Source organism: Magnolia sinica, chromosome 1 (genome assembly GCF_029962835.1).
Source record: "Magnolia sinica isolate HGM2019 chromosome 1, MsV1, whole genome shotgun sequence".
Lineage (NCBI taxonomy): Eukaryota > Viridiplantae > Streptophyta > Magnoliopsida > Magnoliales > Magnoliaceae > Magnolia > Magnolia sinica.
Window position 1 is genome coordinate 123,141,141 of NC_080573.1, and position 72,089 is coordinate 123,213,229.

The window sequence follows — 72,089 nt, forward strand, 5'->3', positions numbered from 1 at the left end:
ATGCACTTGAAAACCTACGAACGGATTAGAAAGGCCTCTTGATACACCCAAATCCCGATTACACTCATATATATATATATAGCCTTTATGAGAATCACAATAGAAATCGGAAACAAATCCCGCATTTATGCAATTCCGCGTGCCTTTGATATGACTTCGATGGCATTGAGAAAATATCAAATCATTTCAGCAACAAAACATGGATTTTCTGGATTTTTTAGATGGCATCGAATGGTTTATTGATAACATCGATAGATACTGCCGTTTATAGATTTGAGATATTAATTACATGAGATGCACATTATGATGGGGCATACTAGGGCTGGCCTCTTTTTTTTTTTTTTTTTTGGTTTTCCCTCCAGGCATGCATGTAAACCATGTTCGTCTATTATATACAAAAGTAAGGTTAAAATAGAATACTTTGATTAGATAGTCTCTGTGCATAAGCAATAATGTCTAGTTTAATGTTACTATGTGTCTTTAATAAATCCTTCTTTCACAAGTAATCCGTGTAAATCGAGCCGTCTCCATCAAAGATTTCCACCACCTACTCAACTTTATGTCATCCAACGAACTCTATTTTTAAATCAGCCCAAAAGTTTTTTCTTTAAATAAAATGCATTGTGTGTAATTCAATTTGCATAAAAAAAATGTTGTCTTCTGTGATATATGGAATTTTAGATGAATATATAGTCAATCAAATGATTTCCTCCCCCCGCCCCCCAAACTATCGAGTTTTGTTGTGTATGGAACCCTGTGAACGGATCAGCCAGATTTTTGCATCTTGATCTTCCTACACAGAGCATATCAAGGAGATATATTGCATTTGTAAGAAAGAAATGGATGTGTGTGAACCGCTCCATTTCAATTATTGGAGGGGGTTACTGTAGATGCCTCCAGGCCATTAATTAAGGTGGACCGCCATCTTCATAACAACTAGGTCATTCGACCACGGCTCGTGATGACCAAGTCCGACGGCTCCCAATGTCCAAGAACTCTCCTGTAATCGAAGCTTATGATACGCTTGTTGTCAGTTCTGGCGAGGATGGCCCATGGTTCGGCAATCCAGACCATTGGTCCGTTCAGTCTCAATTTGGATGAACTCTACCCCAAAAGTATCCAAGAATGGGAGACCATTCTCTTCAGTTGAGTGTGGACCACTACCACATTTTTCTTCTTAAACCATTTTTCTTTAATTAAAAAATTAAACGGTTCAGATCATCCTACTGAAGAGATTTTACGGGGATGTAACAGAGTGACCAAATTGATTAACGAACGATGGATCCAACTTGTTACAAATGGAAGCCCGTGGTTTACGGTTTAAAGACCACTATTTGCGTTCTCTCTCCCAGTCTTGACTTTGTTCCTTTGGAGACGCAGTGCAATATTAAACCTTTGAAATTTGACTCCGGTTGCTCTCAAGTCTTTTACGTGCAAAACGTTATTCACATGCTCATGAATATTCCTTATATGGGCAGTACATTGTGTCTGTGTGCCATCCAACCCACCCATTAAATCCTAACCTTGGTGATGGGATACCCAAAGCTCAGGCATATTCAAACATTAAGTGGGCCACAATATATAAGAGAATGAGCAATGATGTACGACGAAGTCAAGAACAAATTGCCTTCTTTTCCTAGATAAGCTAGGCCTAGGCTACTTGTGTGAATTGTAGAAGGTGGTGTCGCCTCATGTTCATTTGTGGGCCTGCTTCTCCTTTTTTGCCGGCAAGCCCAATCACAGTATACAGCTCCTTTTTTGTTATTTAAAAAAAAAAGAAAAAAGAAAAAAGGAGAGAGGCATCCAAGCTTTTGTTTGGCATGTAAAAAATAAAAATTAAAAAAGAAAAGAAAAAAAAAAAAGAGAGTCAAGAACAATCTCGTGGATGGCTATGATTGAAAGAAATTGGGCCAAAAAAATTGATCTAGGGCCTAAATGTAGAATATTGTTTTCAACGGTCATAATTTTATAACTGCTTATAATATTTTTCTAGAAATTAAACTATCAATTAGCCCTACAATGCCACAATTGACAAAGCGGGTTGGCCTTGCGCATTGAAAAAGAGAGAGGCAATTTTCTGAGTTAGAAAGGTCTCCTAAAAACTTATATTTGGGTTTTAAGTGTTGGGCTTTGGTAAGTCATAATTTTAGTCATCTAAGGGTTGCTACCGGTCTAGGCAAAATTACACGTCTTAACTAGTTTTTTTTTTTTTTTTTTTTTTTTTTTAATTATTTTAAAAAAGTTTGAGTAGTTTTGAGTGGGAACAGTAGTCTAGTCCTCTTTTCTTTCTACATGCATTAAATACATTATATAAATTAATCACTTTCAATTCAATAACATTATAATTGTATTTCTCAACTTAGAGATTTTCTCTCCTCGCAGTGGATTCAAATAATATCAACTAGACAAGGATGGTGGTTTTCTTCCTTTCCTCTATGTTGGAGAACCACCCAAAATCCTCTAAGGGCCCGTTTGGCCGGGTGGATTGGAAGGGATTGAATGGTATTAGGGTGGATGGCATGGATTTCTAGGTAATGATGGTGTTGTCAGTGGATTGTCTTGAGATCCATGGGATTGCTATATTCCTGTATTGCTATATCTAGTCTGTTTGGCAGGCCCGGCCAATCCCGGGATTAAACCTTCCCATCCCTTCCAATCCCTTGGACCAAACATGTCCCAGACAAATTTGAACGGATTAGGGTGGATTGGATGGGTTTTAAAGGTAATGATGGTGTTGTCAGTGGATTATCTTAAGACCCATGAGATTGGGATCAGATCACCGACTCTGTTTGGCACGCCCGGCCAATCCCGGGATTTAACTTCCAATCCCTTTCAATACCATCCAATCCCTTCCAATCCGACCGGCCAAATGGGCCCTAAAGTCACGGTATGACCCACATGATAGCTGTGTAAGCCTTACTTTTTAGGTATCCAACTTACATGGTGTAACCTAACCCAAGCCAAAATGATTGGCCCAACATGAAATTTAGCTCAAGTTGGGTTAGGCTTGAGCTTGGGATGAAAATCCTCAACTCATCCAAGGTTGGTTTGATTTTGGGTTGAAGCCTTGGTTAACTAAAAACAATAAGAAGCCAACCTAGAAGCCAACTATATATATATGTATGAGCTATGATTAACATCATGACTTTCATGAAAAAAAGAGATCATGATTGGAGCCTTCGTGCTACGGACTTTATGCCATATGAGGATCATTATTGGACCCATCCTGCCACGGACCCTGTGTTATGTAGGATTTATCACCTAAATTTTCTACGCATGGGAAGTAGGGTTCATGTTCTTGGGGCCACATGTAAAGTGGTCCAATGATCGAAACTACTCATGTTATGAGTTGTATGCAAAGTAGGCCACCCGTAATAAAATTATACTGAATGGGAGATTTGATCATTACTATTTTCAAATGAATTTTGAACATTGAATTTTTTTTTTCAACAACTTATATTCTAACTCTAAAAATCAAACACCTTCCTTAAACGCTTTCGTCACTGCCATGTATTCAACTTTGGTCTTGAAAAGAATCATCACAGACTAAAGCTTCGACATATAACTAATTGCTCTACCCACTAATACAAACAAGTAACCTGAAGTAGACTTTCTGGAATCTACACTGCCTGTGTAGTCTAAATCCACATACCCTACCAACTTTGCCCATGTCTTTCCAAAAGTTAAGACGAAGTCTTTTGTACCTCGAATGTATCAAAGTAAGCCATTTCACCGCTTCCCAATGTTCTTTGCTGGGATTTGACATATATCTGCCCACAACACCGACTGCATATGAAATATATGATCTTGTACAGACCATGTCATACATTAAACTGCCAATTGTATTTAAATAAAGCATATGATACATATCCTGCTTTTTCTCATTTGTTTTGGAATATTGTTATGAGAAAAGCTTGAAGTGAGATGCGTGTGGAACACTGACCGGCTTTGCCTTATCCATCCCATACTTGATCAACATATTTTCAAGGAATTCTACATGAGATAACCAAAACCTGCTCCACTTTCTGTCTCTATGAATATCTATGCCAAGAACCCTATTCACAGCCTCCAGATCTTTAATCACGTATGTCCTTCATAATTAAGTCTTCAGTACGTTAATTTCGGACATATCATAACTGACAATTAACATATCGTCAACATACAGTACTAAGATGATGAACTTGTCATTACTTAGTGCCTTGTAATAGACACAGTGATTGTATTCTCTTATAGTAAATTCATGACTAAATATGAAAGAATCAAAATTTTTATACCACTACCTAGGCGACTGTTTCAAGTCGTTCAACGATCTCATTAACCTGCAAACCTTGTTATCTGCCCCTTTAAATTCGTAGCCCTTTGGTTGCTTCATGTAGATTTGTTCTTCCAAATGTCCATGCAAGAATATAGTTTTCACGTCCATTTATTTTAGCTCAAGATCGTATTGGGCAACTAATGCCAACACGAATCTGATAGACACTTGCTTAACCACCAGCGCGAATATTTCTATGAAGTCAATGCATTCACTCTGAGCGTAACCTTTCGCTACCAACCTCGCTTTGTATCTATCCTATTTTCTTTTGAATAACTACTTGCATCCGATTACTTTTCGGCTTATTAGAAGCTCCACAAGCTCATATGTATTGGAGATCGAGCATCATTAGATTCGGCACCCGGAATGGGATCCGATGAAATCACTAAGGCATCAGAGTGAAATTTGGTCATGACAAGACATTCTTGCTTGAAACTCTTATCTTTGTTCACAGGCAACATCTCCTATGACACCAATTTTGGTGACCTCAACAGGATTTTTGGGCGCTATGGGAAAATCTCAGACATTTACATCCCTTGAGACCGAATCCTCCAAAGATCTAGAGGGCATGCTTTCGTCCGTTTCGTCCATAAGGTGGAGGCCATTTCCGCTTGAGAAGCCCTCCACGGCAAAATGGCGGATGACCGCATGCTGACAGTCTCTACGGCAAGACCACAACAAGCAATCCCGACAGCCCCTCCTCCAAAGGTAAGATCCCTCTCTTTCTCCCACCTCGCCTCCCTTCTACAACAAATCATCCAGGGGCTTTTCCCCCTTTGTTAGCCCCTATTCCAACTTCTTTGGAAAGCTTGTCCTCCGTTTTAGTGGCCAGAGGGGAGAGACAGAGAGCCCTAGTTCTAGTGGCTAGATAGCTGGGACCGGACCTTCGGGCATTTTAGACTTGGGGAATTTGCTAGCCCTATGCCCAATCATAGCAGATACCAGAGCTGTAGCGAGGAGGCAGAAGGAACTGAATTTGGCCCTCGTGGGTCATGCAATAGATTTAAGTGTGCCCCTCATTAGACTCATTTAGGGGATCAACAATTCTCGTTACATTTCATTAGCCATTGACATCTTGCAGCTATCCCAAGATCGCTTCCTTATCGTCTTCAAAACATGTATGGAATTACTTTTGTTTTTCACAGACTCCTCCCTCCAAAAGAGGATGGGCCTTTTGAAGGTGGAAGTTTGGTCTCCAAGGCTTGTTTCTGAAGTGGTTTGGATCTGCCTCTATGGCATTCCGGTCCATGCATGGTTTGAGTCTGTTTTCAAAGATATTGGCTCCACATTCGGCTGGGTTGTGGAGTCCGATAAGTGTTCGACTATTGCCTTGGTCCAAGTAGTAGCTAGGATCAGGGTCATCATTTAGCCTAGGGCAAATATCCACAAGGCTAGAACTTTGGTTGTGGCAGATAAATCCTACATGGTGTGGCCGTCTCTTGAGCTCCCTGACTCTTTCGTTGGTGATGATGTGGTGCTGGCAGCCAGTCAACACAAGGAGTCCCTATCTACTAGACAGTGGGTCGAATAGGCCTTCTACTACCCTGACCAACCTCCTCATGCATCTAAGACAGGGCTGCGTCTCCCCACTCCAACCCCACCATCCTCCCTACCACCTATTTGCTCAAATGCCTGCAATGCCCTCCTCGTATCAGCCTCATCCCCTCTCTTTTACCTCTTTGGAGGGAACCCTTGGCCCACTTCTTCAAACCCAATTGCTCACAGCCCAATCCCCTTCCTCCCTCCACAGCCATTGTCTCTACCCTTCATTCATCCCCGGAGGAGAGTCAGTAGCTATTTTTTTCCCTACCTCAACCAAGCCTGTTCACATGGCCCTCTCAGAAGGCTACAGTCCATTGAAATCAGGTGAGGATTTTGAGGAAGATCAAGAAGACTTCCAGGTAGAGGCGTGAAACTCTTACCCCCTAGTAGCTGATAATCATGGGCTCCAATTGGGGATGGTAATCTCGTTGTAGACTTGTCCCCATACTTTCACCCTGAACCCTCTCCCCTCGCCCATGGGAGACAAGTTCCATCAGGTACCCCCTTCCCCCTGCAACTTCAGTGTTGGCTCAGAGTCCCCCTATTTAGATCAGCTTCGTGAGGGCACCAACATTTAGTCTCTTCTAGATGAGGAGTTGGATCAACATCTCCTCCCTGCCCATTCTAAGGATGCCTCCCTCCCTCAGCGCAAGCGAGCCGAGGCAGAAGACATGAGCCTTTCCCAAACTCAACCCCTCTAACTGACATACATCAGGAGGATTCCTTTAGTTATCACCCTCTCAAATCATGTTAGCCATCAATCAATCAAATTGTGCTCCCAACATACATCAGAACCAACCTGGTATAGTAAACTGAGGCATCTTAAGCATTGGGGTGAGTTCACAACCCAACATATCCATGTTTAACATGCTCATTTGGAATGCAAGGGGAGTGGGAAACTCCGCTACGATTCGATCTCTTAAGAGAATTGTTAGGCAATTTTGTCCGGCTATCATCGTGATTCTTGAACCTATGCTTTGGGATGAGAAACATGTCTCCATTGGTCTAAAATTCAGTCTGCACTCTTCATGCTCGAATGCTGTCCAAGGGGGCAAAGTGTAGATTTTTTCAAAATCCTTCATCGACATGGCAATGAGTGCGGCTTCCAACTAGTTACTTACTATTACTGTGGATCTTTGGGGCTCCTCTGACAGGTTCTTTCTATCCTGTGTCTACACGAAATGCTCCAAAATTCCGAGGAGGCATCTTTGGGATGAGCTGGGGCAACTGAGAGCGGGCCAAGCGCTTCCCTGGGCTATATGCAGGGATTTTAATGCTGTTCTGTCCTAAGTAGAGAGGTCAGGGTCTACCCTATTTGATTCAAGGAGTGCAAATGAGTTTGCAGTAGGGCTTGACAGTGCTGGTCTCCTTGATGCGGACTTCATGGGTAACCGCTTTACCTGGTGTAACAATTAAGGAGGCCAGGCATGCGTTTGGGCGAGACTGGACAGAGTATGATGCAACTCCCTCTAGCTCTAAGCTTTTCCCTCTTTCCTTGTGAAGCACCTTCTGAGGTTGCACTCGGACCATGCCCCCTTACTCCTGTCTTTCCCTCCATCTGTGCCTTCCCCCCAGAAACCCTTTAGATTTCAGCGCATGTGGAGCCTCCCCATAGGCTTCAAAGATCCGGATTCGACTACATGGTCCACTCCCTTCTATGCAACCTCATTCTTGCCCTCGTCAGCAAGCTTAAATGCATCAAGACTGCCCTGAATTGCTGGAACAAGCACACGTTTGGGGATCTTTTTAGGAACATCCAGACTATGAAGAATGACCTTCAATTGGCTGAAGCGGCTGCTTTGGGCTTTGTTGACCCAACCTTGCTCCAATCCCTTCATCAGGCCAGGATAGGATGGCCCATCTTGAACACTACGAGGAAACCTTCTGGCGTTAAAAATCCAGGTTCCAATGGCTGCAAGAGGGAGACTGCAACACGAGATTCTTCCATGCATCGGCTACTGGTAGAGCTAGGAATCCAGAATTCAGGAAATCAGAGTCGATGGGGGTGCCATTCTCACGGACGGTGTTGCTATCCAAAGTGCGACCATTAATTTCTTTCAGAATCTCCTTCAAGCAGATCCGGTTCGTCCTATGGGTGACCTCCTCCACCCAATTCCTCCCTCAGTGTAATGCCATGAACATTTCAATACTCGAGCATCGAAAGTTCTTGAGTGTTATCATAAGATTCAACATAATATATACGAGTGTACGATATCAATCCAACTATCCTAGTCTTACATCTTCGCCCTAACACAAATCTAACCATTAGGGATTACCTCCATTCAATAGATTTAACCATCTGACCGTTGATTTTAAGACAGGACCATCCATCATGTGATTTGACGTAAGTACTTTCTCATGAATGGCATGACGAATAACTCCCTATCCATAATGATTTAGATATATGTTCTTTTGTAAGAATTGCTTAAAAACATACCTATAGTTATGTGGAGCCATTAGATTTCCCAAAACTCACCGATCAACAATAATTACGAATTGCTATTAACATAGACCCTGTGACTCTAGATCACATAGTGCCCACAATATGTTTAATGTAAAATTTTACACCATGCCTTTATATCATGAATTAGTCATACACGTCGGATTTCAACCCTTAGATTATTATAAAAGTGACCCAATTGACAGCTCAGCCCCTCAACCGTTGTTTTATGTGGTAAGATTCACTTGATCTTAGGATATGCTTCAACCTTGGGCCCAACCCTTTAAATTTATATGGAAAAATGGATGAGCGAAGTAGATTCCTCAGGAACATCACTGTGGGCCCCATACTGTGGGATGTGTGTACACAAACTGCGCATAGCCGCAGTGCATCGGACCAAAGGACCCAATCAAACTGGGTTGACCTGATTCTTGTTTGAAGGGGAGTCTTCCCTTGCACCTGGATGGACGAATGTTGTCCAATAGGACGTTTTGTGGGCCACCAGGATCGCCCATCTGGACGATCTGAATTGTCCATCGTGTTGAACCAGTGGGCCCGACCAAACCCATATAGGTCCCACAGGCGGGTACACACAAGTGTATGCACAACCCCTTCCGATCTCTCCCTCCTTTCACACTCCCACGCAGGGAAAATTGAATCCAAATCGCATTGTGAATGGAGATGGGACCCACCATCACGATCTTGTGATTGGATCCGAGCCGTCCACTGGACTCAACCCTTTTCCTTGATTTGAGAACTCAAAGACCCTCGACACAGAGAGTCTGTATGGGATACACCAATCCATCCAAAACTCGTCCGCAAGTAGCAGCAAAGGAAGATGGTGCGGTTTCAAATTCTTTGCGTAAGAAAATTTAACGGGGAGACATCTGGACTGATTAGAGCCATCCAAACCTCCCCAAGGGAGATTTCGATCCCTCCCAAGCTGGCCAAAAAGGAAGAAAAGAAAAAAAAGGCCATGTTGCTCTGTTACAATGTGCGAAACCAATTATAACAACGTTCGGGATTTCTGACGTTGATCTTCCTCACATATGGATTCATTAACATAGTTTTATACCTCATCCCAATTTTCCAACATACGCAAGCTCCTATCCCCTCCAAGAAATGGCCGATTTCTCCCATGTTGACATAAAAGATCAAAGGGAAAATCTTGCAAATAATCACTATTTCACCGTGCAGAAACGGAACTGCGTAGAAAATCATCACGACTCCTCTCACTGCGTAACCAGGCCTACATAAGGGCAATGTAGGGAGAGTCTAGAAGACCCACATCATTATAAAGGCACCCTCGTCCGACATTTGGAGAAAACAAAACATGAGGAAGAGAGGGAGAGGGAGAGAGAGAGAGAGAGAGAGAGAGAGAGAGAGCAATGTTTAACTCTCTGTTGGACGTAGCAGTACGAAAAATAAAAGAAAAAGGAAATAAGAAATAAAGAAAGGAAAAGAAAAAGAAAGAAAAGAAGAGAGAATGAAGAAGAAGAAGAAGAGAAGAAGAAATAAGAGGAAGAGATGGAGCTCGAGTCATTGCTGCGTCAACTCAATGTTGTTGGATTTGAGTTATCAGGTTGAGATCTAAGGACTGAATAAGGTAAGTTGTCCAGGTGTATAATAACCTAGTCCTAGTTTTCAAATTAAACCACTGAATTGTATGATCCTAGATCTACAGTACAGATCCAACCCTAGCCGTTAATCTTAACTATATGAACCATGTGTTAGTATTATTTAATAACACGCAGTGTTTTAATCATGATTAGATCTCGATCTTAAAGTATGAATATATCAACTCTAGTAATTAGAAGGTAATTTATCTTAAGAGGTGAGGGTTTTATCCTTTAAGCTTACAGTAATTTAAGTTGATATGTTATTATCTTACCTTTTACGTACCTTTTATCTTAATTGAGTTGATGCATTTTATCTTATATTTTACGTACCTTTTACCTTAATTGAGTTGATGCATTTTATCTCACCTTTTACATACCTTTTACTTGTCCTCATATTACTATGATTTTTTTATCTATTTTTATTTAATTTATCATCAACAACTATTGGCCCTTTTGGGATTATGACATGATGTTAATTATAAGTGATTTCTCTGAATTTATGTGGGGTCATGGATACAAGTCTTGTCCTTGCCTTATCAAATTTATTGTATTGGCCCTGCCACTCGTTTCTTTATTTGTGTAAGCTCTCCCACTCGTCTCTTTAATGAGTTGGCCATTGCCACTCTCTTTATTATTGAGTTGGCTATTGCCGCTCTTCTATTTGTTGAGTTAGCCATTGCTACTCTTCTTTTATTGAGTTGACCATTGTTACTCTTCTCTTGTTATGTTGGCCATTGCCACGTTTGTTGAGTTGACTATTGTCGCTATTCTCTTTATTATATTGGCCTTGTGTTATCTATCTTTAAGGCTTGAGCATGTGTCTCGCTATTCCAGAACCTTCATGATTCAGATCACATTCTCTATAAGTGCAAGTGATGTGTTAAGAGATATCACAACTAGTGATTCAAATATCTTATCATGGACATAATGCGTTACGGGTAACAGCCCTCTTGGTTGGCACGTAATTCCATGGGTTGTGTTGCATTAAGATGTTCGCGTAAATCTACATTAGCGTTGGCTATGCCGACGAATATCTATAGTTATGGGATGCGGGTCGAGTTGGATTTTCTATAAATTATATTCTACATTGTGATGATCGCTACATATGATGAGCCGCACACACTATGCTAGGCATGCATCTCATATAGGTTATTTATACATACTGATATCTCATGTATTAGTGAAGTATGAAACGTATCAGAACTCTTACTTTACTTTTATAAATCACTTGAATTATTGATAATCTTAAAGGATAGCCATCATTATGAGTAGGGCATTGACCCTCTTTCAACCGTACAGATGATGCAGGTGACATATTGAAGACTTAGAGGACTACTTCCCTATATAAGATTATACTGAGAGAATGAGAAGATAGTTTTATACTTTAGTTGCGAACTTTGATATTGTAATAAGCTCTCATTGAGAGAGTATTTGATTATTCTTTTATTTTAATAAGATAATCAATACAATTGATTTTATTCTTGTGAATGTTACCTTCAGAAATGTATCGGGATGTGATTTAAATGAAAAAAATATAGTACGATTTTTAAAGCATCCAAGTTTATACATTATTAACACCCAGTTTTCTCGGGCACGAGTATGAACTTTGGCCGTGAAAATTCAGGATGTTACACTTAGTGACTGAGGAAGATAATTGGTTTTCCTCTTTGCTCCATCCTTGGATGAGGTCCACGTTGCTGTGATGAGGCTACCTCCCGATGGTGCAGTTGGGCCTGATGGCCTCTTGAGCGCATTTTTCAAGATATGCTGGGATACCGTGGGCCAAGACTTGTTGTAGGTTGTTCGTTGTTTCTTCTTAGGTGGTTCCCTGCCTAGATCTCTTACTTCTTCCCTTATCTACCTCTTTCCCAAGAAGACCCCGCTAGCCACTTTCTCTGATTTTAGGCCTATAAGCCTTTACAATTATGTGTATAAGATTTTCTCTAAGATTATTGCTGATAGATTGGGAATAATTCTCTCCAAAATTATTTTTATTGAACAAGGTGCTTTTATGCAGGGTAGATTAATAGCGGAGAGTAGCACCCTCACCCAGGAAATCTTCTGTGACATCAACAAGAAAGTTAGAGGTGAGAACTTTTTACTTAAGCTGGATATAGAAAAGGCTTATGACAGACTTCGTTGGGATTTCCTTAAGGAGGTCCTCCTTGCCTTTGGCTTTGCTAGAGAGTGGATCAGGATGGTTGAGAAGTGGTGGTCGAACTCTTGGTTTTCGGTCCTAGTCAATGGGCAAGCATCTGGATTTTTCAAATTGTCTAGGGGCCTCCGCCAGGGCGACTTGATCTCGCCTGCCCTCTTTATCCTAGTGGTGGACGTTCTCAGTTAGGGCTTGTCCTAATTGATGATTCAAGGCTTTTGCCAGCCTTTCAAGACTTGTAGAAATTGCCCCACGATCTCTCATCTACTCTTTGCTAATGACACGATCCTCTTCGTAAATGATAGTGGAGAATCCATCAAGAAGATAGTTAATTCCTCAAGAAATATGAATAGGCGTCAGGCAAAAAAATTAATGCGTCCAAGAGCTTCTTCATTCTTTTGGCCAAGCAGTTTGCTGATCGGGCTAGATTGGTGAAAAATATTCTTGGGTTCAACAGGGCTACTGCCCCATTCACTTCTTTGGGGATTCCTATTTTCTTAGGGAAACCGAAGAGGTTATTCTTCCAAAGCTTGATTAATAAAATCCGGCAAAGAATCGTGGGCTGAAAATGCAGAATTCTCTTGCAAGCGGGTAGGTTGATATTGATAAACCATGTCTTATGTCGCATTCCCATTCATACTCTCGTAGCCACAATCGTTCTAGCGTCCACGTTAGCTGATCTTAGCAGAATCTTCTCTGATTTCTTTTGGGGCTGGGATGGGGACAAGAAACACTGCCACTGGCTTCAGTGGAACAAGGTTGCCCTCTTGAAATCTGAAGGGGGTCTGGGTGTTAGGGACCTCCGTTCAGTCATGAAAGCCTTCCACATAAAACAGGTGTGGGCGGTGCGCTTCAGGGGTGAAGCCAGTTACTAGTGCAATTTCATGAGGGCCAAGTACAATGCTGATCTTCGTTTTGTAGATATTAGAAGTCATACCCTCTTACCTCACTTATCTGGAAAGATATATACAAGCTCACCCCCTTACTTACGGCTCGCTTGCGCTGGCTCATTGGAAGAGGCAACGTGTCGAGGGTCAAATATTGTATATTAGACTCCAGTTATTACCTGATTTTATGAACTTGATACCGTATAATGCCCTACTTTAATTATGTTTGTGCTACAAGGTGAAATTAGGAGCCTGAACTGAAAAATGGTACTAAAAGCATGGATTTAACACTCCAAAGTCACCAAGGTAAGGGATAGACCCCAGGGGACTGAGATCGAAGAATTTACATGCCAAAGATTGGAGAAAATCAAGAAATTGACGTTAAACGGGCCTAAAAGTCATCTGGAATGCAAAATCACAGGGTTCCCACCATCAGTTTGGCTCAAAAATTTATATCTGGCCTGAGGACCCTAAATTAACTATACAAGTAAAATTTCAGCCATTGGATCCTTATACAAGTGGCCTAACGGACAGATCATCCCATAAATCTCTGATCTGGGGCCCACCTTATATCTGGATATACTTCAATTTTGGTCTCAACCCCTTAAATAAGATGAGGAAGGAGATGGACAGTACAGATATCTCACAATACATCAATGTGGACCCCACCTCGGGTAGTGTGTACACCAGCACATGTATACCGGATGTGCACCGGACCGCTTAAGCCGGTCAAACTCTGTTTGACCGAGTGTTCTTGACAAAAACGAGAGTTCCATTTTCTTCTCAACAGCGTCCGCACGGACGACGGTTGGGATTCGCTGTGGCCTAACATCAAGGTCCAAGTGGATGATCTGGACCATCCATTCGAAGTGGAATGAGCCAAAAATCAAGACCTAGGTGGAAATTTTCCAAGAAGCAGCATGTATCAGATTTCAACCGTCAAAACGTAGGATGGACGGTAAAATGGAAAATCAAGTGGGCCGTGTCAGAAGCAATAAAAAATGGACCCTATCCAAATGAAATTCCTTGGAGAGTGAAATGGACGGTGTGGATTTCCCAAAAGATGTTGATCATGGGCCCCACCGGCAACACAACGGAAGAAAATAGCCTTTCGCTCTGTTTACGCGCGTCCGAAGACCCGGCCTATCCGGGCCGTTTTGCAATCGTGTTTAGGATCGATCCGTCCATCTGGACCGTCCAAAACTGTTCCCAAGGTGGGACTGACCAGAGCTAAGACGACTGAACGTCTTAGATCTTGCATGTGAGGCCGCGAGTTTAATTCCAAAACGTAAGTCAGTGCTGTGTTCTTTGTTGCTGCGTATCACTCTGTGAAAGCCTCCACCGACTCCAGCAGCAACGTCGGTCCTCCAAGCCGACCCTTTCCTCCGCCCCTGGCAGCAATAAAGAGAAGAGAGAAGAGAGAGTTAATGGAGAAAAAGCTAGAGACGGTGCACAAAGGAGACAGAGGGGGCTAGTAGGCTTAGTTCTTTTTCCTTTTTCTTTGTTTTCTTTTCTTCTTTTCCCTTGATTTCTTTTCCTAAGAGAATTTAGCTAATCCTAGCTATGGCTAGCTAAACCTCTTAGCTAGGGCTAAGAGGTGAAGCTTGTAGCATGATTGAGATGTTTGCTTTGTTTTGATTCATATTTTGTTGAACTCTTTTGGATACTTGTTTGATTATGAAAGTATACTTTTAGTTTTTAATGGTTTGTTGTGACTTAAATTACAACGGATCTAAGATAGCTTTAAGTATATTTTCCATTATCGAGATTGTGAAATTAGTAAAACCTATTGTTCTTCATTGTCCCATGGGTGTTAGGGTCAAATATTACATACCAGACCCAGTTGTTGCCTAGATTTATGAACATGGTATCGTTTAAAAGCTCATTTTAATCATGTTTCTGTTGCAAGGTGGAATTACGAGCTGGGACTGGATCGGGATACTAAAAGCATGGATTTAACGGTCTGAAGTCACCAAGGCAAGCGACGGACCCCAGGAGACCAAGATCGACGGATGTGCACACCAGGGATTCAAGAAAATCGAGAAACTGAAGCTCAAGTGGCCTGAAAGTCAGCCAGAATGCAAGATCACAGGGTTTATACCATCCGTTCGGTTCAAAACTTCACATATGGCCTAAAGCCCATAAATTAACCGTACACGTCAAATTTTGGCCGTTGGATCGTTGTGGACATGGCTCAACGTTCATATCAGCCCATAAACAGTTGATTCTAGGCCCACCTAATCTTCAGATATGCTTTAACTTTGGTCTCAACCCCTTAAATTTGATGATTCAGCAGATGGACGGTGTAGATTTCTCGCGAACATCATACGTGGACCCCATCTAAGACGAGTGTGCATGGTGTACATGTGCACTGGCCGTGCACAGAAAACGCAGAGACGGTTTGACCGTCTCTGACCGAAAAAAAAAGAAAGAAGGAAATTTTTCTTCTTTCCTTCGTAAAAAAAATTGCCTGACCATTTTTGGGTAGTGGGGCCCACCCATCATCCATTTGAAAGATCCGAACCGTCCGTACTCTCCTTAGGGTGGGCATAACCTCATCCTAGCTGTCCTTCTAGTCCCATGCACGCAAACACATGCAGATTGCAGGAATGGACGGTGGGAGCAAAGATCGCATGGGCCACATTGAATCCAACATGAAGCCAGCCAATCCTTAGTGGTTTTTCGAAGTGAATCGAATGGTCGGAGTGGATTCTACACCGGGCATCAAGAAGTGGTCCGCCAACCATCACAACGCTACAACGCGCAGGCTCTGTTTCGCAACAGAGCCTGCGGTGGATTGTTGTGGGCCACCCTCTGAAGTGATCGGTCCGATCTGGACCGTCCAGAGGACTCCTGTAACCATCACCTAGGTGGAAAAATTCCAAAAGACAGTTTGAGATCAGTTTGGATTGTTTAAACATCGGACGAACGACGACGAGATAGATCGGGCGGGCCGCATCAAGAGACAGCCAAAACCATCCATTTCTAGTTGTTTCTTTGACATGCATCCAATGAACGGATTGAATCCTGCGAGAAACACCAGGATTGGGCCCCACCAGTGCTACAGCGAAAGGGATTCGCATCCCTGTTTAAACATCGGACGCCGCCGACTATTGCGGGCTGTGGTGTGGTCTCGATGATGATCAGACAGTTGATCTGATCCGTCCACCGTGTAGGCCACTCAAAAATGTCCCAAGAGATGTTGATCTTCTAGAGGAACTACAAAAGAAGAGTGGAGTTATGAGGCTAATCTTTTTACTACGTAAGAAGGATATACGCACCAACCTTGCTGCGTAAGGAATTCTTCCACAGCTTAATTCTTTTAGGACTCCACAGCAGCTCCCGAACCTTTTGTCTTTAAAAGGGAGGAGCTTTGGAGGGACGAGGGGTGAGCTTGGAGGGACGAGACGTGAGCTTGGAGGGAAGCTGGTTAGCTTGGTGGTCGGCTGGAATGTTAGACAGGGGCAAACAGTAATTTTTGTTTATGTTTTTCTAATTTTATTTTATTTGTTTTTGATCCAGCCCATTCATGTTGGGCTGAACCTCTTAGCTAGGGCTAAGAGGTGAAGCTTGAGGCCTAATGGGGTTGATCATACGGCTTGGATGCATGTGAGGAACTGACGTTGAGTTTAGTTTGATTAAATGGAATGCTCTCTAGTTTTTAATGATTTATTGTGACTTGAATTACAATATCTTTGCGAGGGCTTTGAGTATGTTCATTCCCTTATTGTGACTATGCAGTTAAGAAACCCTGTTGTTCACCATTGCCCCTTGGACATGGTTGGATGACGGTACTCTTCCTGATATTCATACATCACTCAGATTTGTTGTGAATTGGTTTGATTTTGTTGTTTGCTTTGTCTCATGGGTATGGTTTTGTGATGGAATCCACTCTAATTTACACCCATCTGATCTCATGAAAACTAGATCAAGTAAGTTCAGTTTAATTTCCATAATTCTTGATGCAGGCATAAGATCTCCCTGATCTCCACAAGTAGATCCTCTGAATCCCTAGTTTCCCTCCTCTGAATTCCTTAAGTTTTACATTAATCTCTCACCATTATTCATCAATTTATATTTGATTTAGATTGCATCTTAGTCTAGTTCTAGTTCTACTTGGTTTCAGATAACGTACAGGTATCAGTCCCTTGGGATTCGACCTCGGTCTTACCGAGTTTATTACTACATCACAACCCTATACTTGGGGAGTGAACAAGTTTTGCGTTCTAGTTATCACGGTTGCGATTTTCTAAAATTAATTATGTTTAGAATTAATTTAAGATTAGAATTTGACTAACTTTAGTTATAGACTTTTATTTGATTTCTAGAACTAACTTGTTTTCCTGTTTTATAGGATCCTGACATAAGTTTCTAAATTGGTAATTCCTTCCTAATTTCTCTACTTTTTCTACTTTTTAGAATTAGGGTTTAAATTTTGAAAATTTTTAATCCTAGTATTTTTCTATTTTTAGGAAGTAGTTTATTTTTAGAAACTTTCCTCTTTTGTTTTTTACTTTCTAATTTTAACTCTTTTAGAATCTAACTTTGTTTCCTAATTTACTTTTAGAAATTTTCTACTTGTAGAATTTTTGTTTAGAAACTAACCTTCCTATTTTGTAGGCCTTTAAGATAGAAATTTCTAATTCGGTAAGCTCCTTCCCTACTTTCTATTTTTCAGTTCTCTTTTAGTAATTTACTTTCTAATTTAGGACTTTCCTAATTTATTTTAGAAATTTTCACTTTTTTTTTAGGAATTCCTTCTTTTAGAAATCAATTTACTGCTATTTTTCTTTTAAAGGATTGTTCTTCTCTTTTTAGAATCTAACTTATTTTATTTTATTTTGCAGGTTTTTAACTTAGGACTCCAACTTGGTAATTTCTTTCCAACTCTCTCTTTCTTTCTAGATTTTCTTTTCCTTTCTTAGGATTGGGTTTTTAATTGAGGGCTACGAGTGTTTCATGCCCAAGTGGGCCCGTGACAACACTCGACGTCTCTTGACTGAAGGAGGATTGGTTGAGGGGTTGACTATCCATCGTAGGACTAGACACCACTCGAATTCCCCTGAGTTAATTGAAGTTATGGCTGAAGACCAACCTCCTCTACTTCCACCCAGGGTGGAGGATACCCAAGATGAGAATGAGGTGCAACAGGCACCCCCGCCTCGTACTTTATGAGATTATCTACAACCAGCGGGAGTGAGTACGCCCTCATGCATGATTTTTCCTGAAAACACAGGACAAATGGACATCAAGCCAGGAGTTATCCAACTCCTTCTCAAATTCCATGGACTTGAATCAGAAAGTCCATATTTACATTTGAAAGAGTTCGATGAGATTATAGCTACATTATGTTTTCCTAATGTATCTGAGGATATAATTAGGCTGAAACTCTTTCCTTTTTCCTTAAAAGAGAAAGCTAAGACGTGGTTACATTCATTGCGTCCTAGATCCATTGACACATGGAATGACATGCAGAGGGAATTCATAAAAAAATTCTTCCCACATCATAAAACGATTATCCTCAGAAAAGCAATCATGAACTTTGCCCAAGAGGAAGATGAAACATTCTTCTAATGTTGGGAAAGGTTTAAAGATTTGGTCAGTTCATGCCCACAACACGGATTTGAAACGTGGCGCATTACAAATTTTTTCTACGATGGACTGACATCTTCCATGCGCCAAATGGTCGAGACAATGTGTAATGGAGAGTTCATTAATAAAGATGTCGACGAGGTATGGGACTACCTCGACAGTCTGGCTGAAAAAATACAATCATGGGACTATTAACCAAAGTCGAACACCACATCTAAGCTGACTCAATTAAAGGAGAAAGGTGGATTATATCTCTTGAAAGAAGAGGATAATCTCAAGTGTAAAGTGACCACGCTCATAAGGAAAGTTGAGGCCATGGAAGGAAAGAAGGATAAGGTTAATGAAATTGTTTGCGGCATCTGTGATTGCAACATTCATACAACTGAAAATTGTCCTACAATACCCGCCTTTCGAGGAGTGTTGAATGAACAAGCTAATGCCGTAAACAACTATTAAAGACCTTTTAACTCCAATACATACAATCCTGGTTGGAAAAATCATCCAAACTTTAGTTGGAGGAATGAACAAACGGCTACTCCTCAAGGTTTCTTCAATCAAAATCCAAATCAAGTGAAACCTCAAGAGGAACCGGTTCAAAATTCCATACAAGAGCTGGCTCAGGTAATGCGGGGAATTACGGATTTTATGCAAAAGATAGATTCTCGTATGATGGTTATAGAAAAGATGATGCTTCCTGCACAACCTCTCTTCAATCCTAAACCGCAGTACGAGATTAATGATCCCAGCTCTTCAAATCAGATGGGGCACGCTAAATCCATCACCACTCTTAGGAGTGAAAAGATCATTGATAAAACTCTTCTGGTTAGGCCCGAAAAGTCTCAAGAACTAGAAGAAGACAACAATGATGGATCTAGGGATGCCCCACAAAAATTAGAACCGGAACTTCTAGAGAAGCCAGTTGCTCCGTTCTCCCAACGGTTGGTTTCACCAAAACCTCTCTCTAACTCTCAGGATATCCTAGAGGTGTTGAAACAAGTGAAAGTCAACATTCCTCTCCTTGATGTCGCGAAACAGATTCCTTCATATGCCAAATTTCTGAAAGACTTATGCACGACCAAAAGACGGCAAAGTATTCAAAAGAAAATTTTCTTGACTGAGAAAGTGAGTGCTATCTTAAAGCAAGACGTGCCACAGAAATTCAAAGATCCCGGTAGCCCAACCATATCATGTGTAATCGGGAACCATCGAATTGATCACGCACTTCTTGACTTAGGAGCGAGCGTCAATCTGATTCCCTACTTGGTATACAAACAGTTAGGTTTGGGTGAATTAAAACCCACCCTAACCACACAACAACTTGCTGATCACTCTGTTCGTGTACTAAGAGGGATAATTGTTGGTCCAAGTTGATAGATTTTACTACCCTGTAGATTTTATCATCATGGACACCGAACCCATCAATAACATAAGCACTCAGATCCCCGTCATTCTTGGCCGCCCATTCCTTGCCACTTCAAATGCAATTATCAATTGCAGGAATGGTGTCATGACTATGTCTTTTGGGAATATGACATTGGAGTCAAACATCTTTTTCAATAACGGCAGAAACTTAGAGGACGGTGACGATTTCCACGACATTAACATGATTGACTCTTTCGTGGAAGATACGACACCTCTAACCTTATCCTCCGACCATCTAGAGACGTGCCTGGCCCACTCCCATGATTTTGATGATGACATGATTAGGGAGACGTGTGCCTTGCTTGATACTGCACCGGTACTTGAAGTTAACCGGTGAAGGCCACAATTTGAAGAATTGCCACAAACCGATGTAGTGCCTCTACCGTCTAACCTCAAGCCGCCGAAGCTTGACCTAAAACCTTTGCCCTCTGATTTGAAATATGCCCATTTAGGTCAAGATGAGACATACCCGGTGGTGATCTCTGCCCACCTGGAGAAAGAACAGGAGAGTATGCTCATATCTACTCTCATTGAGCATAAAGGAGCCCTGGGATGGACGATAACGGACCTCAAGGGAATCGATCCCTCGATTTGTACTCACCGCATATATCTTGAAGATAATCCAAAAATCGCTCGGCAACTACAACGTAGACTAAATCCAAACATGAAGGAAGTGGTTAAGGCCGAGGTTCTTAAACTATTGGACGTGGGTATAATATACCCTATATCTGATAATCAATGGGTGAGTCCAACTCGCATGGTCCCTAAGAAGTCTGGAATCACCATCGTAGCCAATGCCAATAATGAACTCGTGCCAACTAGAGTCACTACTGGTTGGAGAATGTGCATTGACTACAGGAAATTGAATACCTTCACGAGGAAAGACCACTTTCCTTTACCATTCATTGATCAGATCCTGGAAAGGTTAGCTGGTCATTCCTATTACAGTTTCCTTGACGGGTATTTGGGCTACAACCAGATAGAGATAGCCCCTGAAGACCAGGAAAAGACCACATTTACATGTCCCTACGGTACCTTTGCCTACCAAAGGATGCCATTCGGACTATGTAATGCCCCTGCCACCTTTCAGCGATGTATGCTTAGTATCTTTTCTGATATGGTGGGGCAATATCTAGAGGTCTTTATGGACGATTTTTCTGTTTACGGCCCATCTTTTAACAAGTGCTTGGAAAGTCTTAAATGTGTGCTGAAAAGATGTGAAGAAAAGAACTTGGTACTTAATTGGGAGAAGTGCCGTTTCATGGTTCAGAAGGGAATTGTCCTTGGGCATATCATCTCATCCAAGGGAATCGAGGTAGATAAGACAAAAATTGATCTTATCTCTAACCTACCTCCACCCAAGAACATCAGAAACATGCGATCTTTCTTAGGACACGCAGGATTTTACAGGCGATTCATAAAGGATTTTAGTCTCCTCTCTCGTCCTTTATGTAATCTTCTTCAAAAGGATGCTCCGTACGAGTGGATTAAGCAATGCCAGGAAGCTTTCACCAAGCTTAAGGGCACATTAACCACTGCACCTATCATGCAGCCACTCGACTGGAGCCTTCCTTTTGAGCTTATGTGCGACGCTTCTGATTATGCTCTTGGGATAGTTCCAGGCCAGAGAAAAGATAAGAGGCCCTACGTCATTCATTACGCAAGTAGAACTTTAAATTCTATCCAAGTGAACTACTCGACTACAGAAAAGGAACTCCTAGCTGTAGTGTTCGCTTTGGATAAATTTAGGTCCTACTTGATCGGATCCAAGATCATTATCTACACAGATCATGCGACACTTAAGTATCTTCTTTCTAAGAATGATTCCAAGCCCCGCCTGATACGATGGATCATTCTACTCCAAGAATTTGATTTGGAAATTAAAGATAAAAAGGGAGTAGAGAACGTAGCAGCCGATCATCTGTCTCCCCTTAATACCTCTGATTCCCTTGGGACGACCCATATCAACGACATGTTCCCTGATGAACAACTGTTCAGAGTCTTCCATTCACCTTGGTTCGCTGATATTGCTAATTATCTTGCTACAGGTGCCATACCGACACAGTGGACTGCGCAAGATAAGAAGAAATTCTTCACCGAGGTGCGCAACTTTTTCTGGGATGATCCTTATTTATTTAAATATTGCCCAGACCAAATCCTAAGGAGATGTATACCAGACGATGAGCATCAGAGCGTCATCTCCTTCTGTCACTAACAGGCCTGTGGTGGTCACTTTTCTGCTAAAAAGACCACAGCCAAGATTCTGCAGTGTGGCTTTTACTGGCCCACTATGTTTAGGGACACTCATGAGTTTTGTAAAGCTTGTGAGCATTGTCAGAAATTGGGAGCATTGTCCCGTCGAAATATGATGCCTTTGACTCCCATCCTTATCATCGAAGCATTTGATGGGGCATCGATTTCATGAGACCATTCCCCCAATCATTTGGAAATCTGTATATTTTGCTCGCCGTGGATTATGTCACTAAATGGGTTGAAGCGATTCCGTGTCGAACTAATGACCATCGCACGGTCATTAAATTCCTAAAAGAAAACATCCTTTCTCGATTCGGAACGCCTCGAGCCATCATTAGTGATGGGGGCTCACACTTTTTTAATAAACCATTTGAGAGCTTAATGAAGAAATACGGGATCTCTCATAGGGTGAGCACCCCATACCACCCACAGACAAGTGGGCAAGCTGAGATTTCTAATAGGAAAATTAAACACATTTTGGAGAAAACGGTTAACCCTGATCGTAAGGATTGGTCAATTCGATTGACCGATGCCTTATGGGCATACCGTACTGCCTTTAAAACCCCTATTGGAATGTCTCCCTTTAGACTTGTCTATGGGAAAGCTTGTCACTTGCCTGTGGAGTTAGAACATAAAGCGGACTGGGCGATCAAAAATCTTAATTACAATCTGGACAACGCTGACTCGCTACGCAAACTTCAATTGAATGAACTTGAGGAAATCCGGAATGATGCGTACGATAATTCAAGAATTTACAAGGACAAGATGAAAGCATTTCATAACCAACACATTTTACGAAAATCATTCACGCCTGGTCAAAAGGTCCTTTTGTACAATTCTCGATTACATCTCTTTCCGGGTAAGCTTCGATCTCGTTGGACCGGCCCTTACATTGTTGTTACTGTTTTTTCTCATGGGGCCGTTGAAATTAGAGATCCCGATAATGGCAAGGAGTTTAAAGTCAATGGACATCGATTGAAACCATTTGTCGAGAAATTTGATTCAGAGGATATGTCCATGCCCATGACTGCTCCTGTTTACCAGGATTGATCTCCTAGTCTGATGGAGGTATAGGTAGGTGTTTCGCTTTCATAGGACTAGGGTAGTTGCTTTATTTGTCTCGCTGAAGACGGTAAACTTAGCGCTCATCGGAGGCAACCCAGCTCTTCATTTCATTTCATTTTTACCATTAGTTAGTTCAATGTTTGTGGGAAACATTACTACAAACCCTCACGAGACTACAACTCGTCCACTAGGGGCAACCTAGGGGTTTAAAGGCTTGTTGCATACGCTAAATGCAACCGAGAGCACCTACGAAAGTGGTATAGGTAGGATTTTATTTTTGTTATTTTTATTTTTACTTCTGTTGGTTTTTCGCTTATTCTGACCCGCTCTTACGTAAATATATTTGGATAGCTTCTTGATTCTTTCACCCAGGTATTATCTTTCCATCACTCTTATATTTTCTTTATCTCATGTACATTGTATGCTTATTTCTTTTACATTGAGGACAATGTAGATTTTAGGTTGGGGGTGGGAGATTAGGTTTACTAATCAGCATTTTCTTGGTCTTGAACAAAAATTGTGAAAATTTTTAATTTTTCTGGACTTTCTTGTGAATTTGAAGGGATTTTGACAGCCATCTAGGGCACTTGGAATTTCAAGATACATGATGTTGGAAATTTAAGACGCCTGGATTCAGTATCTATTGGATTGCATAATTAAGTTTGAATTGTTAATCCAGAATTAGAAGTTGTACACATTGATTGAGTTATGATCTCACATGTCACGTCTCGATTTCAAATTAAGGTTTCAGTTTGATATTGAAGGATTAACGTGGTACTCACGAAGCATGAAAAGAATCGGCCTAAGAAAATTGAAAAGATTGGGCGAATGATCTTCACCATACGTTTGCTCCCTATAAGTGAGGACTCAATTCCCCTTCTTGGCGTTACTTTAAAAAATAAAAAAAAAAAGAAAAAAAAGAAAAAAAAAGTAATGTGTAAGGCAAAGTTGGGTTACCGTGAAGTCTCTTATTGGTTACCGATAATATCTTTAAATAATTAGGTGAATCTTAATGTTGATAAGTCGAGATTAGACTATACATCCATGGAATTCAATGTTTAGAATTTTTCTAATTCCTGGAATAATACTTTGAACTTGATTATGAAGTTTACCGTGCGCCTGAGTCTAGGAGAAAGTAATACCTAACATTCATGAATCTGAGAATCCTCATATCTGGATTATTCTGCAAAAATCACTCGAGTTTATAAATTGTTCTGTAATTCTCAACCTATTTTTCGCATATTTTGCTCGGGACTAGCAAAATGCTGGTTGGGGGTTGTGTTGAGGGTCAAATATTGCATACCAGACCCAGTTGTTGCCTAGATTTATGAACATGGTATCGTTTAAAAGCTCATTTTAATCATGTTTCTGTTGCAAGGTGGAATTACGAGCTGGGACTGGATCAGGATACTAAAAGCATGGATTTAATGGTCTGAAGTCACCAAGGCAAGCGACAGACCCCAGGAGACCAAGATCGATGGATGTGCACACCAGGGATTCAAGAAAATCGAGAAACTGAAGCTCAAGTGGCTTGAAAGTCAGCCAGAACGCAAGATCACAGGGTTTCTACCATCCATTCGGTTCGAAACTTCACATATGGCCTAAAGACCATAAATTAACTGTACACGTCAAATTTCGGCCGTTGAATCGTTGTGGACATGGCTCAACGTTCATATCAGCCCATAAATAGTTGATTCTGGGCCCACCTAATCTTCAGATATGCTTCAACTTTGGTCTCAACCCCTTAAATTTGATGATTCAGCAGATGGACGGTACAGATTTCTCGCGAACATCATATGTGGACCCCATCTGAGACGAGTGTGCATGGTGTACATGTGCACTGGCCGTGCACAGAAAACGCAGAGACGGTTTGACCGTCTCTGACCGAAAAAAAAAGAAAGAAGGAAAATTTTCTTCTTTCCTTCGTAAAAAAAATTGCCCGACCGTTTTTGGGTAGTGGGGCCCACCCATCATCCATTTGAAAGATCCGAACCGTCCGTACTCTCCTTAGGGTGGACATAACCTCATCCTAGCTGTCCTTCTAGTCCCATGCACGCAAACACATGCAGATTGCAGGAATGGACGGTGGGAGCAAAGATCGCATGGGCCACACCGAATCCAACATGAAGCCAGCCAATCCTTAGTGGTTTTTTGACGTGAATCGAATGGTCGGAGTGGATTCTACACCGGGCATCAAGAAGTGGTCCGCCGACCATCACAGCGCTACAACGCGCAGGCTCTGTTTCGCAACAGAGCCTGCGGTGGATTGTTGTGGGCCACCCTCTGAAGTGATCGGTCCGATCTGGACCGTCCAGAGGACTCCAAAGGGGCCTGTAACCATCACCTAGGTGGAAAAATTCCAAAAGACAGTTTGAGATCAGTTTGGATTGTTTAAACATCGGACGAACGACAGCGAGATAGATCGGGCGGGCCGCATCAAGAGACAGCCAAAACCATCCATTTCCAGTTGTTTCTTTGACATGCATCCAATGAACGGATTGAATCTTGCGAGAAACACCAGGATTGGGCCCCACCAGCACTACAGTGAAAGGGATTCGCATCCCTGTTTAAACATCGGACGCCACCGACTATTGCGGGCTGTGGTGTGGTCTCGATGATGATCAGACAGTTGATCTGATCCGTCCACCGTGTAGGCCACTCAAAAACGTCCCAAGAGATGTTGATCTTCTGGAGGAACTACAAAAGAAGAGTGGAGTTATGAGGCTAATCTTTTTACTACGTAAGAAGGATATACGCACCAACCTTGCTGCGTAAGGAATTCTTCCGCAGCCTAATTCTTTTAGGACTCCACAGCAGCTCCGGGAAGAACCTTTTGTCTTTAAAAGGGAGGAGCTTTGGAGGGACGAGGGGTGAGCTTGGAGGGACGAGACGTGAGCTTGGAGGGAAGCTGGTTAGCTTGGTGGTCGGCTGGAACGTTAGACAGGGGCAAACAATAATTTTTGTTTATGTTTTTCTAATTTTATTTTATTTGTTTTTGATCCAGCCCATTCATGTTGGGCTGAACCTCTTAGCTAGGGCTAAGAGGTGAAGCTTGTGGCCTAATGGGGTTGATCATACGGCTTGGACGCATGTGAGGAACTGACGTTGAGTTTAGTTTGATTAAATGGAATGCTCTCTAGTTTTTAATGATTTATTGTGACTTGAATTACAATATCTTTGCGAGGGCTTTGAGTATGTTCATTCTCTTATTGTGACTATGCAGTTAGGAAACCCTGTTGTTCACCATTGCCCCTTGGACATGGTTGGATGACGGTACTCTTCCTGATATTCATACATCACTCAGATTTGTTGTGAATTGGTTTGATTTTGTTGTTTGCTTTGTCTCATGGGCATGGTTTTGTGATGGAATCCACTCTAATTTACACCCATTTGATCTCATGAAAACTAGATCAAGTAAGTTCAGTTTAATTTCCATAATTCTTGATGCAGGCATAAGATCTCCCTGATCTCTACAAGTGGATCCTCTGAATCCCTAGTTTCCCTCCTCTGAATTCCTTAAGTTTTACATTAATCTCTCACCATTATTCATCAATTTATATTTGATTTAGATTGCATCTTAGTCTAGTTCTAGTTCTACTTGGTTTCAGATAACGTTTAGGTATCAGTCCCTTGGGACTCGACCTCGGTCTTACCGAGTTTATTACTACATCACAACCCTATACTTGGGGAGTGAACAATGGGCATGGTAGGGTGATAGAATCCCTCCTTCACAATTCTCTTATGATTGATTGTGAGATTGGTAAATTGCTGTTGTTTGCCATCGTCTCCTGTTGAGGGTCAAATATTGCATATTAGACCCCATTTATTACATAGATTTACGAACATGGTACGGTTTAGCGGCTCAATTTAATCGTGTTTGTGATGCAAGGTGTATTTACGAGCTGGGACTGGAAAAGGCTGTTAAATGCATAGATTTAATGCTCTGATGACACTAAAGGCAAGGGACGGACTCCAGGGGACCAAGATCAACGATTTACACACCAGAGATCAGAGAAATTACAACCACTCACTCCAAACAGGCCTGCAAAACATCCAGAATACAAGAGCATAGGGTTTCCACCATCTGGTCGGCTCGAAACTTCACACAGGGCCCAAAGAACATAAATTAACCGTACACATAAAATTTGAGCCCTTGGATCCATGTGGAAGTGGCCCAACGGCTAGATCAGCCCCTAAAATCATGATTTGGGGCCCGCCTGAAATCTGGATATACTTCAATTTCATTGTCATCGCCTTAAATTGGTTGAGGAAAAGGATGGACGGTATAGATTCCTTACGAACATCATAGTGAACCCCACATGAGGGTGTGCGTGCATTCAGTGCACGCACACGTGAGCCACACCATACTGGAGAATCCGGTCAATAGGCGCTGACCCGACCGCTGCTGCGCAAACAACGTCCTCCTCTGTGGATGCTAATCTCGTGCAGTGGGCCCCACTCGCTCCCCAGAACGCTGATCCTGACCGTACATTCGAACTCCATGGTCCATATTACCAAGCCCTAGGTGACAAAATTTCAAGAAACAGTAAGGATGGGTTCCTAGCAGTTTAAATGCAGGATGGACGGCAGAAACAAAGATTCAGTGGGCCTCATCAATAGAAGGAAAAAAATACACCTTCCCGATTGAAATTCCGAGGGGAAACCAGTGGACGGTGTGGATTTCTTTGATAAGTCCGGTTATGGACCCCACTAACGGCACAGCGGAGCGTCTGCGCGAGCTCTGTTCCGCAGCAGAGGTTGCGGTCGATCCAGGTGGGCCACCATCGCTGATCACATAGATGATCCGGACCGTCCATTCTGTTCGGGGCTCCGTGCAATCCAAAGCCATAAAGTTTGAAGGATCCACGCAAGACGTAGAGTGTGCAAGCACAATCGCAAAGGAAGTCGGTTTTGGTTGAAGCCGGCAAGATCTCAGTCGTTCTGCGATCAACAGTCCATTCTCTGGTGTGATCAAGGCCATCCAAATTACCTTCAAAGGGCAATCGTCCATCTTCAAGGAGCCTGAATGGCTCATATCCCACAACAGGATCGGTTTTTGTGGTAAATCTAGGTTCGCCAAATGAAGTTATTACAAAGGGAGTGCGTAAAACTTCCGCACCGACGCATGGGTGCGTCGAAAAACTTCAGCACCGGATGCATGGAGTGCGAAAACTCGCCACCAACCTTGCTGGCTCTATAAGAAGGAGAGGGAAAGAAGTGAACCGGGGGAGGAGGTGAGCAGCGATCGGTTTGGGCTTGGACGATTGCAAGGGAGAGAGAGAGAGAAGATAAAGAGTTCGTTCCTTTTTCTTATTATTTTTATTTTACTTTGTTTATTTTATTTTTAAGAGATCTAGCCATCCATGTTTGGCTAAACCTCTTAGCAAGGGCTAAGAGGTGAAGCTCGTAGTCTGATGGGAGAGATTTTGCTTGTGCCTCTTGTTTAGACTGACTGATGTTGATTTTAGTTTAATTAAAAGGAATACTTTTAGTTTTTTTTTAATGGTTTGTTGTGATTGAAATTATAATAGATCTGCGATGGCTTTGAGTATTTCTTCCCCCTTTAGATGTTTATGACGTCAGGAAGCCCTGTTGTTCACCATCGTCTCATGGGCATGGTCGGAAGATGGTACCCTTCCTAACCTTCATGCATTGTTGATTGGTTGGTAATTAGCTTAATTCTGTTGTTTGCTTTGTCTCCTGGGCATGGTTTGGTAATGGAATCCATTCTAATTCATATACCGTTCATCTCGTGAAAACTAAATCAAGTAAGTTCAGTTTAATTTCCATATTTCTTGATGCAGGCATAAGATCTCCCTGATCTCTACAAGTGGATCCTTTGAATCCCTAGTTTCCTTCTTCTGAATTCCTTAAGTTTTAGAGTAATGTTTCACTATTATTCCTAAAAAATTATTCGATTTAGATTTCATCTTAATCTAGTTCTCGTTCTACTTAGTTTCAGATAACGTACAGGTATCAGTCCCTTGGGATTCGACCTCGGTCTCACCGAGTTTACTACTACATCACAACCCTATACTTGGGGAGTGAACATCGCCTGGGCATGGTTAGGTGACGAAATCATTTTCAAATCTGCACCAATCGTATCTGTTGATGATTAGATCCATGAGACGTTCAGAGATCTAACAAATCTCCTCTTACCAACTGGATAAGATAGGACTCCGATTCCAATTGTGTCCTTGAATTATGCAAGGTAACTTCTCAATTGCTATAAGTGGATCCTTGGCACCTTAGTTTCCTACCTTTGAATTCAAGTTATTTAGTTTAATCATTCACCATTATTCTTTCATATTCACTTGATTTAGATTTCATCTTATTCTAATTCTAGTTCTGGTTATTTTCAGATTATGTACAAGGTTCAGTCCCTGTGGATTCGACCTCGGTCTCACTGAGTTTATTACTACATCACAACCTTATACTTAGGGTGTGAACACGATGTTAGCTTTTGGAACAGCGACTGGACAGGGCTGGGCCCTCTGCGTAAGTTGACATTGCTCCCCCCTCCTCCAGGCCTCCTTTCTGCTATGGTCAGAGACTTGATTAGGCCTGAAGTTTGGCTTTCCCCATCCTCTCTAAGCAGGCTACTCCCTTAATCAGTTCTCGACCATGTCTCCAATGATGGCATTTGCACCTCCCCTAATGAAGATAAATGCATATGGATCGACTCTAAATTAGGTGAGATTGCAATTGGGCTGGCCTGGCACAACATTACACCTCACGCGGATCAGAAGCCCTGGTCCAAATGGGTCTGGCACGCCAATCTGCTGCCCAAACTCTCCCTTCTAGCATGGAAAGTGTTCCATAGAGCTGTCCTAGTGGACCAGAGGATACAACGCAAGGGCATTCACATTGCCTCCAAATGTGTTTGCTGCCAATGTCCATCCCCCAACCCCCCCCAGATCGAAACTTTAGACCATTTATTCTCTTTCAGTTCCACAACAGCCTAGGTCTAAGAGTATTTTGGAAGAGTTTTCAATTAATGTCCAGATCTTTCCCTCCTCTCCAATGTTGGCTAAAGCCAATCACTAGTGGTTTACATGCTCTCTTTCAGGTGGGTCACTTATCCTTAAAGGCCTTATTCCTAGCTTCATCATCTGGGAATTTTGGATCACTAGGAACCTTGCTCGTTTTGAAAATGTCGCCATGGCCCCCAATTGGGGTGATCTCCAACATTCGCCATTGGATTTGCAGACTTAACCCCCTCCTTAATATACCATCATCGTTAAAGATGTCGACCATTCTTACTCTCAACATTTTGGGGATTGCGGTCCCTTCCTCTCCTTCGCCAAAGGCTGAATTGGTCAAGTGGTCCAGGCTCAACCAGGGTTGGATCAAAATCAATGTGGATGGCTCTACCCAGGGTAATCCTGACTTATTTGGGGGAGGAAGAGTGGTTAGGAATAACGCATGTGACTTCATTTTTGCCTTCTCTCATGGGTACGGCTTTGGATCTAATGCACGGCCTGAAATCAAGGCAATTGTTGACGACCTAACCCTTTGTGCTAGGCGTCGATTCTCTAGAATGGTTGTGGCTAGTGATTCCAAGTCCATGGTGGACATCCTTTCCAACCCGTCCTTTGGATCATGGGCCACATGGTATTGGCGAGCTCGTTTCTAATCCCTTTAACAGAGTTTAGAGATTGTTTTGTTCCACACCCCGAGAGAGGCTAATTCTGTGGCGGATGACATAGCTAGGTTAGGGAGTATTGTTCAAGTTAACCAGTTCTTCAATTCGGTTGTTGACCTCCTTCCCTCCTCCCGTGGCTCCCTCTTCCTTGACAGGGTTAGGTTGGGGAACCTTCGGGTCGCCTGACCGGGGTGTCGTTGCTGTGGTGGAGTTTAGTCATGGCCCCTCGCCGTTGGCTTGCGAGTTGGGTGTGCATCATGCCCTGTTTTATTCTTCTCCTCCTTTTCTTTTCGTTATATTCATGTTCAAACTAATATATATGATAGGTGTGGCCTGTTGTATTTTGTGGTGCCCGTCTGAAAATCTGGGTTATAAATCGTCTATTCCTATTAATATAGATTTAGGGGCATTGCCCTTCTCTTAAAAAAAAAAGCTAATATGTATTGTTCTTGTACAAAGAGTCTATCTCATTATCCATGACCGCCTTTCACTTTTCTATATCAGGCTCATTAAGAGCATTTTGAATAGTAGATGAGTCCCCCTCATCTATTATGAGGGTATATGCGATATTAGAGTCATCTCTGTATCTTGCTGATAACTTACAATCTCGCAGTAGATTTCTTCTAGGTGCCTGCTCCACCTCTTACTGTACCTCTATCTGTGATTTGTCTCAGCCTGAGTATCACCTGTGTCAATCTGAACATCTATGACTAACCTATCTAGTTCTTTTTGCTCATCCTGATCATTCTTGTGAAATAGAGAGCTTTCGTTAAACCTGACGTCGCGGCTAGTGATGATTTTCCATGTGACCGTCATATAACTTGTAACCTTTCACACCAATACCATAGCCAATAAAGATGTACTTTTTGGATCTATAGTCTAGCTTATCTCTCTCAACTGATGGTACGTGAGAGTAAGCTTCACAACAAAATATACGCAAATATGAATAGTCAACCTTATGACCATTCCATACTTCCTTTGGAATATTGCAGTCAATTACCGTAGAAGGGGATCGATTCACCAAATAGTAGGCCGTGTTAACAGCCTCAATCCATAGGTCCTTACCTAACGTGACATTATTAATCATGCATCGGGCCCTCTCCAAGAGAGTCCGATTCATCTGCTCAGCCATATCATTTTGCTCGGGTGTGTGGCGCACCGTGTTGTGCCTAATGATCCATTCATCTTTGCAATAATTATTAAACTCAGTGTAAGTAAATTTACCATTATTATCAGTCCTTTAAAAATTTTATTTTTCGCCCTGTTTGTTTTTCCACCATGGTCATCAATCGTTTAAATTTTGTGAAAACTTTAGATTTATGCATCATTAAATAAACTCAAATTTTCTGGAAGTAGTCGTCAATGAATGTAACAAAGCATGATGACCCGCCAATGAAAATCACAGGCGATGGCCGCCATACGTCAGAGTGCATATAATCAAACACTCTCTTACATACATGTTTACCAGTTTTAAAGGATAACCTAAATTGTTTACCATATATACAATGATCGTATATATTTAAATTAGAATTCTTAAAAACTGGAATTAAACAATGATCGGAAAGTACCTTCATGCCTCGCTCGCTCATTTTGCCTAGATGAGCATGCCACATACGTGCAGATGTGGAATCTGCAACAATCACTGCAGCTCCACCTATTGAAGTGCTCACGATCAACCTGTAAATGTTTTCATGTCTCTGCGCTCTTATAACCACGAGTGCCCCTTTTGAAAATTTAGGGACTCCATTAAAATCGGTAAACTTGCACCATATTGCTTCGAGTGCACCAAGAGAAACCCTAGTAATACCTCTCAATCCCACTTACACACACACACATATTGCTTATAAAAGATCCTAAGTAAAATTAGAAACAAATCCCGCAAAATCACGACTTTGCGTAAAATTTCACGAAAATTGTCGATGACATCGAACGTTCTTCAATGTCATTGAAACTAATCCTTCGATGGCATTGAAGCCACATCGATGGCATGGAGATAAGACCTCAACTGTCCAGAGACAAAACATGATTTTCTAGAAATTCTCAATTGTATTGAGCCATGTTCGATGGAATCGAAGGTCCCATCGAACACCCTCTGATGGCATCGAAAGAATACCCCGATAGTCCGTGATTAACTGGAGAAAAATTGATAAATCTCGATGGTATCGAGCACTATTCGATGTCATCGAATGGTTTGTCGATAACATGCATTGACAAACTCTATATTTGACTAGACTTAAGACATCAAATACAACATAGATGTAGTAAGGAAACCAAAAGAAAAAAAGGAAAAAAAAGAAGAAGAATAATTCAATGGCTAAAATTCATCTCCAAAAATTAAAAGGATCATAGCTTATGTACGGCAGTGCCATATAAAAATAGACGGTTCAAATCATGGGACCATCTCGGCATGTGGGCTTCATGGAGCCGACCGGTACTCGCGATCATAGGCTAGGCAAAAATAAATAGATTATAACTATTATTCAATCCCCGTATAAAATTGGGCCAAGTAAGGAAAAGAGGGTCTTGCATGTGATTGACAAGGGCATTCTTGTATATTCATGAGCAAGAAGAGCAGGAGATACTTCCCAAAAGACCCGAAGCAACTTGCCCGTAACCCGGGCTTACCGGAATTACCAGAATCCCCAGAGATTGTGGGACCCACCTTGACGTTTGTATTATATCCAATCCGTCCATCCGTTTCAACAAGTCGTTTTAGGACATGAGGAAATCCAAAACTCAAGTACACCACAAAGAAACAACGGGGGATGGAAACATTTACCGTTGAAACCATTCTGGCCCACCTTGATTTTTATATACCATCCAACACGTTCGTAAAGTAACTCGCACCTTCATGAAGGGAAATAATAAATATCAGCTTGACGCAAAACTCTTGTGGCCCCCAAGAAGGTTTCGATGGTGGACGTGCAATGCTCGCTGTTTCCTTATGGTGTGGTCCACTTAAGTTTTGGATCTCCCTCATATTTGAGCTTATGTGCTAAAATAAGCTGGCGAAACGGATATAGGGAATGGATATAGACAGCCATCACGGCAGGTCCGACAGAGATTGGGGTTAGGGCCGGGGGGGTGGATTCCAGTACCGCGTGTTACAAGCCAGTGGAGTCTAGAATACGGATGACCAGGCAGCTCTGGTCTGAACATGATGGAGGAAGATGATAGATTTTCTCCATTCCGTTTTTTCGTCGTCAAAAGACCGTGCCAAAGCCGTTCTGGTCTATAATGAGAAAAGTAGCGTGATCATCGGCCCTACGCCAGAGCCTTATCAGCGTTTCTGGACGAGCTCATCTATAAATAACCAGGTGTGGTATTCTCCCTTCTCAAGCCACTTTCACAGAGAGAGAGAGAGAGAGAGAGAGAGAGAGAGAGAGAGAGAGAGAGAGAGAGAGAGAGAGAGATGGGTTATTACATGGGTTTGATTGGGTGTGTGGTTGTTGGTCTTATAGCCTCTTTGCTTGAGTGCACTGCTGCCGGGACAACCCATGTTGTTGGTGGCGATTTGGGATGGACCATCCCAACATCTGGAGCTCAGTTCTACATTAATTGGGCTGCACCTAAGACGTTCATGCATGGCGAGACTCTATGTACGACCTCTTACTCATCATCATCATCCTCTTATTCTTCAATGTTGTAACCCTGGTTTTAGCTGTTTACATGAAAGAGTCATATGGGCTCAACATATTCAATATAACATGTGCATAAATATCATACAAAAACTAGTTTTCATCTTCTGTTTACATTCATATGATAGGAATTTGGATACTTGAGTCAGATTTATTCAAAAGCACGCCATGAATGAATAAATTTGCTTGCTGTTTGCAGCCTTCAATTTCAATGCTCAGATGCATGACGTTGCCCAGGTAACAAAGGCCGACTATGATGCCTGTACCTACGCCAACCCCATCGGTGCCATCATAAGAACGAGCCCTGCAAATGTTCCTCTCAACACCACCGGCGATCACTACTACATCTGCACATTCCAGGGGCACTGTGCAGCTGGCCAGAAGCTAGCCATTAATGTCGTCTCCTCTGGTAGTGTCGCCCCATCACCAACACCGACAGTTACAACTGGGCCATCATCCCCACCTACAGGATCCACTGAACCTCCATGCCCGCCCGACGTTCCCACCAGCCCATCTCTCCCACCGATGGAATTTACAGGCCCTTCCACCCCACCAACACCGACTGTTACGACTGGGCCATCAGCCCCACCTACAGTGTCCACTGAACTTCCATGCCCGCCCACTGTTTCGACGAGCCCATCTCTCCCACCGATGGAATTCACAGGCCCTTCTGCCCCACCGACAATGGAGCCCGGCTCTGCATCCTCTCTTGCAGTCAGTTTCGGAGTTATGGGCTTGATCACGATCTTGTCTGTCATCTTCGTGTAGACACAGTATTTAATTACCAGAAAGTAATCGCTGAGAGCTCACGGATTTCCATATGTTTTCTTTTAGATTTGTTTTACTTGGTAGATGATGCTACCTCGTCGGTGCTAGTTTTGGTGGATTTCATACATCTCACTCCACTGATTGTGACACGTGCGCATGTTTTATTCATTAGATTATTGAGTTGATTGTCTGATATAGATGCGTTTACATCGTGTGGATGTTATTATTTCATGGATGTTATGTAAATGTACACACGTTATAGTCAATAATGATATGTTTCCGATAATCCTCCAGTAATGTGGTTTGTTGGCTTGTCGAATGCTTTAGATGATTGTGCTAAATATAGACATGTGGTTGGTGCAGATAAATGAGAGATGCACATGCATAAGAGACGTACCTCCAATCTTACTTAATGAGATGACAAAGATGAAATCCCATGAGATTGGCACAATTGGCACCATATATTAATCATGTAAGCCTGTGAGTTGCAGTGGAGATACATAGATCATTGCTTGATCGAGTAGATCAGGTGTGATGATCATTTAAGTATTAAAAATGCTTGATCTTTCATCAAGCGTTAAACAAAGCTACACAAACTGTGACATTGCTTGCTGCCTGTAAAAAAAGATTATTAACAAAAATGCATTATCATCTTAATTTATAATAATTTTGAATGACCATCCACAAGATTATTAACAAAATGCAATATCATCTTAATTTATAATAATTTTGAATTACCATCCGCAAATAACAGATCAATTCCAATTCTATTGTTATGCGACATTAATTAAGGTGTGCTACTTTAGTGTACATATATTCTCAAGGTCAGCTATACAAATTCAATATTAAGCGGTGTGTGCCATTTGAATTTTGGATCAGGATTATTATGTGGGTGTGAACCGGGGCTAGTTTTGATGGATTAGACGATACTAAAGTTAGATTCATGGATGTTTTCTTGTCCAATTTGAACCAGGACTACTTTTGATTTCAACTATCCAGTTAGATGCTCCTAGTCCTTAATCGATCGACTAGGATCATCGGTCGATTGTATATGCCCCATCTAACATGTTAGGGAAGTAAAATGGTCAGCGTCCAGATTCTGATAGGAAATGAAGACGGTTGAGATTGATATATCTGTGTGCATATCAGGCTATGCTTCATTCCCAGTGAGGATTGGGGACTGCAATTTAGATGGTATAGATTGATCCAACTGCAGTAGTATACAGGAAGGCTTCGGACTGTCCTCTCCTTATCAGCCCAGCAGATGGTTTGGCTAGAGAAGGTAGCGACGGTCAGGAGAATCCTGTATATAGGAAGGCTTCAGACTGCCCTCTCCTTATTAGGAGTTTGTTTCTGTTAGATAAGGTGGGTTTGGGATCCATTAGAGAGTTTTCGGTGGGGAATGAGGCGACCCTGCCCCAAAATCATATATGGTACGTCGAATAACTCATTCCAGTTTGTGAGATATGCATGTTTTAAGGTTCTGACAGTCTTGATGACTTCCACCTCCGATCGGGCCTTCTCTGGTCTATCTTGGATATGAAAGTGTCTGCGATTCGCTCTACATCAGTCTCCTCCGCTTCAAAAGAACTCGTCCTACTTCAGTTCATGATACTCGGTCAAGTGCACCTTGTATAACAATACCTGGATCAAAAGTTACGATTAATTTACGGTCCGCCTTCTTTTGGTCCAACCATGTTAGGAATGTATCTGGGCAATGTCTTACATCAGACCCCTCCACTTGAAAAAACTCGTTTTCGAGTTACTCAAGGAACTTAGCTCATGATTCTTAGATAACTTCTGACACCAATGCTTATTAGCCATTTTCTTGTACTTTGCATTGGACTCTTGAGCTGAAAGAATACATGTCCTCACACTCTCCTTACTTGACTAGTATGAATCACTTACTTCACTTGTGCTTGTAAGATCTCACATTCTTCCTGATAATGTGGACAATTAGGCAGACTTGCCCTTGAGACAAGATCAATGTGGTTTTATATATCTCGTACGAGAGATAATTTATTAGGAAGTTCATTGAACACAATCACCTTCAACTCCTTTAACACTGGTTTCAAATCCTCTGGGATGTTCACATGCTCCATATGTTTTTCTTTTCAACTAATGCATCTACATCTCATGTTTCCTTATATTGTTTAACGAAATCATATTTGGGCTTGAGAGACTGTTCTTCAACTTTAAATGTCTTGGGTTGGTTCTTCGTTCCCATAGGGGCGAGGCCAATATTTCTATCATCATTAATAAATATAAATACATTATCCTGATCTCTATGCGTAGCATTAATATTATTTTAACGTGGTCGACCAAGTAACATATAACAAGCTTTCATGTCGACTACATCATAAAGTACTTGATCTTTATAATTTTTATCAATTGAAAACGAGACAGTGCATTGTTCAGGTTACCACTGTTTTGTTGACCCCCTTGATTCATCCAATCATGTATGGAGATGGGTGTCTTTCTGTTTTCATTTGCACCTTTTCCACCATTATTTTCAACACGAGATTCTCACTACTCCTGATCACATTTTAAACTATTTGGTTTATAGTGCACCTTGTTCGAAAGATATTGTGCTACTATAAATCTATCTATACCTTTGGCATGTGCAACGGTTTTTTCACAATTAAAGTGGTGGCTTGCGATTCACCATCATTAAATGGTGCTATACGAAAATTGGGTGGTGTTCTACGAAAATCGGAGTTGTGTCGTACAGCGACTACAGGCGGTTAAGTATTGCCTTGGGCTTAGGGCGGAATTAGTGCATCCGTAATATGGTTGAGGGTTGCCTACAACCCTTGCATGGTCAACTGACTCTCCCGGTTGAAAGCTTCCATTCTTTCCGAAAGATAACGAACCCCTAGATCACCGTCCACAGGATTTTGATCTATACCTTTATTATTTGCCATCGGTCTGAGGGGAGTTCTCGCTTTGATACCAATTGATACAGGTATGAACATGATGAGGTCGATTATCGTCTTCCTCCAGGATAACTACTTCGAATCCACGAAGCTTCTCTGAACTCCTCACAGAAACTTCTCGAATCCATGAGAAAAAAAGTAAGAAAATAGAAATAATATTTTAAAAAATTCACAAATTGATTGATAATTGAAATAAACGAGTCTACAACTCTTTAAGTAGGGATACCAAGCCTTGGAAGAAGTTTTAGAATTAAACTACAACTAAATTAAACTCCCTAAAATTCGTAACTTACTATAAATAATAAATTTATTATTTATAGTAAGTGTCCTATGTGGCTTAACCACATTATTCTCCTAATTTTTCTAAACACTTTTTATATTGGACACAACTCCTAAAGCTCAAGGGATGAAGAGTTGTAATTAAACTAAAACTTAGTACTATAAATAGTAAAAACAGAAATAAAATTGATTTTTGACCACCGATGTGATGGAATCTTGCAAATTCAGCGTGGGCAACCTGGCATAGCCGGTTGGTTGGCTAAAGTATCTTCACCTACCCCAAAATCGAGTAATTTATTCCAGTTTGCAAGATATGGTACATCAAGTAACTTATTCTAGTTTGCAAGATATGTATGTTTTATCCCAAAATCATATATGCTACGTCGAGTTACTCATTCCAATTTGTGAGATATGCATGTTTTAAGGTTCTGGCGGTCTTAATGACTTCCACCTCCGATTGGGCCTTCTCTGGTCCATCTTGGACATGAAAGTGTCCGCAGCCCACTTTACATCATAACTGGCATGACTTGAACTGAATTGCATTAGGGTCTCGTATCCAGCATCTTGGATTAATTGGATTTAGGGTTGAGTTATGCCATTGGCGGACTCTTAACTTTTGGGTTTGGCATTCCTTACCTAATCTGCACATGCTGCACCCCTTCTTAATGTTCCAAAGTTTGGATTAACGGCCCGTGAAACAACGGTATACCTGCATGCAAAGGAAAAATTAAATGACAAAAGATTTTTTATTTTATTCTTTTTAGTTTTTTTTTAAATATCCCAAACGGTGAAGCCCATCATGTAGATGAGTACTATGACCTTGAAACATTGACCCCAGATGCCCAATTGTAACAAATCTAGGTTCTCCTAATACAAACTGTTTTTTGCTTTATTGCCACTCGGGAATACCAGCATCCGTTGCCTCACTGGACGAACATGCTGAGATGGTCCAATGATCAGAACCGTCCATGCATGTTTATGATGCTATATGATGCTGGCTACCAACCCCCTCAATAAACTTTCACGAATCGGATGTTCCACTTCACCACTGTGTGGAGATGAACAAGAACATTTAAAAGCAATAAAATAAAATTCAATGGCTCAAATTCATATCCAGAAGTCAAAAGGATCATAGCTTATTTGTGGCAGTACCGAAAAAATAGACGGTTTAGATCATGGGACCATCTCAGCATGTGGGCTCCAATGGAGCCAACGCGTACCCACGATCATAGGCAAAAAGAGAACTCTTATTCAATCACCGTGAAAAAAGGCCCAATCACGTAAAAGAATGTCTTAACGGTGCATCCAATATGATTTTAGGTGAAAATGTAGGGCATTTTTGTAAATTCATGTGCAAGAAGACCCGGACAACCTTCCGAAAAGACCGCAAGTGACTTTCCTGTAATGTAGGCTTACCGTAACCCCCTGTAAACCCCAAACTTTATGGGACGTACCGTGAGATTGGTTTTATATCCATTCCGTCCATTCGTTTTAACATCTCATTTTAGTAAATGAGGTAGACCCAAAAATTAAGTGGGCCACACCACAAATAAACATCAGGGATGGAAACACTTACCATTGAAACCTTCCTGAGGCCCACTTTGATTTTTATATACCATCCAACACGTTCATAAAGTGATTCGGGCTAGAATGAAGGGAAATCACAAATAACAGCTTGATTCAAAACTATTTTGGACCCCGAGAAGGTTTCGATGGTGGGCGTGTAATCCTCACTGTTTCCTTACAGTGTAGCCCGCTTGAGATCTGAATCTCCCTCATGTTTGGGCTCATATCCTTAAATAAGCTGGCGAAACGGATAGAGGGAATGAATATAGACAACCATGACGGAGGGTCCCACAAAGGTTGGTTTAGGGTATTCCAGTACCCCGTGTTACAAGCTAGTGGAGTCCAAAAGACAGATGACCAGTCAGCTTTGGTTTGAGCATGATGGAGAAAGCTGATGATTTTCTCCAGTCCGTTTTACGTCGTCAGAAGACCGTGCCAAAGCCGTCCTGGTCTGTCATGAGAAAAGTAGCGTGGCCATCGACCATACGCCAGTCTTACCAGCGTTTCTGGACGAGCTCAGCTATAAATACCCAGGTCTGTATTCTCCCTTCTCATCCCACTTTCAGAGAGAGAGAGAGAGAGAGGGTGACGCAGGGGAGGACGTGAGGTCGAGCACCGTCTTCCTCAAGAGGATAACTATTCCGAATCCACGGAACTTCTCTGGACTCCTCACAGAGACTTCTCGAATCCACGAGGAAAGAAAGCAGAAAATAAAAATAAATTCTAATAAATTCGAAATTGATTGATGAATGATTAAAATCGAGTTCACAACCCTTTAAATAAAGGTATCAAGCAATGGGAAAGAAATCATAATCAAACTACAACTCAAACTCCTAGAATCCGCGACTTACTATAAATAGTAAACTTACTATTTATAGACAGTCGTGATGTCTACTAGTGCGCAAGGTTTTCGGCCAAAAATAGTAAGTGTCCTATTTGGCTTCACCAAACTGTTCCCCTAATTATTCTAAGCTCTTTTCACGTTGGGCGCAACTCCTAAAACCCAACGGATGAAGAGTTATAATCAAACTAAAACTTACTATTTATAGTAAAAACGAAATTAAAACAGGGAAACGACCGTCAATCAAGGGGTTTTTCGCAATTCCGGGCGGCGTAACCCGGCATAGCGGGGTTGGTTGGCTAAAGTAGCTCGTTCTACCCCAAAATCATATATTTTACGTTAGATAACTCATTTCAGATTGCGAGATATGCCCGATCTAAGGTCCGATGGTCCGGATCACTTCTGTCGTCGACCGGGCCTTTTCTGATCCATCTTGGCCATGAAACTGTCCGCGACCCGCTCTACATCAGTCCCCTCCACTTCAAAAGAACTCGTCCTCGAGTTCTCATCATGCGCTGGTTCATGATACTCGAACAAGTCCGCGACGTTGAAAGTCCGTGAGATCGCCATGTCATCTGGAAGATCAACAACATAAGCGTTGTCATTGATCTTTCGGATGATTGGTACCGGTCCAATCTTTTTATTCTTCAACTTGTTGTACGTTCCGGTCGGAAATCGTTCTTTGCGCAGATGGACCATTACTTGGTCCCCCACCTCGAACACTTTTTGTCGCCGATGCTTGTCCGCTTGCTCCTTATACTTTTCGTTCGAGGCATGTAGCTTGGTTTGTACCTCCGCATGAATGCCCATGATCTTGTCAGCCATATGGTCCGCTACAATGCTTATGCCTGAGAGCTTGGGTAGAGGGACTAAGTCTAGTGTGTGGCGAGGTACTCATCCATAAATAACCTGGAACGGGGATTTTCCTGTCGAGCGGTTCACCATGTTGTTGAATGCAAACTCCGCTTAAGACAAAGCCAAATCCCACTGCTTCGGTTTTTCTCTTGAAATACATCGAAGGAGGTTTCCCAACATGCGATTCACAACCTCAGTTTGACCGTCAATCTGTGGGTGGTAGGCGCTGCTGAACTGAAGTCGTGTATCCAATCGAGTCCACAAAGTCCGCCAAAAGTGGCTTATGAACTTCGTGTCACAGTCAGAAGTAATAGTCTTGGGAACCCCGTGTAGCCGCACAATTTCTCTGAAGAATAGATTCGCCACGTGTGTTGCATCGAGAGTCTTCTTGCATGGAATAAAGTGCGCCATCTTGGAGAAACGATCTACTACCACGAACACTGAATCCATGCCACATTGTGTTCATGGGAGACCAAGCATGAAGTCCATAAATAAATCCTCCCAAGGGCCGTCAAGCAAGGGTAACGGGGTGTAGAGGTCCGTATTATGAGATTTTCCCTTAGAGGTCTCACAAATATAACAACGTTGGACTGCCTTTCCCATATCACGTACCAATTGCGGCCAGTAATACTGTTCTTCCATAAGAGCTCGCATCTTGTCTCGCCCAAGGTGTCCACTGAGGCCACCTCCATGTAGCTCTTGGATTATCTGTTCCCTTAGCGAACTGTTTGGGATGCACAATCGATTTTACTTGAAAAGGAACCCGTCTTGCATATGTAAGTCGCCGGGGTGATCTTCTTGGCATCTAACCCATGCGTCCTTGAAGTCGTCGTCATCGGCATATATGTCTTTGAGGCGCTCGAACCTGATAACCTCATTGCTCATAGTAACTAACAAAGTTACACAGTGACTCAGTGCATTAGTTACTTTGTTCTGTTGCCCTGACTTATGTTTTAGTACGAACGTGAATTCCTGCAAAAACGAGATCCATCTAGCATGCACACGGTTAATGTTAGCTTGACTATTAATGAATTTGAGAGCTTGATGGTCCGTGTAAAGTATGAATTCCCTTTAAATCAAATAATGTTGCCAGTGTCGCAGTGCCTGGACCACCGCGTATAACTCGATCTCATATGTAGACCACTTCTTGCGTGCATCGCTAAGTTTCTCACTGTAGAAGGCTACCGGCCTACCTTCTTGAGACAAAACTCCCCCAATTTTGACATATGAGGTATCACATTCGACTTCAAACAGTTTGTCGAAGTTGGGAAGTACAAGAACCAGGGTCGTGGATAATCTGCGCTTGATTTCAGCAAAGCTCCTATCAGCTTCATCAGTCCACTAAAACTGCCTTTTCTTCATGCAATCTGTGATTGGTGACACAATGGTATTGAAATTTTTTATGAACAATGATAGAATGTCTCCAGTTCATGAAAACTTCGCATTTCGTGAATATTTGTAGAAACTGGCCATTCTTTGATTGCCTTCACCTTTTCCTCATCCACCCGAATGCCTGTGGATGTTATGACAAAACCCAAGAACAATAGGCTATTAGTCATGAAGCTACACTTTTTTAAATTGAGATACAGTTTATTTTTAGTGAGCACTTGAAGGACCTTCTTGAGGTGTTCCATATGGGTGGTTTCATCTTGACTGTATATCAAAATATCATCGAAATAAACCAGAACGAACCGCCCAATGAAAGGTTTTAGAACTTGGTTCATTAATCTCATAAATGTGCTAGGCGCATTCGAAAGACCGAAGGGCATGACCATCCATTTGTATAATCCTTCCTTGGTCTTAAAGGCCGTTTTCCACTCATCACCCGACTGTATTCGAATTTGATGGTAGCCGCTTCTTAGGTCCAATTTAGAGAATATTTTTGCACCCTTAGTATGTTCAGCATATCGTCCAACCATGGTAAAGGAAACCTGTATTTTATGGTGATTTTGTTGATGGCTCGGTTGTCGACACACACATGCCAACTCGCATCTTTTTTTGGAGTTAATAGAGCTGGTACAGCACATGGACTCATGCTCTCTTGAATAAGACCCTTACGGATCAACTCCTTTACTTGTCCCTGTAGAATCTCGCACTCATTCGAACTCATTTGATAATGGGGACGATTATGTAAACTGGACCTAGGGACAAAGTCGATATGGTGTTGGATATCCCGCATGGGGGGTAACCCATCGGGAAGGTCATCGGGCCAGATTTCTTTGAATTCATGTATCATGGGCCTTAGTCTTTTAGGGATGTTGGTAGACTTGAGTTCTTCCCCTTTTACAATTAATGCATAAGTCTGTCCTGTTTCCTTTGATTCTTCCACGAAGTCCCGTATGGTTAAGAGAAAACGGCCCTCCACTTTAGAAGTTTCAGGTGGTCCCTCTGGATCCATAGGGGCCAATATGGTCTTTCGACCGTCCTTGACGAAGATATATATATTATCTCGCCCTTTATGAGTGGCATCACAGTCAGATTGCCAGGGCCGACCGAGTAGTATGTGACATGCTTCCATGTCGACCACATCACATACTACTTCATCCTTATAATGTTTGCCAATTGAAAAGGATATGGTGCACCGTTCAGTTACCTTTGTTTCGCTGACCTTCTTGATCCAACCGATTGTATATAGAGAGGGATGACGCTCCGTTTTCAATTGTAATTTTTCCACCATGACCTTGGAGACGATGTTCTCGCTACTCCCACTATCAATGATCACGTCGCAAACCTTTCGATTCACCGTACACCTAGTGCGGAAGATGTTATGCCGCTGTGGATGCACTTCTTTTCTTGGCGCATATAATAGTCGCCTCACGACAAGCGACTCGCCGTGATCTTGCTGAATCCAACCTGAATCATCTGCCTCGTCCTCGGTGGTATGCTCCTGTTCTTCAATATCGGGATCTCATAAGCGTTATCGGCACTACCATCATTGATGGTGAGGTTTGCCACTTTTCGGGACAAGTATTTGATAGGTGGCGTAGTTGGCTAACGATAGCAATTATCGGGCCTTGGCCGAGCATAAGGGTTCGGGATTCTACTTGGACCGGCGTCGATACGCCCCTTTGTGGTCTAGCTTGCCCACTTCCACGATCTCGGTTCTCAAACGTAGGAGGTTGAGTGCGTGCTCTATGGGCTCCTTCCCCTTAGGCTGTGCAGTTCCACGAGGCGGACTGCCACAGGAATCCTTGCAGGAGGATAGGTCCGTGTGTTAGGGCGTTCAAGTTCTACTGCACGAGTAGCCAACTTGATCGCATCATTCATCGTCAAGGGAGTGCATCTGGACCCGATCCTGGATAGCCATACGCAATCCACCGTTGAATCGGGCGACTTGCTGCGATTCAGTCTCGACCAAATCGTTACGCGCCGCCAGGCGGTAAAATTCTTCTGCGTATTCTCTCACCGACCGACTACCTTGTCGACAATTTTGGTATTGTTGGAATAATACCTGATCGTAATCGCTAGGGAGGAATCGGGCACGTAGTAGCTGCTTCATCCGCTGCCAGGTGCGGATTGGTGCTTTCGTCTGCCTGGTTTGCGCGAGTTGCAGTTGTTCCCACCACGCTAAAGCTCCTCCTTTCAACTTGTAGGCCACAAGCTTGACCTTCTTTACTTCAGGGATGTCCATATAGTCAAAAAATCGCTCAACTTCAGAAAGCCAATCGAGAAAATCCTCAATGTGTAGTTGGCCATTGAAGCTAGGAATATCAACCCTCATCTTGAATTCTCGATCCGTTCGATCTACTCGATCGCCGCCATGTCTGGGGTGTTGGAAGAGTATGTCGTCGATTTCCTCCTCACTGGAGCCCCCTTCCTCAGGAATGACCCTTGGATGCACTGTCGGTACTATCCTGCGATCAGGGCGATTAATTGGGGGTGGAGGATTGCCACCAAGAACACGGAGTTGCCTTAGGTTTTCCGCCAAGAGATCCGCTATGCGGTCGATGGAAGCCTGCAGCCCTTGCATGGCTTGCTGATTCTCTCGTTGCGCTACTTCGAAAGCTGCCGCCGTTAAAGGTAAATTCCCTGGAGCACCGCCCATGGGATTGTTGCCCGACCCGTCGTTAGAAGCCATCAATCCGAGGAGAAACCTTGCTTTGATACCAAACTGACGCAGGGGAGGACGTGAGGTCGAGCACCGTCTTCCTCAAGAGGATAACTATTCCGAATCCACGGAACTTCTCTGGACTCCTCACAGAGACTTCTCGAATCCACGAGGAAAGAAAGCAGAAAATAGAAATAAATTCTAATAAATTCGAAATTGATTGATGAATGATTAAAATCGAGTTCACAACCCTTTAAATAAGGGTATCAAGCAATGGGAAAGAAATCATAATCAAACTACAACTCAAACTCCTAGAATCCGCGACTTACTATAAATAGTAAACTTACTATTTATAGACGGTCGTGATGTCTACTAGTGCGCAAGGTTTTCGGCCAAAAATAGTAAGTGTCCTATTTGGCTTCACCAAACTGTTCCCCTAATTATTCTAAGCTCTTTTCACGTTGGGCGCAACTGTTAAAGCCCAACGGATGAAGAGTTATAATCAAACTAAAACTTACTATTTATAGTAAAAACGAAATTAAAACAGGGAAACGACCGTCAATCAAGGGGTTTTTTCGCAATTCCGGGCGGCGCAACCCGGCATAGCGGGGTTGGTTGGCTAAAGTAGCTCGTTCTACCCCAAAATCATATATTTTACGTTAGCTAACTCATTCCGGATTGCGAGATACGCCCGATCTAAGGTCCGATGGTCTGGATCACTTCTGTCGTCGACCGGGCCTTTTCTGATCCATCTTGGCCATGAAACTGTCCGCGACCCGCTCTACATCAGAGGGAGAGAGAGATGGGTTATTACATGGGTTTGATTGGGTGTGTGGTTATAGTCTCCTTGCTTAAATTCACTGCTGCCGGGACAACTCATGTTGTAGGTGGCGATTTGGGATGGACCATCCCAGCATCGGGAGCTCAGTTCTACGTTAACTGGGCTGCACCCAAAACGTTCATGCATGGCGACACTCTATGTACGGCCTCTTATTTCACCATCATCATCATCTTCTTCTTCTTCAATGTCTTAGCTGTTTTCATGAAAGGGTCATATGATCTCAACATATTTAATAACATATGCATAAATATCAAACAAAAACTAGTTTTCATCTTCTGTTTACATTCATATAATATGAATTTCGATACTTGAGTGAGATTTATTCAAAACCACATCACAAGTGACTACATTTTCTTTTGTTTGCAGCCTTCAATTTCAATGCTCAGATGCATGACATCGCCCAAGTAACAAAGGTCGACTACGATGCCTGTACTTACGCTAATCCCATCGGTGCCATCATAAGAACGAGCCCAGCTAATGTTCCTCTCAACTCCACCGGTGAGCACTACTACGTCTGCACATTCCAGGGGCACTGTGCAGCAGGCCAGAAGCTGGCCATTAATGTTGTCTCCTCCGGTACTGTCGCCCCATCACCAACACCAACAGTTACCACTGGGCCATCAGCCCCACCTACAGGATCCACTGAACTTCCATGCCCGCCCGACATTCCAACGACCCCATCTCTCCCACCGATGAAATTCACAGGCCCTTCAGCCCCACCGACAATGGAGCCCGCCTCTGCATCTTCTCTTGCAGTCAGTTTCGGAGTTATGGGGTTGATCATGATTTTGTCTGTGATCTTCGTTTAGACACAGTATCTACCAGAATGTAGGCTGAGAGCTCACGGATTTCCATATGTTTTTTTATTTATTTTTTATTTTTTTAAAATTATTATTTGTATTTGTTTTATTTGGTAGTTCGACTACCTCGTTAATGTTAATTTTACTGGATTACATTCATCTCGCTCCACTGATTGAGACACCGGCGCATGTTTTATTCATTAGGTTATTAAGTTGATTTGCCTGATATATACATTTACATCGTGTGGATGTTATTATTTTATGCATGTTATGTAAATGTAGACACGTTATAGTCAATAGTGAGATGTTTCCAATAATCCTCCGGTAATGGCTTGTTGGCTTCTCTCACGCTTTAGACGATTGTGCTAAATATAGACAACTGGTTGGTACATAATGAGATGCACATGCATAAGATATGTACGATCCACTCTTACTTGTGATCGAGATTAGCACAATTAGCTCCATATATTATGAGATTGGCACAATTGGCTCCATATACGTCCATATTGTGTAAGCCTATGAGTTTCAGTGGAGATAGATCATTGCTTGATTGAGTAGATCAAGTGTGACGATCATGGATATTAAAAATGCTTGATCATTCATAAGCATCAAACAAAGCTACACAAACTGTGCGTGACATTGCTTGCTGGCTATAAAAATAAATAAATAAATAAATTAAAAAAAAAGGATTATTAACAAAATGCACTATCACCTTAATTTATAATCATTTTGAATTACCATTCACAAATAATAGATCAATTCCAATTCTATTGTTGTACGAGTTTGTGAGCTTTGCATTAAGGCGTGCTACTTTAGTGCACATTCTTAAAGTCATCTATACAAATTTAATAGAGTTTGGATGTGCACTGAAAAATCAATCGAGTGAAGATCAAATGGTGTAGATGAATTAGTGAAAGATCATAAATGATCACACAATGATGATGGTGCATAAGAGACTTATACAGTTGATCAATTGCACGTCTCATTTTTATAAGCAATTTTGAAAAGCCATTTAAAATTAGACATTGAATATTTTCAAATGGGCTTTAATTGATCAAATTTGCAATTTATAAAATCCATTTGATCTTAAAAGTAGATAGGTGACACAATTGTTTTATTCAGGAAAAAAAAAAACACATTCATTGCATTTGAGCGTGCTCCAACCTTTCTGCATTTAAAATTAGACATTGAATATTTTCAAATGGGCTTTAATTGATCAAATTTGCAATCTATAAAATCCATTTGATCTTAAAAGTAGATAGGTGACACAATTGTTTTATTCAGGAAAAAAAAACACATTCATTGCATTTGAGTGTGCTCCAACCTTTCTGTAAAAAAGAAGAAAAAAGATGAAAAAAAGAAGAAGAAGAAGACACAAACAAAAAGAAAAGGAGGAGAAGAAGAAGACAAAAACAAAAAGAGAAGAAGAAGAAGAAGAAGAAGAAGAATGCCATTTAGTAGTTGGAGCTTGGGATGTTGCTAGTGTGCTTTTTGAATTTGGTAAGAAATCATCTTCTAAAGAGCATCATAGTCTAAGAGATCTCACATTGGACCAATCGTATTGGATGGTATACATTAGATATTTTCTTTCAAGAAGGAGCATTATATTTTTGTACACCTCATGACTATAGAACATTGAAGAAATTGGAGTTGTTCACTAATTGGTCGGATCTATAGAAGAAGCATATACGTGTTGGGAATTAGTTTAAGACACTCCTCTCCTCGTTTTTAATTTTTTAATTTTTTTTTTCCTTATAAACCAGGGAAGTATTGTTTCAAGCATATATCCTCTTGAAACCCTAACCTCAGATAACCCTCTCCCATTCTATCCTATCGGAGAGAAACCCTAACCTTACAGAAGTCCACCATATATATCGTATATATATATAGTGTCTCTTCCTATTTGTTATTCACATGGGATCAACGCTATATATGAGACATTTTTCGGCCGGGGAAGGCAGAAGAAGCTCCCCACGCCTATCATATACCCCTGCTACACAGATACTCAACTCTAGCAAACAAAAGGCGGAACTCTCTAAAGTTAGGATTTCCTGATATTCCCTAGCCCCACCTTATCAAGGAAGACATCTCCCCAGATTTGGGGTGAGACTAGCGATAAGTAGCTGAACGTGACGGTCTCCTGCGAGCCGCTTCCCAGTTTTGCAAAGGAGTTGGCCACTCCATTTGCCTCCCTGACTATATGGTCTTCCTATTTGTAGTTAAGAATCAAATTCGCTAGCGGTCTTTCCATCACCTTAATGAAAAGAAGGCAATAATTTTGGTTACAAATTCGAGGTAAATCATTCTTGAAAACTCTCTCCAATATATTTTTTTGTCTTTCATATTGCCTCCTTCATGATCCAGCATGTGTTGGCTCCCATTGAGGCACTCATGTTGAGTGGTTGGATGATCCTAACCTTGTTGTGTTAGAAAAAAGAAAGACCCTTACTTGTAGGCCTTTTTTTTTTTTTTTTCTTGAAAGGAGGGAGCACACCACCTCTAGCTTTGCTTACTAGTTGTAGGCTTTATGCCATACCAGTTCCCTCAAGAAACCACCAATGATTGGATAATTGTGACAATTACTGTGTAAAGATAAATTTAGCATGAAAATATTTCCCTCAACTGGAATTCAACTCTGGAAATCCAAAGTTCAGAGAGATGACCGAGTGGTTGATAGCTCCTGATCATCACTAAAGTATTTATTTATTGGATAATAGCTTATTATGATTGTAACAAAGATATGGACATTTAAATCATCACCATCTCAAAAGATAATCGTGATTGTTTACCATATATACAATGTCCACATATATTAAAATCAAAATTTTTAAATGTAGGAATCGAACAAAGATTAGAAAGTACATTCCTACCGTGCTCGCTCATGTGGCCTAGGCATGCACGCCACAAATGTGCTGATGTGGCCACTCTGCTATAGGCCCTGCAACTCCACTCATTTCAATATTCCCAATTGGCTTGTAAAGGTTATCACGTTGTAATTTCATAATAATGAGTGCCCTATTTGAAACCTTCAAGATATGATTAAATCCGGTGAACTTGAACCAAAGTGCCTTAAGAACCCCTAGAGATATTAGATTCTTCCTTAGATCAGGAAGGTGTCTCACGTCTGTCAGAATATACTCCATCCTATCAAACATCTTGATGTGCACCGATTTGATACCAACCACCTTACAGGTAATGTCTTTGCATAAACACCTGGCCACCATTGTATTCGATGTAACTGGTTAATCAATTCCAATGAGAGGTCATGTGGTATGAAGTCCTTGAATCTAAAATCCACTCGTTGTCCCGGATTTGGATGTGTACAATATGTCGCCCGCCTCCTAACTAGATTCCACTATATTACCATCCCTCAACAAATTATTTGACTTCTCTACTTTCTATGTTTTAAGATTCCGATAATCCTTCTTAAATTTTATTTTATTTTATTTTTTTTTTAAAATGATGCCTATATTTATTCCTTAACCAATAAAACCTTTACATGGACATACTCTTCGGGCGGCTACCCGACAGCAAAAAACCTCAAGGCCACCTATCATTTTGATATACACTGACCCCAGTGAAGGGCTTATAAACCCCCTTAAAACTCTCTAATGGTTCCCAGACCTACTTTATCTAACAAAAAGAGACCCCTGATGATAAGGGGAAGGTCAGAGACCTTAGAATAAAACTTGTTCCCCTGCCTTCTCTAGCCAAGCCATCAGCCGGGCCATTCCCTTCCCTCGGGACATGGATGAATTCAACGTAATACCTTTTTTCCAGTCCTTCTATTCTAAATAACCAGAACCTCCATTTCCATGCCATTTGAGACTGCCTCTTCATGGCATACATCATAAAAAACGAGTTCCGATTCAACCACGACCTTAGGCAACCCAAAATTCACACAAAGATTCAGCCCATCGTGCACCGTTCTAAGCTCCACGCTGTTGTTGGACCCCACCCCATATCCTATGGAAAAAGCGAATAAAAGGTTTCCATTGGCATCTCTGCAGAGGCCTCCTCCGTTGGACACCCTTGGGTTTCCTATAGCAGACCCGTCCACATTCAACTTAGTTTAAAACTCCCCCAGTCTTGCCCACTTCCAACAATCCTTCTTCTTATGCCCCAACTTTCCACAATTCCAGCACTTTGTATTCCCTTTGCCCTTCAACTTGGACCTAAATCATGAATTTTCCTTCTCCTGCTGAGAAGCTCTTTTCCTAGCAACCAACACATCCATAGAGGAACCCCCCATAACTGTCATTTTGTCTTAACTTCTTCGAATGAATGGCTGAGATAATAGTGATATCAATGGTTTCCCTATCGTGGCACATAGTGTCTATGAGATTCTCATACAACTTTAGAAGAGAATTCAATAAGATTAGGACTTGGTCTTCTTTATTAATCTTCACATCCATACTCGTCAACTTGCAAAGTAATTGATTAAATATGCTAATGTGTTCGTTAAGATCCGACCATTTTTCCATTTTCAAACTTTAGAATTGTTTTTAAGATATAGACGATCACTAAGAGATTTCGCCATGTACAAGCTTTCTAACTTCGTCCAAAGCAATCCCTGGAGACTTTTTAAATGTCATCCTTTCAGATATACCGTCAGAGGGTAACATGGCCCTCATGGTGACCCCATAGTCAAGGGGATCCCACCCGATGGAGCCCCTAGGCCTGATGGATTTACGGGGGCCTTCTTCCTAGCTTTTTAGGAGATTGTGGGCCACGATATTCTTAAAGCTACTCATTTCCTTTTCCATGGAGGAGCCCTTCCTAGGGCCTTCACTGCTACCCCTATCTGCCTCATTCCAAAGTTGCCATCCCAAGATAAATTCTCTGACTTCCGTGCCATCAATCTTTGCAATTGTATTTACAATTTTTTTGCTAAATTAATTGCTAATAGACTTGCTGGTATTCTTCCAAAAAAAAAAAAAATTTCGTCCAAAGCCCTGAGACGATCTTCTGATCAAGGACATTATAAAAGACATCATCTGACAAACATAATTGGATCGAGGTAATTGCCCTCTGATTAAGTTTTTTCCACTCTTCATTGCTCAAAGTCGCAGGATACTTCGTTGTACCAAGGAGTGTCTGTTGTAATTCTTGTTGAACTAGAAGGTTTCTCATCTTCACCTTTTATAATTTAAAGTTATTTTTCTTGGTGAACTTCCCTGTCTCATACTTTACGTTGATACCTTCATCGTCATGTTTCACATTCAATGTTGAATCCCAACATATAACTCTAATACCACTTGTTGAGAGTTATGGAAGTAAACTCCGAATTCTAATTACACAAACAAAAGATAAACACAAATAAAGCAAACCAGAGAACACACAATTTTATGTGGAAAAAAAACCATGACACAAAGTGATGAGTAATTCATTCTGAAAATGAAAGTACAAGAGATAAATTAACTTACAAATGTGGAAACCCATTTTTTTCCTTTCAAAACTTTAAAAATGATTTAGCTCTTCTTGTTTTCCCATGTTTTACCCTAATCATATATTACAATACTCATATATATATAATGTTACAACTGGAATGGAAGATAAATTGCACAGAATTATGCAAAACCGGTCATGCCATCGATCTAAGCATTAATTGATGGACATTGATCGAGTCTCCATTTCCGATCAATTGAACATGCTTAAAAGTATCCAAAGAGTTAACATGAAAATTTTGAATTATCTCGATTGCTCGAACCTCCAAGGTTGATCAATCGAACTTATCTAAAACTGTCCAGAAATCAATCTGTTTAATCTGAAATAGGATTGTGTACCGAGTTACTCAGTACGCTTTTATCGTACTGAGTAAACGTAGTTGGGCCTACTATGAATGTATGTGGGTTATCCATGCCGTCCATCCATTTTTCGAGATCATTTTAGTGATTGAGTCTAAAATAGAAGTATTCCCAAAGCTCAAGTGGATGACACTATAAGAAACAATGCGAATAATGACTTCCACCGTTGAAACCTTGCTAGGGCCCACAGTGATTTTTATTTGTCATCCAACCTATTCATAAGATTACGCAGACATGGATGAAGGTAAAAAACAAATATCGGCTTGATCCAAAACTTCTATGGCCCCAAGAAATTTTCAACGGTAGAATTTCAATTCACACTATTTCTCGTGGTGAGGTCAACTTGAGATTTGGATTTATCTCATTTTTTGAATGAAGCCATAAAATTATCCGTTAAAATGGATGGATGGAGTAGATAAAATATGCAAATCACGCTGAGTTACTCAATACGCAATCCGCTTCCGTTTAATCCAGGTTTACTCTATTGATTGAGCAGTCTATTCGAACGATCAAAACTTCCTATTTCTGCACATATTAAAGACATCCAGACAACAACACCCACCATAGAAACTTCACATGGAGTGTGGTGTCCACTATAATGTGTCTACCATCCAAATCGTTCATCAGAAGACCCCCACCGTGATGAAGGGCCAGACCAGAACGAAGGACATTGAAAAACACAGGCGAGCCCAACTGAGTAAATCCCTAAGGTTTAGGTGTGATTGTGCATTTGATCCCTGCGGTGTGTCCACACTTGAATTTTGGATCAGGATTATTACGAGGGTGTCCAGTGAACATGGCATCAAAAGGGTAGGATTCACCGTAGACGGAGAATGGGCCGAAAATCTCATATTCATGGACGTTTGCTTGTCCAATTTGAAGCGGGGCTAGTTTTGATTTCAACGTCCATTTAGATGCTTCTAGTCCTTAATCGACCAGGATCATCTGCCAATTGTATATGACCCATCTAACATGTTAGGGAAGTAAAATGGTCAGCGTCCAGATTCTGATAGGAAAGGAAGCCGGTTGAGATCAGTGATCCACATCTGTGTGAATATTAGGCTATTCTTCATTCAAAGGGGGATTGGGCACCGCAATTTAGTCGGTATAGATTGATCTGATCGCAGTGGGAAAACTTCATTGACTAAGTACTTTTTTCTTTTTTTTTTTCATTGACCAAGTACACGTGTACAGCTTTCATGCAATAATATTGTGGTGGCGGGTTGCAAATCGTCCGGTTGACAATCCCAAGCCCGAATAAGTCAACCGTCAAGTGCTGACCTTGGACCAATCAAGTGGTCTTGATGCAGGTGACCTTTTACACGCGTTTGAGAGAATGGTGTAACGTTCATCGACTAACAATGAGATCCGCTACAGAACGGTCCGGTCAATATACTTGTATACAATAATGAAGGGTGGATAAGACACCAATGCAGCGCAAATCTCCGAGATTGAGGCCATGGATCAGGTGGAGCCTAACTTCAATATCGTTTAGCTTAAAAATCAAGCTGAACCATTCATGAGTTGTGGCACGCTTGTTCGAGAAAAACGGACATTATGAAAGAATGATGGCCAGCGGTTCCAAACTTAGATGTATGGTCGACAATATTAGTGGACCAACCTGATTTTTCTTTTCAATTTCATGGTGGCTCCAATCAATAAATGGATAGGATCTTGTATATGTGTGCCAGATCAGGCCATCCATCAGGTTTTCAACAATATTAGTCTTATAGATCAAGCCGGGCCTCTCGTCCGCTGTGGAACGTGTTTATACGAGAAAAATTGACAGTGAGAAACATACCCATGGTCAATTTTTGATGAACGCGTGTGACCCGCTTGGTTATGGATGTTGGAAAATGCCAAACTCTTTTCCTCTGTGTACGATTACTTCTACAAATGCATAGATTACATTAATGTTTGTGCAGACCAACCTACAAGACCACAACAAACATAACAAGCAGAATAAATGTAGAATTGAACGAAAAATTAGACAAGAGAAAGATACACACATTTTGCGTGGAAAACTTTCTCAATTTGAGAAAGAAAAACTGTTAAAAAAAGAAAAAAGAAAAAAAAAGTCAAAGAAGAACCAGTACTATGTAATGCTTAAAGATTACAAGCTCTCTCAAGCTTAACTTGATCATCTTTTTTCCCTTTATATATATATCATTTCGAAAATCTCTCTTGATGGAAGAGGAAAAGCAAGTTTTAATTTTTTTAATTTTTTTTCTCTCTCACACACCTCTCTACAACTCTCTCACGCCCATTATCGCAAAAGACTTCCACACATGTAGACATACACGCACATGTAAAGATTTGTTGTGAGTTGGGCTTGCAAAGTGTAATCATATTCTCGTACCATCACGGATGCTTTGGCTAGTCCCCTTGCCCTATTCCATCGCCCATTTGGTATAGCGTGGGGGCCATGTCACGGCTGACATCCTCCCGCAACTTCAGGATTGTCCATTCCTTTGGAGAGGGCTACTCAGAGGTAAATGAGCTTGCTACGTTGGGAAGCAATGGAGGCCTCAATCGGCTCTTTAGATGCAGAGCTGAGGTTAATTTCGAGGGACATTCAGGGATTATTGTCGTTACAGAGCTAGACCTAGTCGTTGAAACCTTGGGCTAGGAGCTGGCGGTGGGGTTCTGTTTGGGGGTTGGCTGGGTGGTTTTGGAGGGGTGGCTTTAAGGGCATCCAGATCATTGTGTGTGTATCTTTTTTAAAGCTAGAGGGGCTCTTGGAGTTCCCTTGGCTGTCCCAGTTCAGCTTGTTTTTTCACTCTGGGCTTGTTCTCTGGGGTGGCATACTCTTAGTTGTCGGGAAAGGATTACACCAACGGTTTTAGCCATCTGCCTTGTCCTGTTTTTGGTAGTGCTTATTATTAGCTTGGTTCCGATGATTGTTTCTATACATATACTACCAATGTCAACAATTTGAGATGCCCATTGATTTCTCATTATGAGCAATACCAAATTTTCTCAGCTTGTAGGAGATGAGCAAATCTTGGTCTAGCATAATAAGAGGCTCCCAAATCAACAACTCAATTCATGTTAAAGTTTGTCAAATTTAGATAATTTTCATTCTCTTCTATTAAAAGTAAAGTGTTAGCACTAGCCACCATGGCGGTTATCTCCTTAACTTTTTATTCTCTTTTGTCTCTCTTCAAAAATTGACATTGCGTCTTTATATGCTTGATCTTAATTTTCACAATAGTCACGTATAATCTTGCTTCTTAACTTTGATCTTGACTTGAATTTCTCTCTCTGTTGGAAGTTCTACCACTATTTTCACTTGCTAAAATTTGTGAGCTTGAAATGCTGGTAGATTTTCTCTATTGAAAGTTCTACCCCTCTCCCAACTATCTGACAATAAGCTAACAACAATACTTGTAACTTGTAACCTATCATTTAAGACCATCTTCTTCATAGAGTCCAATTGGCTCATAATGCTTTGCATCTTCTTTTTATTTATTTATTTATTTATTTTTAATTTTTATAACTCTTTTAAATGTTCCAGCACCGAAGCTCATTTCTTTAACCTTAGGTTACCTAATGAGGAATGGTTATTGAATACTTTTATGAGCTCTTTTTACTTATAAGTGGTGAGCGAATACTTAAATTTGCTAATGTTGTTTTGATAATTACAAATATTACTTTAGTGGTATAATTTGATGATTAAATGTTTGATTTTATGTGTCATTTTAGGTGTTAACTTGATCTACCTAGCCTGATATAACCCGACCGAACTTGAACTAAAGCGAACCCACCTGAATTGTATTGAAGTCGGGGATTTTGACCAAAAAAGCATTGTGGTATTCCCAAATGCCCCAAATATTAGAAGGATTTAAACAAATGCCCTACATAGTCACTTATACCTTTCAAAAAAAGGTTGGGACAAAATTACACTTGACTGCCTTTTGCATTGAGCCAGCGCGTGACAACAACGAGAGGGATTCAGATGGGGTAAACATTGTGGGGCCCACTATGGTGTTTGTGAGAAATCCACATCTCTCACATGTTTTGTCAAATCATTTTATGACATGAGCCCAAAAATGGGGTAAATCCAAAACTCAAGAGGGCCACACAATAGAAAACAGTGGAGATCGTACGTCAGTTGAAACATTTAAGGGACTGCAAAAGCTTCGAATTAGGCTAATATTTTTATTCTTTCTGTCCATCCCCATGGTAAGAAGTTTATGAGCATTTGGGATACTTTATGAACAGTTTGGATTGCATATAAACATCACAGTGGAGCCTAAAGAAGTTTGAATGGTAGTTAATTTCTTTCCACTATATCCAGTCATGTGGTCCACCTGAGTTTCAAATCTGTTAAATTTTTTGTCTCATGACTTGACATGATCTTCCAAAATGAATGGATGGAATGGATTTCCCACAAACATCACGGTGGGCCCAACATAACTTACAATCGTAGAAACTATCTCTGAAAAGCTTCTCTCGAAATCTACATGAATGTAAAGTGACGTGAAGCGGATTAGGTAATCGGACCTATCTAGAGATGGATGGTCTTATGGGGCCCACTGTGATGTATAAATTTTATCCATGCCGTCCTTCCATTTTGAAATATCATTTTAGGGGGATGAGCCCAAAAATGAGGCATATTAAAGGCTCAGGTGGACCACACCATGGAAAGCAATGAGATTGAAAACCTCCCATTGAAAACCCTTCGGGGGCCATATAATTTTTAGATGAAACTCATTTTTTGGCCCATTACGTTAAATTATATTCTAAATCCAATGGACGAAGTGGATTCAACACAACCCACGGTAAGATCCACTACCCTTAATACATGACAACCTCGACCCTTATAAAATTGCAACCTTAACTCTTAACACATTACAACCACAACCTCGACCTTTATAAAAATACAACCGTGATCCTTACCAAATTATAACCACGACCTCAACCCTTATCAAATTACAATTACGACATCGACTCTTAACACATTACAACTATGACCTCTATCCTAATTATAATATTACAACATCGATCCTTACCAAATTACAACCATGACCTCGACCCTTACAACATTACAACCTCGACCCTTAACACATTAAAACAACAAACTTCAACCTATAATATAACAACCTCCACCCTTAACACATTAGAACCATGACCTCAACCCTTATAACATGACAACCTCGACCTTTTACATGACAACCATGACCCATACCTTAACAACCTCGACCCTTAACACATGACGACCACAACCCAAACCCTTAACACATGACAACCTCAACCCTAAACACGTGACAACCACTTCCCAGACCCTTAACACACAACAACCTCAGCGCTTAACACATGACGATCATGACCCAAATCCTTAACACATGACATAACCTCGACCCTTAACACACAACCTTAACCCTTAAAAAATGATATATGCTCATTATCTTCTAAGGTAATGCATTACAAAATTCAAATTTTATCTCCTCTATTGTCTTCCACATGATAACCACAACCATCCTTATCTATCTCAAATCCCTTCTAAGAATCACTTTTCCCCATGACAACAACAACCACAGTCATCCCTCTATCCATAGGCAAAAGTGACTTCCATCTATAAGAAAATGTTATTATAAAAAAAATAAAATAAAGAATTCACTTAAAATGCCTTCCACATGTCAGTGGCTTTAAATTTTTTTTTTTTTTTTAAAAACATATATTATATCATTAGGGACCTTTACAACTCATTCGGGCTAAAGCCAAGTGAACAGGCTCTGGCAGAGGCCTATCATAAAAAGAAACAGAAGCCATTTACTTGAGCCTAGCCCAAAAATTAGAGCAAATTGAATGGCTCCTAGACCCACCTTATCAAGGAAAATAAGACCCCTGATCGTTGGGGGGAGCCCAGCAACGTGACAAGCTAGAAAGGAAAGTTGGAGCTCCAACCCCAAATGGGCCATCCCATCCGCTGGGCCGTTCCTCTCCCTCAAGATATGACCAAACTTGAACATCCCCAAGGCCCTCATCTTACCTATTCTCAACAACCAATACTTTTATCGCCAAGTTGGTTCAGAGGAGCTAGCCATTAAGGAGAGCCACAACAATCTTAGAGTCAGATTCGACATCTACCTTGATGAAGCCCAATTCCAGGAAATGAGCTAAGTCATTATACACTGCTCTAAGCTATGCTTCTCTGGGGCCCAGTTCCTGTGTCCCCTTGGCCCTCTTTCCTCTTGGAACGGTGTTTCCCTTTGAGTGCCTATGTCCAATCTTGTTCTCTTTGGTGCTTTCTCGTTCTCCTCAGTTTTGTTTTCTTTGTGTGTAGCTTACGATAAGTGGTCCCATTCTTTTTTGTAAGGGCCCACCCGAATGGATGTACATGATCTTGGTGAATGAAATTCAGTGGCAAGAGCCCACTTTTCTTTTCTTCTTTAAAAAAAAAAAAGAAGCTATGCTCTGGTATTTGAGCCGAGACCGTTGCCCACTGAGAAAGCGAAACAAACATCCCCATTTTTCCGTCTGCAAATGCCACCTCCACCCGACATCTCAGGATTACCTTTGGCAGAGCCATCGACGTTAAGCTTTACCCACCCACTGCTTGGCCTTAACCATTTAACAATTCTTGCAGAAGGCTACTAGAGTTAGCTGCCGAAATGCCCAGCTTATTTAGCCACGACTGGATGAACCGAGGATGCCTCTTACCTGCAAACGGCAGCGAGACAGTCTCCACTTCACCTGGGCAATCACCGAGGACACTAAAGGCGAAACCCCATTAAATTTTATTGCATTTCTGGCCATCCAGATCTACTAGAGAATAAGGTAGGGGGCGAGCCCTCAGAGGATTGGGACATGTTTCGAAGAAGCCAGAGGGAACCACCAATACGAGACCCAATCCACCACCGAAATGGCTGACATAGGGGCCAAACCGAAAACAGCCGAGGAGAAACTCCAAACCCCAGCCGCCAGATTGCCGCGCAGGAAGATGGTCTAGAGATTTGTAGGAGGGCTGGACAAACTGACAGCACGAACACATAGACGCCAACTAAATCCCTCTTGCCTTGACTGATTCGTCAACAGGAATGGCACTATTCAGCAATCTCTAAACAAAAACAAAGATCCTGGGGGGCATTTTAACATGCGACACCCACTTGGCCTACCCTTTATGCTGGCTTCTATCTCTGTTGAGGGCCCAGGCTGTTCTAACCGAGAAGCAGCCTGAAGACTCGAGCGGCCAAAAATAGACAACTGGATCATCCGATAGATAGAAGCCACCCAGGAACAGGAGCTCCAACACTTCCTAGGGAAGGTAACTGAAGACAAAGGGAGGGAGAGGGCCATCTAGGCTGAGGAAGTCTCTCATCTGCATCGACCACAACTCCTGAGGGATCGACTGGATTGCTAGATTAGATAGTAGGCCAAGCACAGTCCAGTAAACAGACCACAAATTATCACGACCCTGGCCCACTTTGGATTGCACTGTTTGGACGAGCAAAGGCAGAAAGGCTTTTGATGCTCTTCCACAACAAAGAAGGAGAGGAGGAAAAACTGGCCATCAAGTCTAGGTTGAGGTCAACAACATATTTAGCTCTCATTGTCGAGCTCCATAAACTCACCTGATTTCCGAATTTGGCAGCCTAAGCCATTTTAAGCTGCAGGACCTTCATCACATCTGTCAATTTTCTGAAACCAAGCCCTCCTTCATCTTTGGGCCTGGAGAGATCCTTCCAATTCTTCTAGTGAAGCTTCCGCTTGCTATCGGCCAACCCTAAAAAAATAAAAAAATAAAAATAAAAATAAAAATAAAAAAATAAAAAAATCGTGAATCTCTTATCCAGATCCCTAAGCACTGACGAAGGCACCTGGGCGGCAGCCATAAAGTGAATGAGAATGCTCCCCAAAACGTGCTGCACTAGGACCGCCCTACCTGCCTAAGAGAGGCACCTGGCTTTCCACCCGGCGATGCGCGCCTCAACTTTCTCCAAAAATGGAGGCACTTGGCTTTCCACCCAACAATACGTGTCAGTGGCTTGTTCATATGCTGGAGAAGTAGATAGCAGTAAACGTACGCCGGAAAATGTAGTCGAAAAGAGTGGTAGTGGGTCATTGGAATATTTTTGAAAAGGAAGAAGAAGCCCTAGGAAAACTGTAAAGAAAGAAAAAAACAAAAGCTCCGTACAAATACCAAGTTCTAAGGACAGGGGCAATTTGGTCCAAAAAATTTTAACAAAACTTATCACATGACTACCCTCGAAATTTTTGAAACTTCCCATCCATTTAGAAATTTTTACCATACCTCAATGTTAATACGGTCAAAATCCCTTAAAATCAAGTATCCAATGTCTTGGATTAGTTGGATCTAGGGTTGGGTTGTGCCATGGACCGACTCCTCTCGACTTTGGGTTTGGCAAGGGTTCACGCTGGACCCAACCTAACTTGCACAAGTTGCACCCCTTGTCCTTAACATTCTAAAGTTTGGATCAAGCGCCCGTGAAAAAATGGTCAACCCGCATACATAAAAGAATTTTGGGGTGTGTTTGGAGCATGGGATTAGATGGGTTTAAGTGGGATGGAATTACCAAAATGTAATGATTACATTGTGTCAGGGATTGTCGTCTAATCTCATGGCTTGGAGGCCATCCCACTTCATGTTTGGGAAATGGATTGGCTACTCATCTTGCCACTACCGGTCGGTGCTCTGTGGCCCCACCATGATGTATGTGTTTCATCCATGCCGTCCACCCATTCTTCCATGTCATTTTATGGTATGAGCCCAAATATGAGTTTGATCCAAATCTCAAGTGGACCTCACAATTGGCCCTAGGAGGTTTTTAATGGTGTAATTCGATCATCACTATTTTCGCATCGTGTGGTCCACTTGAGATTTATATCTACCTCATTTTTGGGATCAAGCCCTAAAATTATATTTCAAAATGGATGGATGGTATGGATAAAATAAATACATCATGGTGGGGTCCACATAGCACCGACCACTAGCCACACAAAACTCAAAGTAGGATTGCAAAAACCCTTGTCCCAGCACTGATTCCAAGAAGGTTAGGGGCTTCACAACCCATATCTTATGTGAGTTACAAACAGGGCATTGCAAATATCCATGGGATCTTAAAACCCACTCCCACCTAATCCCATTTAAACCGATGCGCCAAACGCGCCCTTGGTTCTTTTTCTCCGTGTCCCCAACAGTGAAGTCCATCTTCTGGAAGACATTGACACTGAAACATTGAACCCAGAGGGCCAATTGTAATAAATCTAGGTTCTATCATAGACCAAATGCTTTTAACTTTATTGCCACTCAGGACTATCAGCATCTGTTGCCTCACCGGATGCACATGCTGAGATGGTCCAATGATCAGAACCGTCCATGTTTATGATGCTATGCAATTCGGGCGACCAGACACCTCAGTAAACTTTCACTAAACAGATGTTCCATTTCACCACTGTGTGGAGATGAACAAGAACATTTAAAAGGAATACGATCAAATAAAATAAAAATCAATAACTCAAATTCATCTCTAAAAATCAGAACGATCATAGTTTATTTGTGAAGTACAGAGAAAAAAAAAAAAAAAAAGACGATTCAGATCATGGGACCATTTCAGCATGTGGGCTCCAATGGAGCCGACACGTACTGGCGATCATATGCAAAAGGAGAACTCTTATTCAATCACCGTAAAAAGGGGGGCCAGTCAAAGAAATGAATGTCTTACCAGTGCATCCGATACAATTTTACGTGCATGAGATTAAAGGTGGAGGGCATATTTGTAAATTCATGAGCAGGGAGACCACGACGAGTTAACAACCCCCCGAAAAGACCCGAAGCGACTTTCCTGTAACGCCGGCTTACCGGAATCCCCTGTAACCCCAAACTTTATGGGACCCACAGTGACATTTTTATTATATCCATTCCGTCCATTCGTTTCAACATCTCATTTTAGGACATGAGGGGGATCCAAAACTCAAGTCAGCCACACCACAAAGAAACAGTGGGGATGGTAACACTTAGCGTTGAAACCATCCTCCCAACTTGATTTTTATATACCATTCATAAAGTCATTCGCACCTGCGTGAAGGGAAATCACAAATATAAGCTTGATGAAAAACTCGTGTGGCCCCCGACAAGGTTTCGATGGTGGGCGTGTAATCCTCACTGTTTCCTCGGAATGTGGCCCACTAGAGTTTTTAATATAGACAACCATCACGGCGGGTCCCCAAGAGGTTGGGGTTAAGGGGATTCCAGTGCCCCGTGTTACAGGCTAGCGGTGTCCAAAAAACAGATGATCAGTAGGGCTGTCTACGGGCCGGGCCTGGCGTAGGTATCGGCCCAGAATTTGAACTGTTTCAGACCGGGTATTCAAAATCTCGATTTTCAGGCCCGAGCCCGGCCCATTGATACCCTAAGATTGACCAGTCATCTCTGGTCTGAACATGATGGTGGAAGCTGATAGATTTTCTCCGGTCCGTTTGACGTCGTCAAAAGACCGTGTCTGTTATGAGAAAAGTGGCGTGGTCATCGGCCCCTAAGCCAGAAGCCTTACCAGCGTTTCTAGACGAGCTCAGCTATAAATAACCAGGTGTGGTATTCTCCCTTCTCATCCCACTTTCACAGAGAAAGATAGTTAGAGAGGGAGAGAGAGAGAGATGGGTTATTACATGGGTTTGATTGGGTGTGTGGTTATTGGTCTTATAGCCTTTTTGCTTGAGTGCAATGCTGCCGGTACAACCCATGTTGTGGGTGGCGATTTGGGTTGGACCATCGCAGCATCCGGAGCTCAGTTCTACGTTAACTGGGCTGCACCCAAGATGTTCATGATCGGCGACACTCTATGTACAGCCTCTTATTTCATCATTTTCATCATCATCATCATCATCACCTTCTTCTTCAAAGTTGTATCCATGGTTTTAGCTGTTTATATGAAAGTGCCATATCAGCTCAACATATTCACTAACATGTGGATAAATATCATACAAAAACTAGTTTTCGTCTTCTGTTTACAGTCATATAATACATTTTCTTGATGTTTGCAGCCTTCAATTTCAATGCTCAGATGCATGACGTCGCCCAAGTAACAAAGGCTGACTATGATGCCTGTACTTACGCTAACCCCATTGGTGCCATCATAAGAACAAGCCCGGCAAATGTTCCTCTCAACACCACCGGCGAGCACTACTACATCTGCACGTTCCAGGGGCACTGCGCAGCTGGCCAGAAGCTAGCCATTAATGTCGTCTCCTCCGGTACTGGCGCCCCATCACCAACACCAACAGTTACCACTGGGCCATCAGCCCCACCTACAGGGTCCACTGAACTTCCATGCCCGCCCGACGTTCCAACGAGCCCATCTCTCCCACCGATGGAATTCACAGGCCCTTCGTCCTCACCGACAATGGATCCCAGCTCTGCATCGTCTCTTGTAGTCCGTTTCGTAGTTATGGGAATGATCACGATCTTGTCTGTCATCTTCTTTTAGACACAGTATCTACTGGAGAGTGTTCACTGAGAGCCCGCGGATTTCCACATGTTTTGTTTTGGATTTGTTTTACTTAGTAGATCCATTACCTCGTTAATCTTAGTTTTGCTGGATTATATTTATGCAACCAACTGGACCCATGTAGACACGTGCGCGTGCTTTATTCATTAGATTATTGAGTTTGATTGTTTGATATATGCGTTTACACGTGTGGAAGTTATTATTTTTATGCATGTACGGTAACGTACACACGTTGTAGTCAATGATGAAATGTTTCCAATAATCCCCGGTCAAAGGCACGTGGGCTTCTTGCACAGTTTAGACCATTGCGATGGTATACACAACTTAGATTGGTGCCCAATAAGATGCACGAGCATACGAGATGTACCCTTGCCTTTATTTATATTTATAAGATGATTAAAATGAAATCCCATCATATTATCAGATTGGCACCATTGGCATTGTATTCGATCGTATTGTCTGCCTATAATTAAGTTGCACAGTGATAGGTCGGCCGAGTTAATCTAACATGATGATCATGAGTGCCAGAATGCTTGATCACATGACGCATGAAATAAAGTGTAATGACCTGGAATTTTGGTGTGTATACATGCGCAAGAGAGTAGGCAAACCTGTATTTGCTTAAGTGTATTCTTGTTACTCTTAAACCATAAGATACTCAATTACTCATCGTTTCAACCATCGAAATGATTTTATACGGACAAAATAAGTTCATTTTGCTCTTATACCATCACATCACTGTGAAAATAGACAATTAACATGATTTAAGTTATTTGTAGTTGATTATCAACAAATCCAAACCTTACATTACCATCTTAATATATGGAGGAGCGTTGTTTACCGTTAAAGTCCAAATCTAACTGCTAGAAACTCACCACCGATCATCTTAAGTTTTCCATGGTGATATATCCACAATCAGCATTAAATCTTAGAATACATATTTCTAGGAACCCGATCGTGATGAAATTTCAGACGATGCTTTATTAGACTAAACTAAATGTACATTATCAATTTTTGACCCTAAGTCACAAGATCCACCATCCATCAGGTTCACATCGTATCTACTCAGAAATCACACCAATCCAACAATTCAATCCCCGAATCTATCGTTCAACTTTATCTAGGTGTTCTTAAGGAATCTTAGGATCATGATTTGTATACTGAAGCAAATTTGACCATAGGATTTAGAGATCAATCGTACCCATGCGTGCCAATTCATGTTTGGAGGGTCTGTTTATTATTATTATTATTATTTAGGCTGCCAATTCATGCAGCCATGGCTAAGGGTGCATCCAAATGCATGTCTAAAAGAAGCCAAATCTGAACCTCATCCTTTTTTCTTTTTCTTTTTTTCGATCATTATAAATATAACTACTTTTTATTTAATCTAGATAATTTTAGTTACTTGTGTTTTATAGTATATGTTGGGTCTCCGGTATTGTCTTGTGTTAAAATAACTTATTTGTATCCTACAATTTGAATAAGATATATAGATACTATGCCGTAGGAGCAGTCAAATCCTATGACTCTAGGTTTGGAGGACCAGCCCTCCTCTCCCCGAGCAATACCTATACCTACTTCCCGATCAACATTTACATCATCTTCTCGATCAATACCTACACCCTCTTTCCGATCGATTTCTATAGCCTCTCCTTCGACTTCGACCCCAGATTTATGATGACACCATCTCACCTTCAATGCATTTGGCCAATGCGTTGGAGAGAACTCAATTGACTTACTAACCAATATCCACTGTTTTGCAATGAGCAACATGTCTCCTCTATACCCTTCTTGGGATAGAGTTCTCGCCCACGAGCTTGATTTACTATGGCATCTAATTCAGGTGATGTTCAAAGGTATCATAAGTTACTTTGAATCATCTGATTATATTAATAATTTGACTATATACTTTCACACATAATATGATTTTTGTTTAATTTGACTTATTTGCTTGTCTTCTCCCCAAAATCGATAAGATGTGCTCGAGGAATGTCAAGACTATTTATTAAAGAGATCCGATAAAGCCTAGAAAGATTGAAATACCGACTATGAAAGAACTATAATGAAACTGGTTCTATGGACGTGCAGTGCAAAACGAATAAGCGCAATAAGTTCATCAAGCAAGAAGATTGGGATAAGTTCGTTGACTTGAAGTCAACGAAGGCAAAGTAGGAGAAGAGTGTGAAGTTCAAGAAAGTACACAACAAGATGAAGAGTTCACACACTACAAGTAGAAGGGGTGTGGCAATAGAGTTGAGGATTTGCTAAGAAATTAATTTAAAATACTCTTTAATTTTGATATATATGTCAATTGAATTTTTTGCTTATATAGTAGTTTTTTATTTTATAGAAAAAGCAAAGGGCAGATGGTGGTACGTTCTCTGGGACGAATGTAATGGTAGTGTGCTAACTCCCAAGTCGACTGAGAACATTGTGAGTGCGATCTTAAATATATTTAATTTAATTATATCATTTTTATTAATATAAATTTATATATTTTAATAAAAAATTGATTTTAAAGATGCAAATAAAAAACCTCATTGCAGCGGATCCTACTTTTGGACAGAGGGATATATAGCATGTTGTCGTGGCAACGGTAATATGTGTTGAATAAGATTAACTTCTTAACTTTTATTTTCATACAACTTGTAGTTCTAATAAAAATATTATGTATTGCATAGGTATGTGGAAAAGACGGGAAGGGTCGTGTACTAGGCATGGGAGGGGTATTACGAAGGCCGCTTTACATCATATCAACTCTTCTCATGGTTTTATTGCTTAGATGAATAGTAAGTTAACGAGTGTGACTCAGAAATTGGATACGGCACTGACAAAGGTCAATGCAATGTCACAATCATCCTCTAAGTTGGAACCAGGAAATTCATGTTAGGTATGAATTTTAAGTAGTTAAGTTATATAGTTTATTTTATTAAATGTATTAATTGTTAGAACACACACATGTTTTAATTATTAATGTCATTGTAGATCTTAATTGCATTATTTATTAATAGATAAGATACAATTTCTCATTTCCCGAAACGTGAACGCAACAACCAACGACACCCTCTTCCATCCCACCTACGTGTATAGTAGGTGCTACTCGAAAAACTATCGGAAGAATAGGGCGTTCGCTTCTGGATTGTTGTTGAGCGTCTCGGATCCAGAATATTTCAAGGTCATTGTCAAGGAGATCTTCGATGTGCATGGAGAGCTACAGGACACAACTTCTCCTGAAGAAACGTTTGTAGATGTCGACATAGGATCAATAATTAGGTGGCATCGGTCTAACACCACTTGCTCTCTCGTTGGGAACATCACCTGCGGCGGATATGTGGAAGATCAATCTAGAGGCTTCAGCCTCTTCATTGGGAACATCACCTATGACACAAACCAGGAAGACCTCTTTAGAATCTTCAGAAATTTTGGGAAAATCGGGGACATCTTCACGCCATGAGATGATAATCTTCGCAAACATAGGGGTTTTGCCTTCATTCACTTTATATACTTGGCGGATGCCTACGCAGCTATGGGGGTGCTCAATGGCAAACGAGTTGATGGGCGGGTCCTCACAGTTGTCATAGCTAACCCTAGGAAGAACAGCTCCACCCTCAAACCCTTCCCTACAGATAAGAGACCCGCCTATCGGCCAACCATCATACATCAGAGATCTACAGGCGGCTCTTTCCTCGAAGTAGCTTCGAACACAAACAAAAAATCTTGTGTTCAACAAAAATAATAATTAATGAAGCAACCCCTAATATGTCCAACAATCCTACAAATTGAACCTATCTCACTTTCATAGCTAATCCTAGGGAAGTTCAGAACAAATAAGGAAAACTACCCTAACCCTTATAGCTAGAGCTGAGAACAAGGATGTTCCTCTGGTTCACCTTTCCCACTCTCTGTCAGAGTCTAGATATGTAGCATCTGCGAATGATATCACCCGTATAGCTCCCGACCGTTTCCTTGTTGTCTTCAAATCAAGGGTGGAACTCACCTCTTTCTATTCAGACTCAGCTCTACATTCCAAGATGGGAATATCAATGTGCATGGGGAGCTATAGGACATAGCTTCTCCTGGAGAAACATTTGTAGATGTGGACATAGGATCGGTGATTAGGTGGCCTCGGTCTATGACCAACATCATGCAGTGACATTTCTAAATCTTGTTTCTGTGTATATATGAATTAAATTTGATGGTTTATATTTGACTTGATAATTTATTATATTTGACTTTATGCTTTATTATATTTGACTTGTTGCTTTAAATTTGACTAAATAGTTTATATTGGATGGTTTTATGAAAATTGGATGTGTATTAGATGATTTTGTGAAAATTGGATGCTTATTAGATGATTTTGTGGAAATTGGATTTGTAATAGACTATCGATTCTAGGTATCAAAGTATACTTAATCGATGACTCATCTATTATATGCAAAATTAAGGTTAAAAATAATTGGTAACAAATACGAAAAATCAGTCAAATATTGAATTTTACGGATCCTTTCATATTTATAAACTAATGTGATTACAACAACTTTCAGATAAATCATAAATTTAAATTGATCAACTTGAATTTTAAACTTTCATTGTTATCTTCCTAACCATTCAGAGGTAGTTAAGAAGGAGATTTGGATAGGTAATTAACAAAAAAAAAAACTTACGTTAAAATTATGAAAACATCACATGCATAAGCAATAATGTATATACAAAACTAAGTATAAGTTTAATAATATTATGAGTTTCTATTCAAATCCTTCTTTTTCAAATAATCCCATATAACTAGAATTGTCTCTACTGAAGATATCCACCACCTACTCAAATTTATGTCATCCACCGATCTCTATTTTTTACATCAACCCAAATTTATTTATTTTTTCAATAAAATATATTATTTGTTTAATTAAGTTTACAAAAAAAAATGATTTTTCTTTTTTGAGCTTGTCTTTTGAAATATGAGCGTTATGTTGGGGATTGTGCTGCGAAACCACATAGAGATGAATCTAAGATAGCAATATAAGAACACCAGGCAAACACAATAGAACACAGAGATTTAACGTGGAAATCACTTTCGGAAAAAAACCACAGCATAAAGCGACAAATCTTCACTATGAAAGAAAAAATTACAAAGAGAAAGGATTAACCAGACTTGAGCAAACCTCAAATTTCTCCCTTGCTCCACCCTTTTAGAAACCCTAGAACCCTTTTAGAAAGCCTTAGAATTCCTTAGAATACCTCCCAATCCCGTTTACACCCATATATAGAGTGGTAGAAAGAATTTCAAACAAAATCAGAAAGAATCCTAAACAAAATCAGAAACAAATCCCATACTTTCACGGTTTTGCGAAAAAATCTATGCAAAATCTGATTAGATTTAAGACCTCAATACAACAATCTTCACCATGTCTTCAATCTTCAAATATGTAGTTTTTTATCCTCTTCTTGCAAACTTTTTTCTCTACTCCTTTAACTTTGTAGACCTCAGCTGGTTGCTTCATGTAGATCTACTCTTCCAACTTCTCGTGCAAAAACACAGTCTTGACATCAATCTGTTCCAGCTCGAGATCGTATTGGGCAACCAGCGCCAATACAAATATGATAGATACTTGTTTAACCACCGGCCCGAATATCTCTATGAAATCGATTCCTTCTTTCCGAGCATACCCGTTCACTATCAGCCTCGCTTTGTATCTATTATGTTTCCTTTTGAATAACCACTTGCATCCGATCACTTTTCGTCCCACTGGAAGCTCCACTACCTCATACGTGTGATTTTTGTGCAACAAGTCAATCTCATCATCCATAGCCACCTTTCACTTTTCTGTATCAGACTCATCAAGAGCCTCCTGAATAGCTGACGAGTCCCCCTCATCTGTAATGAGGGCATAGGCGATATTAGAGTCGTCCCTGTATCTTGCCGGTAGCTTGAGATCACGTGGTGGGTTGTTTCTCACAGGTGGCTGCTCCACTTGCTCTTGTACCTCTATCTGCGTATTTGTTTCTGCCTGAGTATCATTTGTGTCAATCTGGATGTCTACGATCAACCTTTCTAGTTCTTTTTGCTCCTCTTGATCATTCTTGCAGAATAGAGAGCCTTCATCGAATCTGACGTCATAGTTATTGATGACCTTACGTGTGACCTTGTCGAATAACATGTAACCTTTCACACCAACACCATAGCCAACAAAAATATACTTTTTGGCTCTATGGTCTAGCTTGTCTCTCTCAACTGACAGTACATGAAAGTAAGCCTCACAACCAAATATGCGCAAATGTGAGTAGTCTAGCTTATGACAACTTCATACTTCCTCTGGGATTTTGCATTCAATTGCTTTAGATGGGGACTGGTTCACCAAATATCAAGCTGTGTTAACGGCCTCTATCTATAGGTTATTGCCCAACGCAACATTACTTAACGTGCATTTGACCTTCTTCAAGAGAGTCTGATTCATCCGCTCAGCCACACCGTTTTGTTCAAGCGTGTGGTGTACTGTCTTGTGCTTGATGATCCCTTCATCCTTACAATATTCATTAAATTCAGTGGAAGTAAATTCTCCACCATCGTCAATCCTTAAAACTTTTATTTTTTGCCCTGACTATTTTTCCACTATTGTTTGAATATGGTGAAAACTTTAGATTTACGTTTCATGAAGTAAACCCAAACTTTCCTGGAGTATTCGTCAATAAATGAAACAAATCATGACGACCCCCTAATGAAAACCTCTGGCGATGGCCCCCATACGTCAAAGTGCACATAATCAAGCACTCCCTTACACACATATTTTCTAGATTTAAAAGATAATTTAGATTGTTTAGCATATATACAATGCTCGCATATATCTAAATCAGAATTTTTAAAGGCTGAAATCAAACAATTATTAAATAGTACCTTTAAGCCCCACTTGCTCATATGGCCCAAATGAGCATGCCACATACATACAAACGTAGAATATGCAACAGTCGCTGCTGCTCCACCTACTGAAGTGTTCGCAATCAACCTGTAAAGGTTTCTATGCCTTTGCACTCTCATAACTATGAGTGCCCACCATCAATACCAGTCAACTTGTACCATATAGCCTCGAGTGCACTAAGAGAAATCAGACTTTTCTTCATATCAGGAACGTGCCTGACATCAGTCAAGGTACGCTCCATCTCATCAAACATTTTGATGCTCACAATACTAATAGCCACAACATTACAGGCATTGTCATTGCCCATAAAGACCTGTCCACCATCACATTCCTTGTAACTGGCGAACCAACTCTGATAAGGAATCATGTGATATGATGCTCATGTGTCAAGAATCC

At 41.3% G+C, this 72,089-nt stretch overlaps 3 protein-coding genes and 1 non-coding gene across 4 annotated transcripts; 3 read left to right on the forward strand and 1 right to left on the reverse strand.

Moving 5' to 3' along the window:
* Positions 1–18,472: 18,472 nt before the first annotated feature.
* LOC131221859 (small nucleolar RNA R71) lies at positions 18,473–18,579 on the reverse strand. Its single transcript, XR_009159626.1, has one exon. It is a non-coding gene; the product is annotated as a small nucleolar RNA R71 (small nucleolar RNA).
* Positions 18,580–34,268: 15,689 nt separating this feature from the next.
* On the forward strand, positions 34,269–35,635 carry LOC131217715 (cucumber peeling cupredoxin-like). The gene is made up of 2 exons (XM_058212679.1): positions 34,269–34,531; positions 34,770–35,635. The coding sequence occupies exons 1-2, from the start codon at positions 34,345–34,347 to the stop codon at positions 35,336–35,338; spliced, it is 756 nt and encodes a 251-aa protein (XP_058068662.1). The 5' UTR covers positions 34,269–34,344; the 3' UTR covers positions 35,339–35,635.
* Positions 35,636–46,658: 11,023 nt separating this feature from the next.
* LOC131256596 (umecyanin-like) lies at positions 46,659–47,578 on the forward strand. Its single transcript, XM_058257516.1, has 2 exons — positions 46,659–46,843; positions 47,071–47,578. Exons 1-2 carry the CDS (start codon positions 46,666–46,668, stop codon positions 47,511–47,513), a joined length of 621 nt encoding a protein of 206 aa, XP_058113499.1. The 5' UTR covers positions 46,659–46,665; the 3' UTR covers positions 47,514–47,578.
* A 16,303-nt stretch (positions 47,579–63,881) lies between these two features.
* On the forward strand, positions 63,882–64,935 carry LOC131256589 (umecyanin-like). Its single transcript, XM_058257504.1, has 2 exons — positions 63,882–64,118; positions 64,319–64,935. Exons 1-2 carry the CDS (start codon positions 63,932–63,934, stop codon positions 64,759–64,761), a joined length of 630 nt encoding a protein of 209 aa, XP_058113487.1. The 5' UTR covers positions 63,882–63,931; the 3' UTR covers positions 64,762–64,935.
* Positions 64,936–72,089: the final 7,154 nt, after the last annotated feature.

Excerpts from the sequence above, each read along its gene's own strand:
- LOC131217715 (XM_058212679.1), top strand. The coding sequence starts at position 34,345 with ATGGGTTATTACATGGGTTTGATTGGGTGTGTGGTTGTTGGTCTTATA. Across the intron at positions 34,532-34,769 it reads CATGCATGGCGAGACTCTAT|CCTTCAATTTCAATGCTCAG; the intron begins GTACGACCTCTT and ends TGCTGTTTGCAG.
- LOC131256596 (XM_058257516.1), top strand. The coding sequence starts at position 46,666 with ATGGGTTATTACATGGGTTTGATTGGGTGTGTGGTTATAGTCTCCTTG. Across the intron at positions 46,844-47,070 it reads CATGCATGGCGACACTCTAT|CCTTCAATTTCAATGCTCAG; the intron begins GTACGGCCTCTT and ends TTTTGTTTGCAG.
- LOC131256589 (XM_058257504.1), top strand. The coding sequence starts at position 63,932 with ATGGGTTATTACATGGGTTTGATTGGGTGTGTGGTTATTGGTCTTATA. Across the intron at positions 64,119-64,318 it reads CATGATCGGCGACACTCTAT|CCTTCAATTTCAATGCTCAG; the intron begins GTACAGCCTCTT and ends TGATGTTTGCAG.